The sequence below is a fragment of the Anarhichas minor genome, unplaced genomic scaffold (assembly GCF_050575085.1).
Source record: "Anarhichas minor isolate MPS153535 unplaced genomic scaffold, ASM5057508v1 ptg000013l, whole genome shotgun sequence".
NCBI lineage: Eukaryota > Metazoa > Chordata > Actinopteri > Perciformes > Anarhichadidae > Anarhichas > Anarhichas minor.
Window position 1 is genome coordinate 2,491,996 of NW_027466459.1, and position 72,089 is coordinate 2,564,084.

At 42.7% G+C, this 72,089-nt stretch overlaps 3 protein-coding genes across 7 annotated transcripts in view; all 3 read right to left on the reverse strand.

Moving 5' to 3' along the window:
* Nucleotides 1-15,036, reverse strand: part of lrrk1 (leucine-rich repeat kinase 1) — a 97,891-nt gene extending 82,855 nt beyond the window's left edge. For all 3 annotated transcript variants that reach the window (XM_076090908.1, XM_076090909.1, XM_076090907.1), the window contains exons 1-2: nt 14,906-15,036; nt 11,684-11,824 (exon numbers count right to left, since the gene is read on the reverse strand). In XM_076090908.1, the coding sequence (XP_075947023.1) occupies nt 11,684-11,753 (70 nt within the window). In that variant the 5' untranslated portion in view covers nt 11,754-11,824; nt 14,906-15,036. The remainder of the gene's footprint in view (nt 1-11,683; nt 11,825-14,905) is intronic.
* Nucleotides 15,037-17,130: 2,094 nt separating this feature from the next.
* On the reverse strand, nt 17,131-47,262 carry aldh1a3 (aldehyde dehydrogenase 1 family, member A3). Its single transcript, XM_076090928.1, has 13 exons — nt 47,164-47,262; nt 46,905-47,009; nt 46,185-46,325; nt 43,811-43,940; nt 38,666-38,727; nt 33,763-33,891; nt 32,854-32,967; nt 31,888-31,990; nt 27,313-27,497; nt 23,638-23,802; nt 19,654-19,811; nt 17,405-17,479; nt 17,131-17,325 (listed from the first exon to the last, which is right to left on the reverse strand). The coding sequence occupies exons 1-13, from the start codon at nt 47,260-47,262 to the stop codon at nt 17,247-17,249; spliced, it is 1,545 nt and encodes a 514-aa protein (XP_075947043.1). The 3' UTR covers nt 17,131-17,246.
* Nucleotides 47,263-71,048: 23,786 nt separating this feature from the next.
* The window catches only part of asb7 (ankyrin repeat and SOCS box containing 7), a 13,726-nt gene continuing 12,685 nt past the window's right edge, over nt 71,049-72,089 (reverse strand). For all 3 annotated transcript variants that reach the window (XM_076090913.1, XM_076090911.1, XM_076090912.1), the window contains exon 5: nt 71,049-72,089. This exon is cut by the window's right edge and continues 2,592 nt beyond it. The gene's annotated coding sequence lies outside the window, so the exon portion shown is untranslated.

Below are 72,089 nucleotides of genomic sequence, written 5' to 3' on the forward strand. Positions count from 1 at the left end.
ATGTGAAAATGGGATGTGAATTAAACCATAAATAAATAAAAACATATGGCCAAGTGTTCTGCTAATACACAACACATTAGGACCTGAAAGGTAACTGGTTGTGATAAAATAAAGATAGATTTAGTGTCTATATTTTTGATGACATCAGAAGCAGCATCAAACCAGTTTCCCACCATAATAACCGAAACAAAATCAATACACATGATCATCTTCCTTTAAGTTGCATTAGCCATCATAAAATATGGATCGCAGGCTGATATCTTTCATCAGAGCCCAGAACTAGCTTAACATGACGAGTCAATGAAGAACGTGTGACTGGTGAAGTTAAAATGAGGAGATCATCAATAGTATATCTCCTCATTTCACTACAAGAACATAAATAAGGTGGCAGCCGGCTGGAGAAGCCTTATCAAGGTAAATAAGAACCTAGCTGTTGGCTTTATTGTATGTCGTTTCCAGTAAATATCACAAAATAAAACGTGTTTTCTGTCTATAAATTACAAACGTAGGACTATAGAAAGTTTCAGCCATCCTTTGAGAGTTTACATCTCCAGTCTGATCTGGAGCGCACAGCTGATAGCTACGTGCTTTATTTACATGACGGAAGAAGTGCAGATTTATTGGATTCAGTGCAAGCTTGCTGTTAGGACACAATGGCTAGAATATGACACATCTAAGGATGTAATGTTCATAGACATGATGCAGGGAGTGAGAGACTGTGTATGAGGCAGAGGATGGAGGGGTGGGGGGGCGGACTGTATGTCTTTTGTAGTGTGTGAACTGTCTGAGACAGAGAGAAAGAAAAGTTTTCCATTTCATTTATTATGTCTTTTCATTGACTGAGGTTCCAGGCAGTGCACTTCCTCAGGTAATATCAGGCCTGTGCAAACCAGAGTCAGACCACAGCAAGTGTTTCCTGGCCTCCAGCAGTAAAAGGAGTGAATGACTTTGTACAGAATCAGCCTGTTCATTTACAACTCCATGGTTCTCATCGTCGGGCCCGTCTTTGCACATCATACTGTATCTAGTATTGACACATTTCTTGGTAAATAAGATGAAACCTTTGCTCATAACCCAAACGCACAACACATAATAAATGCTGGTGAATGTGGGCCTCGCTGTCAGTTACGTTGGTTATTCCTTTCACCCGCGAACACTTGTTTCCTTTTTCAGCTGTGTTTCAGCTACATGTGCCTGCTTCCTGCAGCCCACAGGCTTTCCTATGAATGATTAAGACAAAGAGTGACTGGCCTGCTGGAGGCTATATGACAAATCCTGAGGGAGTGAAACCATTAGACACATGTGCACCTCCCATCAACCATCAATACTCCCCGATCACGCCATTACACGGTCTGTATGGGAAAGCTAAAAGAAGAGGAAGGGAGAGGGATGAGGCTGCCAACATCTCCATTACTGAATTTCCCCTTTTATTTGTCAATGTGGTTGAGTCAGGTTTCAGTTTGGAGATCAAAGGGAACATACATTCCTAACTTCTGCTACATGAACAAACAACATCAGGGTGATCAGCTGTGGCTGTGACGAGAGATGAGGAGGAGACTTGAGGATCATCAGTTCACATGGCAGAAATTAAACTCAGGATCATGTTGCAGACCAGGGGCGTTTCTAGGATTCAAAGAAAGGGGGGGGTTAGCCCCAAGGCAATTTTTTTGGGGCCCATCTGGGGCCGCGGATATCCATTGTTTCAGACAGTTCATAGATTGGTTCAATCAGAAAGAGTGTGATTTTGCTCTGTAGTTTTGCTTGCATTCAGTATATGATGACACAAGAGACAGAATTTCAGGGTCATAGTGAAATTTGACAACACAAATATGAACTTTCCTCAAATAAAGAGAAATAATTTTCCTGCTTGTAAAGGAAAGACTGATAAACTAGCTTTCATATCCGCGTCACTCCCAGATCCTAATTCTTAAAGGGACCGCACACAATGGATGGAGAATGGACCTGACAGCGTCAACTTTATATCGTTAAGTATGATGATGGCTATTGGATTGTAATTTGAAGAGGGAGAAAACATACAAACCAGAACGCACGCACATATGTAGCATGTTAGAGTTATAAATAACTTGTTCATGTGAGAAACAATAGATTAATTTAATGACTTCACCAACATAAAAATAAATTATATACAGGTGCTGGTCATATAATTAGAATATCATCAAAAAGTTGATTTATTTCACTAATTCCATTCAAAAAGTGAAACTTGTCTATTATATTCATTCATTACACACAGACTGATATATTTCAAATGTTTATTTCTTGTAATTTTGATGATTATAACTGACAGCTAAGGAAAATCCCAAATTCAGTATCTCAGAAAATTAGAATATTGTGAAAAGGTTCAATATTGAAGAGACCTGGTGCCACACTCTAATCAGCTAATTAACTCAAAACGCCTGCAAAGGCCTTTAAATGGTCTCTCAGTCTAGTTCTGTAGGCTACACAATCATGGGGAAGACTGCTGACTTGACAGTTGTCCAAAAGACGACCATTGACACCTTGCACAAGGAGGGCAAGACACAAAAGGTCATTGCAAAAGAGGCTGGCTGTTCACAGAGCTCTGTGTCCAAGCACATTAATAGAGAGGCGAAGAGAAGGAAAAGATGTGGTAGAAAAAAGTGTACAAGCAATAGGGATAACCGCACCCTGGAGAGGATTGTGAAACAAAACCGATTCAAAAATGTGGGGGAGATTCAGAAAGAGTGGACTGCAGCTGGAGTCAGTGCTTCAAGAACCACTACGCACAGACGTATGCAAGACATGGGTTTCAGCTGTCGCATTCCTTGTGTCAAGCCACTCTTGAACAACAGACAGCGTCAGAAGCGTCTCGCCTGGGCTAAAGACAAAAAGGACTGGACTGCTGCCGAGTGGTCCAAAGTTATGTTCTCTGATGAAAGTCAATTTTGCATTTCCTTTGGAAATCAGGGTCCCAGAGTCTGGAGGAAGAGAGGAGAGACACACAATCCACGTTGCTTGAGGTCCAGTGTAAAGTTTCCACAGTCAGTGATGGTTTGGGGTGCCATGTCATCTGCTGGTGTTGGTCCACTGTGTTTTCTGAGGTCCAAGGTCAACGCAGCCGTATACCAGGACGTTTTAGAGCACTTCATGCTTCCTGCTGCTGACCAACTTTATGGAGATGCAGATTTCATTTTCCAACAGGACTTGGCACCTGCACACAGTGCCAAAGCAACCAGTACCTGGTTTAAGGACCATGGTATCCCTGTTCTTAATTGGCCAGCAAACTCGCCTGACCTTAACCCCATAGAAAATCTATGGGGTATTGTGAAGAGGATGATGCGAAATGCCAGACCCAACAATGCAGAAGAGCTGAAGGCCACTATCAGAGCAACCTGGGCTCTCATAACACCTGAGCAGTGCCACAGACTGATCGACTCCATGCCACGCCGCATTGCTGCAGTAATTCAGGCAAAAGGAGCCCCAACTAAGTATTGAGTGCTGTACATGCTCATACTTTTCATGTTCATACTTTTCAGTTGGCCAAGATTTCTAAAAATCCTTTCTTTGTATTGGTCTTAAGTAATATTCAAATTTTCTGAGATACTGAATTTGGGATTTTCCTTAGTTGTCAGTTATAATCATCAAAATTAAAAGAAATAAACATTTGAAATATATCAGTCTGTGTGTAATGAATGAATATAATAGACAAGTTTCACTTTTTGAATGGAATTAGTGAAATAAATCAACTTTTTGATGATATTCTAATTATATGACCAGCACCTGTATATATATACACACACACTGTATATATATATGCTTCAGCCCCCCTAAAATGGGCCTAACGACGCCCCTTGCTATGTCTATTATTTACTTTGTATTGAATAAATGATGGCAGAATTCATTTGGATGATAAAGACATACAAATAAGATTCTGTTTGGTAAAACAGCACTAGAGGCGACCCGATGAAAATGTGATATAAGGCGCATACTTATTTATTTATTGGTTTATTTGAACGGGACAGTGCACATTAATAAAAACATTTCTGCAAATGTGCCAGAGTTAGCCAAAATGCTATTTTTCATCTATAGTCCCAAGAGGCAGATGTTACAAAATAAACCTAAAAACAATGTAAGATTAAAGTTAAAAGGTTATACAATATTGACACTTAATGCGTGGACAAAACAATGAAAAAAAGTGAGAATAACTATGCTAAAATAGAAACATGGACTAAAAACAGTATTATGCTGTAGTTGTTTAGACACTAAAAAACATCCACGTCAGAGGCACAAAACATAAAAGCATACAGAGTATGTGAAATACATAAATCACTCAGACACAGCTAAACAACAATAAAAGACATGCATGCAGGTAGTTGACGGTCGACCGGCAATTTAAAGAAAGACAGAAAGGTGACAACAGACAGATCGAGGAAAGTTCAACACAGACAGAGAAACAGTTACATTCTAGTGCTGACAAAGCTAGGTACTAACTAACCATTTCTGTAAGTGAGATTTAAATGACCTGTATGTGTGTAGTTCTCTAATGGTCACTGGGATGGAGTTCCATTGTAGTGCACGAGAATAATCAGGTCTCTTAAACCTTCCAAAGCAAAGGATGTATTTGGTATGGATGCAGTTATGCTCAAAGAACTTAACACAACACTAACAGATCCCATCAGCAAAATCATCAACCTCTCAGAGCATGTTTCCCAGTGTTTGGAAGTCGGCTGCTGTTGTTCCAGTATTCAAAGATGGAGATCCCCTTTCTACCTGTAATTACAGACCCATCAGTATCCTGCCAACAATATCAAAAGTTGCAGAGAAGTTGGTAGCTGAGCAAATGATCTCCCATTTGAATACCAGTTATTTTGCCCTTCACCCAATGCAATTCGGCTTCAGAGCCAATTATTCTACTGAGACAGCCACCTGTTTCTTCACAGAAAAAAAATCTAATTTCTAATGGACAAAGGGGGAGCTGTTGGAGTTGTGTTTCTTGATCTCAAGAAGGCATTTGACACTGTTAACCATAGCATTCTTTTGTCTAAATTGCACAGCTACAATTTCTCCTCAGGTACACTTAAATGGATTGAATCGTATTTGCTAAATAGATCACAGTATGTCCAAATACAGAACTATCAATCTACCGCCCTACACTTGTCCACAGGCATCCCACAAGGATCTGTCCTGGGCCCACTGCTGTTCTCTTTATATATCAATGATCTGCCATCAGCATGCCCTGACACCAACATCCAAATGTATGCAGATGACACTGTGATTTACTTGCATGGTAGCAAAATGGGACAAGTGGCAAATGATCTCACTAACTCCATGGTTCATGTTTAGGTCTAAACAGACGTTTAGACCTAAACACCCGCTGTCAGTGTTTTAAATACATTGATAAGGCAGGGTATGCTGAATGCAGCCTCTGCTCCAAGGAGATAAAGTACAGCAACAAGGGCTCACATGCCCTCTCATCACACTGACAGACACTGTTCACTGTGATGACCACAGCCAGTGTACTAACAGTCCCAACAGTTAACAGCTATTATTTTACTTTTAGAATGCTACATTTTAAAGCTCATATTTAAAATAAAATGCTCCTGGTATGTGTGACACATATCTGCACTCATTTTGTTTTGCACAGGTTGCACGTTATTGTTTTGAAAAGATATGCAGTGTAAAACTCAGTAAAACTCTTTATTGCCAAATATTTGAACTCGTTTAGTTTTTCACAGGTTGCACTTTATTGTTATTATCTTGAAAAGATATTCAGTGCCAAATATTAGTTATTTTTTGCACAGATTGAACTTTATTTGCATTGTTCTAACAAAGTGATTGCACATTGTATTTGTTTTTGTCTGATGGAGCAATCTGGTTTACTTGAAAGTGATTACAATTTTCTTTATTCTATTATTTGAAAAAGCACAGATGGAGGAGTCACAAAATGTTGTTATTTCAATAAAAGTTCAACATGGACCATTTTGTTACAATTTTGTTGGGGCGGTGGGGCATGAACATTTTTCTTCCTCCAAAGTGGGGCGTGACAGAAAAAGTTTGAGAACCACTGCGTTAACCTAACAATAGCACTCGTTCAATGGTTGCCTAGTAACATTTTATTAAAGTAAGCAAACTGAAAGAAGAAAAACACTCCGTCTGATCGGGCAACAAAAAGGTAGTCCGGTGCCAAATAGAATTTCATTCAGTGGTCTCAATGGAAATGTTGGGCTCTCAACAATTCTCTACATGCTGATGGAGAACCACAAACACTCAGTAACCAGTATTTTACTAAATGACCATCACATAGCAGGTGTTCCTGAGTGCTGCTGATCAGCGTCAGAGTGAAGCTTTCAGGGGAATTTCCACATCTCCATACCAAACAATCAGCTGTTTCACTTTCCCTTGGAAAAAACACACACTGGTGACATCGCTTACAAGCCCAACTAAATCATTCACACACTTACACACAACCAATACACAATGATTGAATGAACATGCATCTGTATCTGTAAGGTATTACTTGTTAAAGTCAGAAGGATTTCACAGATACCAAATGCTCGTTGTCACTTAACAGCTTCATGCGTCTCTGTTGACCCAGTGATCCTAGAGAACAGAAGATCCCACCACAAGCTTCCTCTTTTCATGAAACACTGCAGTGAAGAGGGGATCTTTCACTGTATGTATCCCTGAGCTAATCTATCTGGAGTTAGCTCTGTGTGTAGTACTTCTCATAGGAAGTGGAGTCCGCTATTTAAAAAGTTGCATTGTGAAAATAAATACATTTAATGAAGCACACTATTTATTGTCAATGAAATGGAACTATAAATTGGGTAAACATAATGAACAAAGTAGCAACGTTAAAGGGACAGTGTAACATTAAGGGGGTTTATTGGCAGATATTGAATATATTATTCATAACCATGTTTTAATCAGTGAAATCAACTGAAACTAAGAATCCTTGTGTTTTCGTTAGCTTAGAAAAAGCCATTTATATCTACATAGGGAGCGGGTTGCACCTCCATGTCTCTACAGCAGCCCAGAGCAGACTCTGTCTTATGTTATCTGAAGGTAGAGATGTGTTCTGAAACCCGGTATTAAACGGGCCCCGGTGCTAAATTATTAAAGATCGTAGTATTGATCAGCCCCGACGTTACTGGTGCTTTTTATTAGTCCTTTTTAATGTTTTGGTGTAATTTATTATCACGCTGCAGCATCTGCTCTCTCTGTCGGGCTGAGCTCCTCCGGCTACACAAAGACACAAACACACACACACACACAGACACACACAACGTGTGATCAGAGAGACCGCATATGTGCAATAAAATATTTGATACTAAAAAGCCAATACTTTATTAATACATCTGTGAACGTGTAAACAAAAGTGCAACCTAATTCAATCGGCCACCACTTCTATGTTTACACAATAACAACACGTATGATCAAAAGCTTCGGTTGTAAACGTCTCTGCTGGCTGAGACAAAGCAGCCAGGAGGACATGAAGACAGGAGGACATGAGGACATGAAGACATGAAGACATGAAGACTGGAGGACATGAAGACAGGAAGACAGGAGGACATGAAGACTGGAGGACAGGAGGACATGAAGACTGGAGGACATGAAGACAGGAGGACAGAATACAGAAGGACAGAATACAGAAGGACAGAAAGACATGAAGAAAGAACATGAAGACAGGACAGGAGGACAGAAGACAGGAGGACATGAAGACAGGAGGACATGAAGACAGGAGGACAGAAGACAGGAGGACAGAAGACAGGAAGACAGGAGGACATGAAGACAGGAGGACAGCAGGACATGAAGACAGCAGGACATGAAGACAGGAGGACAGCAGGACATGAAGACAGCAGGACATGAAGACAGGAGGACATGAAGACAGGAGGACATGAAGACAGGAGGACATGAAGACAGGAGGACATGAAGACAGGAGGACATGAAGACAGGAGGACAGAAGACAGCCAGGTGTTTTACATGGCTGCTAAAACGTTGCATGCAGCGTTTCGCCTTCGCGGCGTTTCCTCGTCAACTGTGAAACGGGCATCAAATTTTGGCTTCAAACTTTTTTTTAGCAGTGCAGTTTGATTAATTTGAGCTTTAACAATTTTAAGGCAATTCATTTCACATTTCTGCATTTTAAGCAATGCTGTGCAGCTGTCAGCATTCACACACATTGTGTGTAGGAAATGCATTTCTCTAGTTTTTGAGAGTGTCAAAAAGCATCTGGAGCAACATTTAGACTACGTCCCACTAAAATCCTCCATTTAAACCCAGTGTAATACAGCCATGCATACTTGAGTGAAATGTACTCAGGGTGTGACATCAGAATCAGGTTAATGTATTCTCATAAACAACCACTGCTGTACTAATGAGCTCCACAGTAATGAAGTCATCTGATTCCTCACAAAGCTCTGCAGATCACACTGGCTGAGATGTCAGTAAACTGATAGCAGAGTCAGAACTGTGCAGAGTAGCTTTAAGGCTCAGTCAGTGCTACATGTGCAGCATATAAGCAAGGCTCCAGTCAGCGTTTAGCCCGTCTGCTCCTCTCTCCTACTAACCTGCTCATAGCGAAGCAGCAAATCCTCTTCTTCCTCCTGCCTCCGTCACATTTAAAGCGGAGTGCTTTCTTTTCATGGCTTCCCTTCAGCTGCTGTGTGGCTTCTACCGAGCTGTGTTCCCTGGATGATCCGCCTCATCGCTAACCCTGTGACAGGCTGACGAGAGTGGGAGGATGGAGGAGGCAGAGGTTTGGAACAGGAGGAGGGGGTAGCAGGGAGAGGGAGCGGGGAATGATGCTCCTTTGTTTAAGAACCACGCCAGCCTCTGAGCTTCCAGTATCTCTCTCGCTCACCCCGGCTCTGCTTTAATCCACTGTAATCTTACTCTGAATAGCAGCTCCAAGTCCATCAGCTCCGACTGAAGATAGAATTATCGAGAAACAACTCACAAATATATGCTCCTTTTTTTGTTTTTAGGAAATGTTACTCCAACAGAAGTAAATTGTGCTTTAGTCTGGGACTAGTGAGTATTTGGGCGTGTTTAACAGTTTGTAGAGCACAATGGAACAGAGAGGAATAGGATATGTCAGGCTTTGATACACACACAATACTAGTTGGTAGATTCATTGTTGGTTTGTTTGTGCAAATGTTAAGAAGAAAAATCACCACACCGATCCTGTAATTTCCATCCCTCATAGAAACGCCAGTTCACCAGAACCAGTCGGTGTGTGACTGAGTGTAACGCTGCCCACAGGAGGCCAGCCGACCCGACTGCAGAGCCGGATTACTGTCTCCTTCTTAAGGGGGTATTATTTACATGCTGCACCTTGTTGATTAGCAGCATAGTCACAAAGCTCAAACTCCACTAGGACAGTCACTGCAACCAGCTGGTGAGGGTCAACACTTCCAATGCTATCTGCTCATGTTTACACATGTATAAATACACAGCTTTAGAAGGTGCATCCTCAAGAAATGATTTAATTCAATGATAACATTTCAGAAAGTAGTGACAATTTCCTGGATTTTCATTAGCAGGGCTGATCACTCCACATTTCACACAATTTGCTAGAAAAAAATGGCACAATGTTCTTCTAGAAACAAAAACATAATCCAACAGGTATGTTGAGTTGATGAGATTTTGTTTCGATTGCGGTTTGTCAAAGGGAAGCCCCTGAGATGATGAAGTTACCGTCACAAGTTTCCCTTTCTTTCTTTCTTAAGCCACGTCGAAAGGAGTCAGCTGAGGTGGTTCGGGCATCTAATTAGGATGCCTCCTGGACGCCTCCCACTAGAGGTTTTCCAGGCACGTCCAACTGGGAAGAGACCCCGGGGAAGACCCAGAACACGCTGGAGAGATTACATCTCCCAGCTGGCCTGGGAACGCCTCGGGATCCCCCAGAATGAGCTGGAACATGTTGCCGGCGAGAGAGAGGTCTGGGTCAGCCTGCTTGGCCTGTTGCCACCGCGACCCGACCCCGGATAAGCGGAGGAAAATGGATGGATGGATGCTAGAAAATGCATTTATGATAGAAAAGAGCAAATCATGCCATGTCTGCTTTATAACCTCGTTACATGCTTGTTGGCTCTTCCACAGCTCAGGTGAGAATTTAAAACTTAACATTACAGATGCAGAACACAATATTTAGACTTGGACTGAAGTTTGGACGTGACACAAAAACTGTCTTTGATCATAAAGTCCAGTGTTTCTTCTCAGGTTAATAAGTGAAGTGTATGAAGTACACTGCAGATGGGATTCTCTACTAACAGTGACACCAGCACAGGTTGTAGAGCCTACGTCTGGTGTGTCTGTATCTTCACCACACTGCCTTTTTGTAAACTAGGGTTAGAAAGAGCAAGAGACACCAAAGGAAGTTCAGATGAGGATATTTTCACCTTAGAGGCTGTTCTCATCCAGTGTTTGTAGCTATACCTACATGTGCTGCAATTCATAAATACCCCACAACATCAGTGACATAATCATGACCGAGTAAGTATAAAGATGGCAAACAGCACAGCGCAGTGCGGAGAGGAGGTGGATGGGTCTGACACACAGGAGAGCGTTGTTCGTGCCCCGAGTGAAACGACAAGTCAACGTTGATTTAATTGTCACGTAACTGCCGCACTGAAGTAACGCCACTAAGAACCCAATCCACAATCTTTTACACACCGTGGTATGAGGGTTAAACACCGTCTGTGGATTCATGAGCTCATGTGTTTTCTTTCTGCTTCTGTCTTCATGACTTTGCTCCTGAGAACAGTCTGTGAAACTGAAGGAGAAATCCACAGGAAACAGAAGGAGACAAGCTGGCCTAATATAAGACGGTCTGACATAGTCAGAAGGGAATTAGGTTCTAACCGGCCACTACAGGAAAGGTTCATTACGAAGCTATCATGATGTAAAAGTGAGTTCATTGGGAGGAATACATTTGTTTGGTGGGGATGTCTTCACATTGGGGCGGGTTGGGGCGGTACACAGAAATGGTGAAATTGTAGAGTGTTTACAAATCCAGACCAAGCCAACAAAGCAGTTTCCTAATAAATAACCTTCTGCCTGAGGGGCTTTACCGTGGCCCTCATCATAACATTCTACCTACACTGAGACCTCTCTGCCCTCCTGGTGTCTGTAGCCTGTGGAAGGCCACAGGGCCACCACTGACCTGTCACCAGGACTGTAATCTAGAACAGCATGACTAGCTGATTCTGCACTGTGCAGGAGCTGTCTTAAACCCATCGTGTTACACTGTGAAACTGGTCAAATACATGTTCGAATCAGGCACAAGGTGGTCTGAAGCAGAAGAAGTCAACCAGCACAACAAGAAATGCCCCACCTCAACTAAGGCAGGAAGTTAAAAGACAAATATAACAGCAGATCAGAACAGCTTCCTTGTTGCTGGGAAAAAGACGGATAGTCAACCTACTATAATGTGATCTACCATACTATCATTAACTAGTTGTCTTTACCACACTGCCGTACTACAACCTACTGTAGCATTAGTCTCTCCGTTAGTGTTGTGAGACTAACACTTTCACTGTGTCCAGCAGTCTCGTTCATACAGTTAGACAGCAACAGATACAAATAAAGAAATCACACTTTCAGTTCTCCTTTTGCTAATTTAAGCAGCGCTGCACTGGCTAACGTAGCTGATGCTTACAACATGACAGTCAGAAAACAAGAAGCGTGTGGAGGGGTAACTCACTGCTTTGTTGCTCCATGCTGCTGGGAGTGTTTCCAGTGTCCTGGGGAAGGCCAACAGACCAGTACGACATTCCTACTGGAGTTACTCGTTATAGCATCAGAGCAGAGGTCCACCAGAGAGGAGGCCGGGGTTCAGCTGTCTCTGCACAAAGACAAAGCAGCAATGATGAAGAACACACACAGCTTGTAAATAGACACAATGTAGCTGTACAGCCCAAACACAACCATATTCATATCAAAGTGATTATAACTATCGTTATGTTTGAAGTGTTTTGAATGATTGAGGATATCTGTTGGTATCTGATTGGATTGTTAGTAATGAATATTCTTCTATAAAAGGTGAACAAAATAGAAAAAATTATTTAAAAAAAATAATCCAATCCAACAAATCACCATCAAACTGTGAGCGTGTGCACAGTACCTTCGACCCTCTAGATGTGTTATTAACTTATTATTGAAGGAGTTGAAATGTTGAATCACAATATCGTGGACAGCTATAAAATACATGAGCCAGACTTTTGGAAAAACATAGGTGTGTTTTTTTTCGAGTGCACAATATTGTTGAATATTACAGTACAGCAAAAACTAGTCACTCTTCTCTGCACCAAACTTTCCTGAACTACATTATCATGTTTTAGAGAATTCTATTAAAGAATCTGGACCCAAGCCACAAAAGGTGTAAATGAACTTGGACTAATTTGTGATATGCTACGATTCTCAAAAACAGGAGAACTGATACGTTTACATGCAAGGATCTGTGACAGATAGAGGATCAGACTGCACAAAAAGCAGCGCTATGATTTCTGGATGTTACAGGGACTGTGATAAATGAAAGTTCACTGTGGGACTAATGAAGGAGTATCTTCTCTTAAGCCCCGTTCTGAATTGTGGAAAACAAAGTGAGAAAAAAAGAGAAGACCTGCAACACCTCTTATCCTCCTCAGTCGCATGTCATTAAATCAGTTTGCAGTTTAAAAATCTGTCTCTGAACTAGCCCTACGTTTTAAAGATCCGCCTCCTTTTGTTAATAAACGAGGGGGAACTTCAAAGACCGACTGGTTCCTGCTGATTTTGCATGTCATGAACCAAAGCAACCTCTGCAACAGAGGCTGTTGAGCTTGCTACCCAATGGAGGCTGCCCTGGTGGAACAACACACAGAACTAACCCCGCACTAGCTTGTGCCTCCACACATGTTGTGTCTTATTTATGAAACTACCAGAAAGCTGACGCCACATACAAGTGAGATAACAGCTGTAAACGTAGGAGCGACTCAGACTGTCTGTCCTCTGGTCTGGTAAAGTAACTGATGAAGGTCCAAAATGTAGTTAATAAATATCTCTGACAGCAGGTGATCGGGACAGTGTCCGTCTTCTGTCCTGCACTGTTGACCGATGCTCTTCTCCTACGCACCTGTCGCTCTACAGGTGAGCAGAAGTTCTGCTCTTTGGTGACATAAATCCCAGCTGACATTAGGTGAAGTCAGACTATCACAGGGCTGACACATAGAGACAGACAACTGTTCACGCTTACATTCACACCTATAGCTCAACCTAAGCTGCATGTCTTTGGACTGTGGGAGGAAGCCGGAGAACCCGGAGAGAACCCACACTGACACGGGGAGAACATGCAAACTCCACACAGAAGGGCCGGCCAGCCAGGGACCGAAGCCCCTCCTGCTGTGATATGACAGTGCTAATCCCTACACCACGTGCCACCCAATTCATTCAAATTAACTTAAGCTGTCTCTCCCCCCCCCCCCCCCCCCAACAGTCATCAGTCCCGAATCCAAAGGCAACATAAAAAGCACTATACATCCATTGGTGTGTGGACTGCAGTTTTGAAGCCTTGAGTTGGCCATCTTGTCTTTTTCTGCAACCAGAAGTGACCATATCTGGACTGCAGAGGAGTGACATCAGAGTGGCTCTGGTAGAGACCTGTCAATCACTGTGTAGCCCCGCCCTAAAGCATCCCCTGCTTTATGGTCTGTTTGACTCTAAATGGACCATAATGTACTAAATGAACATCATGCTGTATTGAAGAAGACTTGAAACTAGAGATTGAGACCATAAACTCATGTTTACAATGTTTACTGAGGTAATAAATCAAGAGAGAAGTAGAGTCATTTTCTCATAGACTTCTATACAATCAGAGGAGTCGCCCCCTGGTGGACACTAGAGAGAATGCAGCTTCAACACGTGATGCATTGGCTTCACTGTTCAGTACTGGATGTTGCCGCCTGCTACAGAACCCACTCAACGTATGAAAACTCTGAAATCACATGCCCAAATAAAAATGTGCATGCAATGTTGGGGAGACAGAAAGGAAAGCATAATAACTCTAGATTCAGCTATTGGTGCATTTTACTATTTACCTGATGATTTAAATAATGAACCATCCGAGTGTCCGTACAAGGAAATTGATCTTTCCTCCAAAAAAAAAAAAAGGTCCACTAATTGACAGACGTGTCTTTTTGGGCCCTATGCATCACTTGACAGACCCGGAATTGTAATTCCATCATTTGGACAGCATGTCAAATGTGTTTCAAAGCCCGGCGCTCTTCCTGGGGGTTTGAGCAAGACATAAGTAGAAGCATTCATTTATAAATGTCATGTCAAAGTAACAGTAATCATCTGTTAAATATGATGTGTTAAGTGTTTAGGTGAGTTTATTCACTTTCCTATTCATCATCCACACACAAGCAGGTGTGTATGTTTGTTTGTGCATACACATTCTATAGAGCCGAGTGTGCCAGCATCAAGAAGAGGAATGCCAATACAGTTTCTGTTCCAGAGTCCTTTTATAACCGACAATAAGTCGCTGAGATTGTAAATGGTAGGCCCACCTCTGCGCTGTAGTCCCACGTTAGCTAGAATGCAGGCGTCCCCTCATAAGTAGCTTCCTCTCTCCACACAGCCGGGTGCCGAGTGAAGCAGTTTGGAAAGTTTGACATGTTTTTAAAAATAGTGCTCTTTCTGGATTATAATAATACCGAAATAAACAGTACTTTAGGAGACATATACTAAACTATATTTCATAGTGCAAGTTATTCGAGATAAAATGAGATGGGTATTTAATGCACAGATTTTTAAAAGCAGGTTGTTTTTCTTCTAATGTAAACGCTGCGTGGACCCGATTTAAGGTAACTACTTTGTGCGCTCGAGCTGGAGCTACAACACCAGAACTAAAGTATTCTGACACAAGAGTTATCATGAGCCGACTCACCACATGGCTGACAGGTCCAGTGAGCATCACGAGAGGCCGTCTACGGGTCCAGGTCCTCCGGACACAGACGAGTTTGGCACTAACGTTGTGCTGGACTTCCTGATTCCACGATGCAAACTTTCCAATCTCCACACGCGCGCAGTGTCAAGGCAGATTGGACTACAGAGGCATTTCCGGAAAATATTTTCAAAATAACACCCAACAGCCCACTCATCTAGATAACATGTCAGAATAAAACCTACATTAAACTGAGAAAGATACTTTGCGACAGCAATTTAAAAGTGAGAATGTAAAGTAACGATAGGTGAAATAATGTAAATTGAAGGCATTATATAAATGACCCTTAGGTGCCTTCTGAAAGGACCAACATCTATAAAGTGTCTCTGGGGTTTTAATTATAATAATATTTTGCATAAAACAACACCACCTAATGTGGTGCTTTATACGTATCCCTCTAAAAATAACCATTAGATCAAAATGAAGAGCATGTCCTTAGATGTCTATGTTGCTTAACTTTCTCCACAATCCTTCGGTTTGTGTGCAGACATTGAACTTCTCTTGTAAGAAACCGGTGCAAAGAATTACCTACAAAGTGCATTTGATTTTCTTTATTCAGATTTTCTATTTAAATACAAAACTAAAAATGCAGAGACAGACTTGTTTCCCATGTGTGATAATAAACAACATTCAAACATATGTTGGTTAAAGTTGACACTATCCCTCCAAAGATAACATTGTAGCTGTTACAGTACTAAAATGTTACTGGTAAGGTAAATATTACCTTATCTGGGACAGGAACAGAGTTCCTTCCAACATATGAAAGAAAAGGCAGATATCCCACAGCAGAGAGAACATTCATAATCAATCACAATTAGAACTAGAAATAAAAAAGTATCTGCATACAACAGCTACTCAACAATCAGAAATCCCAAATATAAAACAGTATTTATTTTTCTGACCTTTCAACATCGTTCCATGCAGGAAGATTTGATGAGATTTCAATGGAATTCTTATGCAAAACCCTATCATTGATGATTAATCACTATGTGTTCTGCATTTATGTATCTCATGAGATTAATCTGGTTTAAGAGCTGGACTAGACAGGCAAACCAATGTATCATTATAACTACTGGAGTATTATTTTAACACTCTTCCCTCAGACTCATTGAGTTCTGCTCCATAAAGATTCAGACACTGGCTGCTGGCCACTGGTTGAGCCGTCGCCATGTTGAGAACCTTAAGGAGGCAATAGATATGCTCTAAATTTTGAATTAAGCACCTTTAATGCAGAGCCAGGAAATATAAACCAGTACAAAGAGGGGGTGCAGGAAGTCCACTCCGTTACAACAGGTCCAAGGAAAGCATCTTAGCACTCGACCACAATGAACAGGACAGAACTAAAGGGAAACTACATTAGAGAGACAACTACGGCAATGGAAAAGAGACTGAATGAACAGGAACAGACAACATCAGCTGTCTGTGAACACCAGATCAAAACTGCTCACAGCATCCACCGAGAAGAGGTCAAAGGTCATTGAGCAGGAGTCAGTAGACGACTGTAGAAAGTCAAGGAGGACATTCACCATCTTTGATCAGACACAGCTGCTGCCATTTCCCCACATATACAAAACGTAGGTCATGTGATGACAACTAAACCATCTTCGTAACAAGTGAGCGAACTCCATCCACTGATGGAGGCCACCAGATGTAGCTGAAAGCTCTGAAAATGTCCTAATAAGTGGATCACCCATTTCTGTTTTGTCAACAAACCGTATCTCAGCTTTTGTATTTTTTCTTTTGTTATTTTCCTAGAAAGTACTCTGTTGTTTGATACTACTTATATGATACATTGGAATTTCATTGAAAGAATTTCCCTATTTTAATCCAAGTAAATATTTATTCATTATTGATTTGTTATTAGGAACTTTAATATTATATAATGTTGAATTGTATGGCTGGGCTCTACGGGGTAAGTCAGCGATTACTCATTGTTGTTGTTATTGTACCAACCAAACACAGTCTCCATTTTCCCCATAATAACTTACCAAATCACATAGTACTTATGTCAGCGAGAACTTCTGAGTAAATTATTATAAAAATACTAACCTGTAAAATAGAGCATTAGCTGTTTTGTGTAGTGACATTACTGAAACTGTTGAGTTAAAGCCTCTCCTCAGCTGCAGCAAATAGAAGGTGAACAAACACCGACTCTTTCTGGGCTCTGATAAACTGTTTAGACTAACTCAGATATTGGCCTAACCCTAATCTCAATATCATGAGCATGACTGAAGACAAAGGACTGTGTGGGTTGGAGACAATTGGGATGTGATGGACATCTCAGTCAGTTCTTCTCACATGTTTCACTCAGCTTGATGGTCACTGCTTTCACCTCCGAGTACTCAGCCAGAGCATACTCTCCACTGAGAGGACAGAGACAACATGTGAGGCAGGTTAGGGAATACACAGTGAACAATGTGAAGAAAAAGTGATGGCTCTTACAGCTCTCGCCCGTTGCCTGACATCTTATACCCTCCAAAGGGAGTCTGGACATGGAGAGCGTTGTAGCAGTTTATCCTTAAGAGAGAGGGAGAAGGAACAATGGTCTGATTTTTGTTTTTTGTTGTTACCTCTTTCATTTGTTAAAGCTACTATGAGGAACTTTCATTTGATGGGGATTTTGGCGGTAGGGTATCCGAGCACCAGAGTCCCTTTAGAAAACCTCTCATTTTACTGCACAGGTTCTGAGAGTCTGCCCCACTCTGTCCTGGTTCTGGTTCTCCTGTGCCTCCCTTCCCCTACAGCGGGCCCAGTAATATGTCCTGGGTTTCCAGCAGCGTGGTGTCAGTGTTGGCTCCCAGAGAGGAGAAGTTCTGCTGCTGGAGGAGGAGGAGGAAGAGGAGGAGGAAGAGGAAGAGGAAGAGGAAGAGGAAGAGGAAGAGGAGGAGGAGACGCTGCTGCTGCTGCCGGGAGCTGAGCTCTCCTCCTCCCTCTGGAGCTCCGACTGCAGGTCGAGGGCTGCAGTGAAGCCGGATCTGGGTCTGTCCACGGCGGACTGGTTTCTGCTGGAGGATCTGGGTCTGTCCACGGTGGACCGGTCTCTGCTGGAGGATCTGGGTCTGTCTATGGTGGACTGGTCTCTGATGGAGGATCTGGGTCTGTCTACGGTGGACCGGTCTCTGCTGGAGTCTGAGCTGAAGGAGTTTCTGGTGAACCTGCATGATGTCATCTGGTTTCACCAGAATCCGACCCGGTGGCACCGATGACGAGCTTTAAGAATAACTCTATAGAAACAGACCATCTTCTCTCCGATGGTCTCTTTACTGATGGAGGTCTGATAGAGGATCTGGATTAAACTGAGACTGGTTCACAACCAGGTAAAAGTTCCTCACAGTAACCTTAAGAAAACATACACAAAACCCAACCAAATTTAAATCAATATGAATAAACCAGCAGTGACATGAAGGCCAGCTGAGACCTTTATAACATAATAGTTTTGATTTCATTTTGAGTGTAAAATGAGAAGATTATTATCAATCTCACACTTGTGCATTAAAAAGTACAACTTTTTGATTGAACACGGCCCCCTTCACTAGTTCAACAATGCATTAAAACCCACCACTACCACTTGAGAATATAGCAACGTCAAGAATGTTTTGTTTTTGTTTACTGTGCAAAATGAATGTGTTTCTTCTGGTACAAAAAGAACTACAGCTGTGTGGAACCTACAGATTGGAACCATATTCAGAAAGTGGTTTTACATATATTTTATTACATTAAAAAAGTGGATTTGTGTAACGATGGTTATGAATCCTACTATGGCGAAGGCATGACCAGCCCTCCTCTGCCTATGATTGGCTACTCGTTGCCTTTGTTGGTTGGGGTGAAGAGTGAGACTGGTTAAGGTGAGAATATCAGGGTAAGCCAATCAGAGGCAGAGTAGTGTGGGTCATGCCGTTGCCATGGTAGGAAAAAAAATATCGCATTGAGGACATGGTTACCCATGCTCAGCATATGGACTAAGACATAAAATACACCTAACATATTGTTGTGATAGCTATATTAGCACCCACAGCATAAACTGTAAATTAGGATCGAGTATACTCATTTTTATAATCACTGAGTTCTTAAATATCAACAGGCCACTTCACAGCATATTGAGGAACTGGGAGAGAGCAGTTCTTTTCAAGTTGGTATATAAGAAGACTGAACTAAGAATAAGGAGAAGATAGACGTCCAGGTGCTTTTGTGCAGAGGGAGAAAAATCACTGTTTCACTGCACATTTGCATTTTCAGTTTGGTATGGACAATACTTCACTACAATCAATACATATCAGTCAGTGAATAATGGGAATTAGTCATAACTGATGTTTGATACATGATGCAGATAGGAATGCAGCATTTGATGTCACGGTGCTCATATGCTGTTGAGTAATTGAATGGTCATTGTATGGTCTTAAGACTCATGAGTGAAGCTTTGTCTACCAGGTAAGTGTTGGTGGTATTGAGCCTCCCTGTTCCTTATCTTTGCTTGTTGTGTTTCTAATGCTTGATATGTGAAGATGGACAGCAGACATTGTATAATGATCATGCAGCAGGGGCAGCAGCCCATCACATGACTTCATCAGTTCATGCCTAAATTGTTGAATGTTGTAGAAACAAAATGTTATTTTGAATGAATGATAAACAGGGAAATGAAATGCCTGTCAAAAGACGTCCCTCTGGTGTCAGGACTGTGAACAGAGACTTACCAGACGGTGCCAGTCTCCAGGGCTGCAGACACAGACAGAGCTCTGTCCATACTGGTTGTGAAGACTGCTGACACCAGGCCATACTGTGAGCTGTTTGCTCTCTCTATGGCCTCCTGCTGCCTTTTAAAGCTGAATATACACTGCACCGGACCAAAGATCTGAGAGGGGAGAGATATCAGTAAAGACCTGTCACATGTACAGAGAAGTGAGTCACACTGTGTAATGACCTGATTCTGTTTGCTGTCCTCTCTGACTGCCGTTCATATAAATAGAAAAACATAAATGTGTAATATAAACAGAGACAATATAGCTGGGATAGTTCAAAAAGAAATAAGGAAAAAACTGTTGAGTCCAAAATGAAATGTGACTGTGAGCCAGATGTGCTTCTTCACAAATGTGTTTCCGTTATTATTTACATTATTTGTTAACTACATAGAAGAATACATACAACAGAAGGGTGAGCCCTTTGCTTGTAATGGCACCATGACAGACAGTAATACATAGCTCATGATACTAATGCATTTGAATGATGTGAATCTAAAAGTTCTAGTAGAGATGTCAAGAAAAGAAATGTCAGTCTGAATATTGGGAAAATTTGGGGAACCCCCCCATCCTGAAGGACGACCCGCTCTACTGCTGAGTCGCAGTCGCCCCACGACTATTGTCAGAATGGAATAATGTGAATTAAATCTGTCTTTCATTTATTCACGTTTGCTCTATTCTAGAGCTGGTATACAAGAAGGGCCACTGATGCATATGCCAGTATGCAGTGGTGGGCCGTCAGGGCCTACAAGGCCTTCTCTGCTGGCCTAAACAGAATCACAAAGCTATATCTATTTTATAATTTAATAATGTTTCTTAAATACACTACATGTATTATAATTTATAAAAATATTTTTCCCATTATCTTATTTTCTCATTGCACAGCTACTGTCTTCCTCAGTTGCTCTGCTTCCAGTGCAGCTTGTTTTAAGTAGAGCTTTTATCCAATCAGATTTCACCTCTGTGTCTCTAGGTAAGAACAGAGGCAGAGGCCTGCACACTCACAAGTGAATCCATGTGCAGTTTAAGTGAATGGGGACGATATTGTTGATTGTCATAGTGTTCAACCAATCAGATCTTTAGTTTGACATGTTGGGCGTATTCTTTGACGTATCAGCGCCTGCTAGCCGGCCTATAGCTACGTCAGCATTATGTGCAGCTCAGTGTCCATGTGCAGCTCTGCTGTGAGGTGCAGAGTGTGCTGTGATTGGTCAGTGGGCGAGCATGTGACTATCGTGAAACGAAACTTAACAGCAGAGGCTTAGTCGGGTAGTGAATCACATCACGTGATGCAGCTCAGCCAATCAAATATGGGCATTCTGACAAGTTTCCTGACTCAGTGAGATGTACCACACACCGTGACACAGGGGGCTGAGACGGGGAAAGACACTGCAGAGCAGTAAGTTCAATGTTTAAGTTGTGAAAGTAAAATCATAAGATGATCTCTTTGGGCTGCGACTTGTCATTAAGGAGTGATGGTGGATCCCACAGCCAGACAAACTGAGAACCACTGTCCTCCATGAGTGCAGGAAACATTATATTTTCCTGAATATAACTTTCTGCATTTTCCAAATGCTCTAGCATTATTCAAACATATTGTAAGCCTCATACCGAGCGGTTTAATACGTACGTAGTTACAGCCTTAGAAACGAATAACAACTGTGGCGCCATCATGTGGTTATAAGGTGGTATTTCTGCTGCAGGACAACAGTGAAGGCCCAGGTATAAAATGCACGGCCCGCCACTGCCAGTATGACAGGAGGACTGTCTAAACTGTGTGTAGGCAGCCCACAGTGCACGTGCAGACAGATATCTTAGCATTCAATGGTTGTTAGGATGTTATGTACGCCCAGCTGTGCCTGAATCCGTACATACTCAGACCCAACTGCGGACTTGGCAGAAAAAAGTTGAGTGGCAAGGCCACGGATCACCACCCACCTGGGGGTCTGACAGCCGAACCGCACACCTTCAAGCTAAAGGAGGAATGTAACCCGAGTGTGTGAATCTGAACTGGATGGTGCCCCCTCACAATCCCATTGCCTGATAACCAGTGCAAAAGTCACAGGAGCACCCTTGGCCTGCAGTGTATGTGATATATGGCAGGTGAAGATATCACAACAGCTGAGCGCCCGTACAAGACGTAGAGAGAAGGCATCCAGTGTGAGGGGGGAAAAGGATCACAGGTGAACAAACCTGCAGGTAAATGCAATGACCGTGACTTGAAATTCCTGAACTCGTGTTGCACCCTCGTCCCCACTAACATACCAGCAGAAGAGATGGGAGACCATGCAGAGATCCCCTGCATGCCCTTTAGTAGTGGAAAAGATCGTTGAATGCTGTCTAGAAGGACATGACACCTGCACCACTGGTATGCCATTTTGTTCACGTTGCTGTTCTTGTTTACTCATCAAAAGTTGTATTATTGTATTATCGCGATGAATTCGCGCCGCGTTTGGTGTGAACACGGCATAAGTGTGTTAATGTCCCAGCCAAACTGTATTCTTTAGTTACAGACAAGTACCACAAGATGGCAGTAGCTACATTTGAGATACCATATTGTATGGTACACTACATTATCAACTAAAGCCTTGAAAGGAAACTAATGTATTCAGTTCAATTAAACTTTACAGGGCTTTTAATTAGAAAGGGATACAGGAAGTGTTAAGCATTTATAAAAAGCATTATGCAGATCAGAAAAGGCATCATGCTAAAATATGACCAAATGTTTTTAATTACAAATATAGACATATATCTAATATGAGCTAATTACACTAATGAAAAAACATAGTAATGAATATCATATTCAATTTCTACCTATAAATCCTTGTAAATCCTACACACTGTTCCTTTAATATGCAGCAGTAAAACATAACACCGTGTTTCCATTCAAGCATTTTTGAGCACATTAGGAAAACTTGATAGAAGCAACAAAATTCGACAAAACTTCCACAATAACAATAAAAAAAGGTTTCAACCTGCTTGTTAGTGATACAACATTGTGGTACAGGAACCACAGCTATGAGCTGCTGCTGACTCCCTGCACAATGTCGGGCAAAGTGGAGGGAGCGAGCAGGCAGGCTGATATGTAAGGAGAAACCTGGACGGAACCTACTACGGACATCTTAGTGTCACTGGAGGGTGACAACATTTGTCAAGGTGGCTGAGTGAAAATCAGAGATGAGTGTGCTGGTGTTTTTTGGTATGTGGTTGCAACCTCCACATTGAGCTGTGAGTGCAACAGGGGTTTGGAAAATATTTCTTCTGTGTATCAGAAGTGGATGTATTCACCATGACCTCACCCAATGGTGTGTGGAATATGGTTTAAAAGCCTTGAGTTCTGCATTTTGTCCACGCTGAATAAGACATTCTTAGGTGACCGAAATGGTAAAATTAACTTTGATGAAGTGAAAACACTGTGAAAGAGTTAAAGTTGTTAGAACAAAACACAGACAACTCCCAGACCGGACAACGTTGTGGCAGAGACCTGTCAATCAAAAGGTAGTCCCGCCCTAAAGCATAGCCTGCTTTATGGTCTGTTTGACTCTAAATGGACCATCATTTACTAAATGAACATCATGTTGTATTGAAGAAGACTTGAAACTAGAGATTGAGACCATAAACTCATGTTTACAATGTTTACTGAGGTAATAAATCAGGTTTAAGGCACTTCAGCATTGGCCTGACTTTTCAGAACCCGAGGTTGACACCTGGTTTCTAGTTTATTTGGCTCTACGGGTCATTTGAATTCACTGAATATAACAGTCAGAAACAGGCTTCCGTAGAACTAGAACTGTGTTTTTCTATCCTCCTCCCAGACTTCTCCTCACAGCGTTGTATGTCTATGGTGTAATTAAAGAACTCTTCCACAGGGTGTCAGGCTTTACTTTCACACACTACCTATCTGTGTCAGATCCATCTGCAATGAATTGAAACAGGTTGTACCTCTTCCTTGGCGATGCGCATGTGGTCTTTGACTCCAGAGAAGATGGTGGGTTGAATGAAGAGGCTCTTCTCGCCCACAGCTGCTCCTCCATACTCCAGCCTGGCTCCCTCCTCTTTCCCACTCTCTATCAGATCCATAATCTTGTCAAACTGCTCTCGGCTGATCTGGAGCCAGCATCAGACCGTAGACAAGGGAAAGAGAGTGTTTAATAACACGGGAACCCTACATTTTGGGGAATTCACTTGTTGGCTGTCGTTAAACAGAGTCAAATGATACATTAGGATTAGAACTGGTTTCATTTTTGTCTGCCAGCACAGAGATTGCACCAGGGTGTTTAGCCCAGTTTAGCTCAAACGTGTTAAAGATACAGCGTGTTAATCAGTGAGTTTTAGAGCTGTAGGTGGGTGTATTTTTTAAATTTGGACAGAGCAAGGCTAGTTGTTTCACCCTGCTTCCAGTATTTTAATGATAACTCCAAATCTGTACTGTACACACAGACATGAGATTCATATCCATCCTCTAGTCTCGCTCTCTCAGAAAGAACGAGAAGTAAACTTCACAAAATCTTGACCTATCCAAAGTGTTCGTAGAGTAAAGTGGGCCTACGTCACTTAAAAGGCCCTCCATCAACAGCGCCGCGTTCAGACCGCTAAGCAGTGACTGTTCTTTAAATTACATACCAGCGCAGAATGTTATACTTTATCTCACCTCTTAAGCTCGGGCCCTATTTGTAGGCCTCTGCTCAAAAATGGCATACCCATACTAAAGTGACCACAGTTCTGTAACTACAAGGTCTATTTTAATAATTTTTGATGCTATAATCAGATCACAACACTTGTGAGGTTGTTCAGATGGGTAATATTGTGTATATGTTGCTGGTTAATATAGTACATGAAGATATTACACAGCTCAAATTGAAAATATTCAGGTTCGCCTGAAAAAAAAGCACTTTTATTGATATTATGTTTTTGAAATAATGCAGCTGGCTGCCTAAAAACTCTCCCAAATCATAGCACAACCGATCAGTAGTCGTTGAATAAAGGTTGGCTGGGATAAAGTGAAGAATAAGAGGCTTTAGAACAGAGAGGTCACGCGAGGTCATCATTTTCGAACCAGCTGTTGCAGCTCTTACATTGTACTTTTATATACTATATAACTATATATTTCACTTTTTTATCACTCATATTATTCAATACATCCAAATACAGATGTTAGGAATCATTTTGAGATTCCTAACATCATCAGAGCCTGTTTCTGGCTCTCAGCCATAGGATTTTCTCAGTTGATGTGTGTGTATGGGGCTGTAGCTCAGCCTATCATCGGTCGATTTCAGTCAATAAGCCCGCCTTCGACGCGTCAGAGTCTCAGGAAGGCGGGTGTCAAAGCGGGTCTTGATTGACAGAAGTTTTAGCGAGTAAAGTTGCAAGAAGTGCCGCGTCTCCCCGAGCGTAAATTTCCATTCGTTGAAAGTCTGACCGCTCGCCCATGGTGGATTGACCCCCCTTCCACAGGAAACAGTTCACAAGAAGACAGGATGCAGTTGCCAACAATGCTAAAAAATGCATTGGTGAGCTCGGTAGCTGCTAGCTTCCGGGTGCAAATATTGATTTGCAGTACACATAAGGGACATTTCTGCCCAGGATTTCATGCTTTTATGCCACATTTTCTAGATGCTTATATTAGTAGTGTATAGTTGTGTTTGGAGTGTGTAAAAAGTGACTTATATGATAGTGTTGCCCATACGTTGCTGTTTAATCCGATAAAAAACATGTACAAATCCACGATATTTGCGAACAATAAGGGCATTTTCCGAACAATATTTTAAGGGGGGCTGAGCCCGAGAGCCCCCGAATTCGGGGGCGTCGTGCTCTTTAAAAAAGTATTCCTTTACTGTTTTACATGACAAAGAAAAAAACAGAAAAAAACAATGACCAATTATTAATTAATGGGAAAGGAAACGAGCTCCCTTCAAAGAGCTGTTACTCCCATCATTAGCAGGTATTTTAATATTGGACTTAAAGCGGCTCAATATTCTTATATGTATGAAATGACAATATCATAGTGCTGACCCGTAAGAGAACTATTCCCTTTACAGAGCTTCATAGCAAGTGTCACAGCAGGTGAACATAAGCTGTATACGTACGAGTCTATTAGAAGTGTGGCGAAAAGACAAAAGGTGTAGTGGAATTGTTGCATTGGTAATAAATAAATATATGCTTCAACAGCAATATTTTAATAATAATAGTAACTATATAATGTAATGTTATCATATAATGGTCATATAATAATAATAATAACAACAATAATCATAATAGCTATGATTACATTGACATAGCAATTAGGTGCGAGGCCAGACCGGGGCAGTGGAGATGCCTACCCCGGCCCCAGGGCAGCACAACCAGAAGCCCCAGAAGGAGATAGGTCGAGCGGGCCAGCAATGGACTTCATTTTATTCTTTTTTAGTCAAGGTTTTTTTATTCTCTTTTTTTCTGTGGCAGACCTTAGTTTGTTGACCCAGGGGCCCGTTGCAGGTCTTGTGTAGTTTCTTTGATTTGTTATTTGCGCCCCAACCCGCCCACACCGGAGCCCCCACCATGCCGCAGGAGGTCCAGGGGCCGGGCAACCGCACTCCAACACCCCCCAGCAGACCCAGTCTGGCCCCCGCATCACATCACTGCTGTCACAAATACAATGTAAATAAATAAATACATTTTCTGATGGCCTATGTCAGAAATGATGTCCTTTAATCTGCTGTGAGTCTGTTGACTCCTGGTAGGCTTTTCTGTGTTATTCTGTTAACAACCACTTGTCTCATCCATGTTACAGTGCCCCCTGTGGTCACACTTTACGATGGTCCCAGAGTGGGCTGTAACAACAGGACGGAAGTGTTTTGGTTCACTCAGCTCTCATAGTGTTGTTTTCTTCCACAGCAGCAGCTGTTCTCAGTGAAGCAGCTCCTAAAGCCACTGTGCCACCTGCTCAGCAGCAACAGCAGACAGACACAGAGACGAGCTGCTGGTAAACATATAGCCCTGTGCAGGACTGCGTGCAGTCCCAGACTGTCCAATAAGCACAGCTAAGGGGGAGGGCTGTGCGCTGCTCTTTAACAGAGGAGGGGAAGTTAAAGCTGGGGTTGGTAATCTTCTTCAAAAAAAATTTTTTGTTGTATTTGATGAAATTCTCATTACATCCCGACAGCAATCAATAAATGACATGCTCTGATAAAAGAAAGGAAATATATCCTGTATCTGTGGCAGAACTGTAATAATCGTGTAATAATCCTGTAATACCTGCCTGTCTATCTGTGTGAACTCTACCCTTTCACTCATTGTGCGTCACAAAACCTTCCACCAGCTACTGTCTTAACAACATTACCAACCCTAGCTTTAAACAAATGAAAAAGCTAAGGTTTGACATCTCAATTTATAAGGTAACACCGTATCAATATGTTTGTTTTAATGTCTGATATTCTTGAAAACATTTTTTATTTGCTATGAATTTACTTACTTGCCCACGGACTATGGTTGGAAAACAGCCATTTCCTAAAACCTGGTAATCTCCCCTTGCTTTATATAAGGTTAATGCTCTCTGTGCATTGTTCCTGTTCAAATAAAGACACATACGTTTAGTCACTGCTTGTCTAGAAGTGCTCTATGTTGACTGTGTGTTCCTACCTGTGGCCCGTGTGATGTCTGAGGGTCCAGCGGGTCTCCTATGACAATCTTCTTTGCGTTTTCTATACTGCGATGCACAAACTCCTCATAAATACTTTCTTCCACAAATATACGTGATGCAGCCGTGCAGCACTGACCCTGGTTGTATAAAGCTCCTTTCTGGGTCTCCTCCACAGCCAGCTGCACTGTAGAAACAACACACACACACACACACACACACACACACACACACACACACACACACACACACACACACACACACACACACACACACACACACACACACACACACACACACACACACACACACACACACACACACACACACACACACTAGAGTAAGTGACACAACATAATAATTGAATAACTGGGTTTATCAATGACATTGAAATAGTGTTGTTCCTCAGTAGGGGAAGGTGAAGGTGAAGGGGAATATGAAGGTGAAGGTGAAGGGGAAGGGGAAGGAGAATATGAAGGAGAAGGTGAATATTAAGGTGAAGGGGAAGGTGAAGGTGAAGGGGAATATGAAGGAGAAGGTGAAGGTGAATATTAAGGTGAAGGGGAAGGAGAAGGGGAAGGGGAAGGAGAATATGAAGGAGAAGGTGAATATTAAGGTGAAGGGGAAGGTGAAGGTGAAGGGGAATATGAAGGAGAAGGTGAAGGTGAATATTAAGGTGAAGGGGAAGGAGAAGGGGAAGGGGAAGGAGAATATGAAGGAGAAGGTGAATATTAAGGTTAAGGGGAAGGAGAAGGTGAAGGGGAAGGTGAAGGGGAAGGTGAAGGGGAAGGTGAAGGGGAAGATAAAGGTGAAGGTCAATATGAAGGAGAAGGTGAAGGTGAATATTAAGGTGAAGGGGAAGGGGAAGGAGAAGGTGAAGGTGAAGGAGAAGGGGAAGATAAAGGTGAAGGAGAATATGAAGGAGAAGGTGAAGGTGAAGATAAAGGTGAAGGAGAATATGAAGGAGAAGGTGAAGGTAAAGGTGAAGGGGAAGGTGAAGGGGAAGGTGAATATTAAGGTGAAGGGGGAGGAGAAGGAGAAGGTGAAGATAAAGGTGAATATTAAGGTGAAGGGGAAGGTGAAGGAGAAGGGGAAGGAGAATATGAAGGAGAAGGTGAATATTAAGGTGAAGGGGAAGGAGAAGGTGAAGGGGAAGGGGAAGATAAAGGCGAAGGTGAAGGACAATATGAAGGAGAAGGTGAAGGTGAATATTAAGGTGAAGGGGAAGGGGAAGGAGAAGGTGAAGGGGAAGGTGAAGGGGAAGGTGAAGGGGAAGGTGAAGGAGAAGATAAAGGTGAAGGAGAATATGAAGAAGAAGGTGAAGGTGAAGGGGAAGGGGAAGATAAAGGTGAAGGAGAATATGAAGGAGAAGGTGAAGGTAAAGGGGAAGGGGAAGGTGAAGGGGAAGGTGAAGGGGAAGGTGAATATTAAGGTGAAGGGGAAGGAGAAGGAGAAGGTGAAGATAAAGGTGAATATTAAGGTGAAGGGGAAGGTGAAGGTGAATACTAAGGTGAAGGGGAAGTTGAAGGTGAAGGTGAAGGGGAAGGAGAATATGAAGGTGAAGGTGAATATGAAGGAGAAGGTGAAGGTGAATACTAAGGTGAAGGAGAAGGTGAAGGTGAAGGAGAATATGAAGGTGAAGGTGAAGGTGAATATCAAGGTGAAGGGGAAGGAAGAAGGTGAAGGGGAAGGAAGAAGGTGAAGGGGAAGGACAAGGTGAAGGGGAAGGTGAAGGAGAAGGAGAAGGGGAAGGGGAAGGGGAAGGAGAAGGAGAAGGTGAAAGAAAATATGAAGGAGAAGGTGAAGGTGAATATTAAGGTATAGGGGAAGGTGAAGGTGAAGGGGAAGGAGAAGGAGAATATGAAGGAGAAGGTGAAGGTGAATATTAAGGTGAAGGGGAAGGAGAAGGTGAAGGTGAAGGTGAAGGAGAATATGAAGGAGAAGGTGAAGGTGAATATTAAGGTGAAGGGGAAGGAGAATGTGAAGGTGAATATTAAGGTGAAGGTGAAGGAGAATATGAAGGAGAAGGTGAAGGTGAATATTAAGGTGAAGGGGAAGGAGAATGTGAAGGTGAATATTAAGGTGAAGGGGAAGGGGAAGGAGAAGGAGAATATTAAGGTGAAGGGGAAGGTGAAGGAGAATATGAAGGTGAAGGGGAAGGAGAAGGTGAATATTAAGGTGAAGGGGAAGGAGAAGGTAAAGGGGAAGGGGAAGGAGAAGGTGAAAGAAAATATGAAGGAGAAGGTGAAGGTGAATATTAAGGTGAAGGGGAAGGAGAAGGTGAAGGGGAAGGTGAAGCGGAAGGGGATGGTGAAGGGGAAGGGGAAGGGGAAGGGGAAGGAGAAGGACAATGTGAAAGAAAATATGAAGGAGAAGGTGAAGGTGAATATTAAGGTGAAGGGGAAGGGGAAGGTGAAGGTGAAGGTGAAGGTGAAGTTGAAGGGGAAGGGGAAGGTGAAGGGGAAGGTGAAGGGGAAGGAGAAGGTGAAGGGGAATATTAAGTTGAAGTGGAAGGAGAAGGTGAAGGGGGAGGTGATGGGGAAGGAGAATGGGAAGGGGAAGATAAAGGTGAAGGTGAATATGAAGGAGAAGGTGAATATTAAGGTGAAGGGGAAGGAGAAGGGGAAGGGGAAGATAAAGGTGAAGGTGAATATGAAGGTGAAGGGGACGGAGAAGGTGAATATTAAGGTGAAGGGGAAGGAGAAGGTGAAGGGGAAGATAAAGGTGAAGGTGAATATGAAGGTGAAGGAGAAGGTGAAGGGGAAGGGGAAGGTGAAGGGGAAGGAGAAAGAAAATATGAAGGAGAAGGTGAAGGTGAATATTAAGGTGATGGGGAAGGAGAAGGTGAAGGGGAAGAAGAAGGAGAAGGTGAAGGAGAATATGAAGGTGAATATTAAGGTGAAGGTGAAGGGGAAGGGGAAGGAGAAGGAGAATATTAAGGTGAAGGTGAAGGGGAAGGGGAAGGTGAAGGAGAAGGGGAAGGTGAAGGTGAAGAGCAATATTAAGGTGAAGGTGAAGGGGAAGGAGAAGGTGAAGGAGAAGATGAAAGAGAAGGAGAAGGTGAAGGGGAAGATGAAGGTGAAGGAGAATATGAAGGTGTAGGTGGAAACTCACCTGTTAGTTTAGTCTAGAGTGCAATAGGCTACGTTTACTCCCCTAATATTAGTTACTTCATATCTTATATTATGTTATTGTGTTTACATTTTACTTTTTCAGCCGACATTAATCAATGCAGGCAAACTTATAGAAAGCTATTCAAACTAAATGAGTTGTTGTTTTCATAAGATGCTCTTTAAAGGTATGACAGAGTAATGTTTCAGTTCAACAAACAAACTGAATGCCATCAGTCAAACCACAATATATCATCACATTACACATGAGTGGTACAGTAGCGGCTGCATTGAATCGGCATGTTTCCTCTGCTACAGTTTCCTCTGCTGCTACTCTTTAATGCCAGCACTCGGGTGGGTATAGTTTAAAAAATGAAGATACCAGTACCAACACCAACACCCTTAAATGAATACAGATACTAAAAGAGTAGATCATTCGATACCCATCATGGGAATGGAAGCATTCAGTTGTGTAAAATGCCCCCAACACTGCGACTGTGGCTCAGAAGGTAGAGCGGGTCGTCCCTCACTCAGAAGATCTGCGGTTCGATCCCCGGCTCCTCTAGTCCATGCCGATGTGTCCTTGGGCAAGACACTTCTCCTCAAATTGCTCCCGAAGAATGTGCCATCGGTGTGTGAATGCTTAGATAGAGTCCTGATGGGCAGGTGGCACCTTTCATGGTAGCCCCTGTCATCAGTGTATGAATAGGTGTGAACGATGACATGTAGTGTTAAAGAGCTTTGAGTGGTCGGAAGACCAGAAAAGAGATATAAAAGTACAGTCCATTTACCATTTACTTCTATCAGTTTAGAAATAAAGGTGTGTAGTACAGCCAGACTCTCCAATGCTTTGGTGGCATCTTGGCTCGGTGAAGTGCCAACTCAAATACATTATTATTGGACATTACCACACCACAGACTGTATGGGTTGTAGCTGCTGTGCTTATGGACCAATCACACATCGCATTCAATTAAAGAATGCTTGTGGGGATTGGCTGCGAGCAAAATCATACAAATAGTCATTTTATTCTAGATCTTGGCACAAAAAGGATCGATTACAGGTATCTTTTGACAGGAGTGTTGATACTACTTGGTACTGGTATATTATTACGTTAAAGGTATCGCACACCGATACTGAGTCCTAGCCAGCACTGTCTGCAGCACAGCAACTGAAGCCAGGGTTCTCTGCAGCCCCCTGAGCTACAGAATCTTTTTTGATAGTGTGATAGTTATGGGATGGCAGGCACGGCACAAAAAGGTAAGCTGTACAGAGGAAAGATGACACTTGACATGCCTCATATTTCAATATTTCTGAGTAGTAAAGTTATGTAATGAAACCCCTGGGGCTCATTGGTGTGGAGTAATCGTATCACAGGTCACACTGGGAATCCAGTGAATGCTGAGACAACCAAAACGCGACTTCTTGATGTTGCCTTTCAGAGAGAAAGTCAGTGCATGTTTACTTACAGTCACAGTCAGCAAACACAATGCAGGGGTTCTTCCCTCCCAGCTCCAGAGTCACCCTCTTCAGATTACTTTTGGCTGACGCTTCTTTGATTAGCTGACCAACCTGCACACATGAGGGTATACTGAGTCATACCTTAATGCATCATGGGTAAAACTGAAAAAAAACTCCTTTACATATACCCAGAAACAGAATAAAAGAGACTTTAGATGTGAGTGTTAGGGCTGGCCTTTTAACTCAAACACTTCATGCTAATACAATCACTGATCATCATCTTTGCATTACAAAACAGATACTTAGTTTTATATGAAGACATTTCATCTTGATAAAGGAGTAATAAATGAGTCTTTTCTGTAATCTAACATGGATGTCACAGCTCTACCATTACTATCCAGTTTTTTCCACCTCTCACTCACCTAATCAGTTCATTCAGTGCACCTGACAGTCACACTCACCTCATCAGCTCATCACTCTCACCTGCTCACTCTGCCTCCTCCACTATTTAAACCCCTGCCTCACACACACTGCCAGATCGTTCTCCGCTTCCATGCAATACTTTCCCGCGTACACCCTTGGACTGATTCCCCGTTACCGACCCTGCCTGTTTCGGACTACCTCGCCTCTGCCCTGGTAACTCGCTCCTTACTACACCCGTTACAATGGAGGGAACATGCTACAGCATGTGCTTTTGATTGTGGTTTGCATGCATTGGGGCTTTTCCGCTGTTGAAACTTTGCCAGGGGACCAAGAAACGTTGCTGTTGTTTCAGGGACTTAATTCAGTTCACGTACAATTGTTCCAAGGGCAGGACTTTCTGATGGATGAGTATCGAGGCACGCTGCCCATCGCTAATTGAGAATTGTTTAAGTTATGAATCACCAACACAACAAACTTTGAGTTTAAGGATTAAAAAAGAGTTTCATCACATAGCACTGGCCCAATATAAATATCGTCATACATTCGCACACCTCTGTAGAGCCAGTGAAGGCTACTTTGTCGATGTCCATGTGGCTGGCGATGGCTGCTCCTGCTGTGGGACCAAACCCAGGAACAATGTTCACAACTCCAGGAGGGAAGCCCGCCTGAAATGGTAACACAGAGAGCATGTTAGTGCTGGGGGTCGACAGCAAGAGACCCCTCATATGAGGTCAGAGACATTTGATCCGTCTGCCTAGTTCAGGGTGGGTTCAGTATTTCTTTTATCATCTTTCTATGTGAGCATTATGACATTCTTGACAGTAAATATGATAACATATTGGTATTTTTATCTTTAACAACAAATGAGCAGGCTTCTAGCTCCATTGAGGTCATGTCCTCTGTACTTTCTTCAAAGAATTGAAATGGATTTATGGGTGGAATTAAATATTCTACAACTAAAGCATTTACATGGTTTCACGTATCTTCTATTGCCTCCAAATAAGAAATCACATTTACAAAAATACAGCAAACTTTACGTCAATTCAGTCCTCCATCAAACTGTATACTATGATGAATCAGGTGCAGACTAAAAAAGTCTCTACATTTCTTTGATCTTTTCACAGACTATAATCTGGTCTCCACACAGTATTTAAATAAAGCCTTGGGAATGTGAGCTTGGAAACTCACCTTAAAACAGTTGTTCTATAAACTGCAGACACAAACGTATTTCATTCACAGTAACTCATAGACTTCACTACTTCTGTGGTTTCCTAAACTGTGATTCTGTTGTGTGGAGGACAAGGACCTTGGGGAGTCCGAACCAGACATAGTTGAGGTGTTCAGGTCAAGATTGTCTCCCCTGCTGGGAACAGTCACTATCTAAAGATAATAGAAGCAGATCAGTCTGATCTCAGGCCCAGAATAGGTTAAAGAAGAAGTTTAATGTCTAAACCTCAGACCTCTTTGATGAGCGCTCCGACGTGGAGGGCCGTGAGGGGGGTCTGCTCTGCTGGCTTGATGACCACAGTGTTTCCACAGCTCAGGGCCGGAGCCATCTTCCACATGAACATCAGCAGAGGAAAGTTCCACTAGCACAGACAAAAGAAGGCATGTTAGCTGACTGCTGTCCATGTGTACCAGCACCAGTTAGATTAAAGCACACTGTCACAAACAAACGGCGCAGTTACACTACAATTTAAGTTTTATTGAATTTACCCCCCTCTAGGCTGATATTAGTAGTTATTTCTGAAGTCATAGTTTATACCATAATATATTGCTTTTCACTGTTATACAGGTCATACACATTACACAGGTTAATCTGCTACAAGGGGTAAGCGTGAGGTAAAATGAGCTGCTGGGTTGCCTTTGAACTCCACTCCTCCTTTGAAAAAGAAAACCTGAAGTGAAGAAGGAAACATTGGCATTGAAACACTTGTATTGAACGTTGTATGGACACTCAAAAAAGTTCCACTGAAAACCAATGCAGCAATTGGCCAGAGACGTGACATAATGCAAGTTTCCCTTTTTTCATTCTTCACACAAATACTTGTTACATTTTATGTGTATGTCCAAGTGCAACACGGTGAATGTGTTTGAGCAGACTGTTTCAAAGTGTGTGCCATTATTTCAACAATGATTGCATCTCACTTCTCTCTTTGACTGTGTGCTTTTCCTCTTGCCTTCTAGTGTGACTGTCTGGAACAGCTAGTACCAATTTAGATTTGAACTGTGGTTGTATCAAGTAGTTTGTTTCAACACACCCCGGTCCTGAGGATTGAGTGATGCAGGCATTGTGGTGGTGAAAAGGGAGCTGAGCCTGAAGGCTCACCTTGGGTTAATAGCTTTTGGGTGGTGAAAATATGAGATTCATGGATACAAGTGGCCGAAAACTGCTTTTCAGAGGCTGGGCTCATCTTCAGGTACAGGGTGCCTCACTGCTGATAACGATACCAACCGAACGGCTTGCTTTAGAGGTTTTCTGGACATGTCTAATATACTGAAGGGACTACATGACCAATCTGGACTGGGAACATCTTGGGAAGGACACCTAGGCTACCTTGCTAAGCCTGCTGCCTCACACAACAAAACTGCATTGTGAGTTACGTTTCGAGGGAAACGTATTTTGTCGCGGATCGGTTTCTAATGAAAGACCGCGTAGGGAGGAGGCGGTCGGGGTGGTGGAGGATGGGTCAAACAAACACAGGACTTTGACCCAGGAGAACGCTGTTTGTGTCCCTTGTAAAACAAACTCAATGTTGAGTTATTCTAATAAACATCTGTCGCTTAAATAACCTAGCAAAAGTGTTTTTACTAAACCAAACCAAGTAGTTTTGTTGTGTTTTGCTTTCATTTACAATGTTAACTATGTGTTTGAAACATAATTAAGATGCTGTTAACTGTATGGGCAAATTATTTATTAGGAGACAGAGTTGGCCGCTGCTACTTGGGATAAAAAATACCTAACCCAGGGGTCGGCAACCTTTACTATCCAAAGAGCCATTTTGTCCTATTTTCCACCAAATAAAATTTGTCTGGAGCCGCAAAAGCTATTTGATGTCACAGCTTATAAAGTTTTTATCTATATATATATATATATATATCTATCTATCTATCTATCTATCTATCTATCTATCTATATATATATATATATATACACACAAACAAAAGCTATAGTATTTATAAAATTATAGAACAAGAATAAATACAATTCTTGACATTTTATTGTTATTTTACCTGTTAGAACAATATCAAACTCTTATGAAGAGCTCAGTTTGCTGCAGCAGTTGAGAAATCGCTCATATTTTAGGTGACAAAATACTAAAACATTTTATATTTTCAGTGACACAGTATCATCTCAAACTCCAAGATAATAGCTGTTCCCTTTGAAAGATTGTCCACTTATTTATTTCCATGTTATTTTTTTTTGTCAAAGCCTGGGGGAGGTTGCCGACCCCTGACCTAAACAATAGGCAGGTGTCATTTTCTGCTGCTATTTTTGTCTGATAGTAAAACAGCCAAATCATACTAAATATTTTGTGTGCAGAGAGACTTGAAGAGACTAGAATACTTTCCTTCTTAAATGACCTGATATGTTAAATACTTTTGATGTAAACAGTGGCTGATTTCTGTAAATATAAGTACGTGAGAGGCACTAACCTGGGCCTTTAATCCAAGCAACACACACATCATCATCACTATTTTGGTCCCCTTCATCACTTAGAGAATATACAAGATAATAAAGGTAGCTCTGAATCTTTAGGATCATTCAAAGTAAACTAATTCAGAAAAGAAGTCACTTATTTTCCAGTTGCTCATTTCTATGTTGGAAACAATGGAAAAAGAATTGAGCACCAAACCCAAATTAGACAGCAACACATGAGAGAGCTGCATGTTTATTGTTTAGGCATTGTTAACTTTTAACCGTTTTACACTTTGGAAACACTCAGAGCCATTAAGGGATCTTGGGATCTCAAGTGAGTAGAAAGGTTCCCTCTTTTCCTCTGACAATGACTCATACTGTGTGTGTGTGCCAGCACTACTTTCAGTAATTACACAACGTCCTTCAGTATAAATTTCACTTTTATGATATAATCTCCCATGTCAAACAACAGCCGTTTTGTTCCTTTGTTGCCAAAGCAACATTAGAGGTTATGGGCCTCTGCTAAGAGATACAACTGACTGGCTGTATTCTGTCATGATGTTGAAATTATACATATGTGTCTGTCTGGATCTATCACAAAGTGCAACACCAACCAAACACATGTATTCCAATGTGTGAAAGTAAGTGGAAGCAGCACAGGACTGAGCTGTGTGTTCCTGTAACAATAGCCCTGAAGGGAGTAGCAGAGAGGAGCTCTTGTTTAGGGACAGCAAAGATTAAGATAAGGTTTCTGGTACACTTACCAGGGTTTCATTTCATCCTCTCATCCGGACAGTGCTTTTAAATTGAGTGCAGTTGTCTCACTAGAGCTACACATTTATGATCAGTGCTTTTCTGGAAAGTTAAGCTCAGTCTTTAGTGGTTCCAATTAAGCCTGAATCTAGTTCAAGATATATTGTATTAGCAGTGTAAATGATGGAGCCATTCACTGCTGTAACCTGCTGACGTTTAAAGGGCCTGCTGCATTAAAGGAACTCTGTGACATTTTGGGAAATACACTTGTGCCTGTATAAGTCAAAGGAGCAGATTGATATAACTGTTATCTCAGCGTGCCCAGAGTGTGAATGATTTAATAGAGCTTGTGCAGCAAGTCAGTCTAATTTGCCCGAGTTGCCAACTTTGGTACAAAAACTGTGAGTTTACCTAAAACTGCAAACAATTAGGATGAACATTTTCCGAAGGCAAGAAAAGCTAATTCTATAGGTGTGACCAGGGAAAGAGCCCTTAATAAGCATACGCACAGAGCTGGAACAAACGAGGAGGAGATAAGCATTTCTTTGGCATATGTAGTGTGTGAAACTGTCATGGTCACTATGGAGTACTGCATCTAGTTCTGATAAATCCATGTTCCAGTATAAAGATAAATGTGGGATTAGTTTAGCCTGGCTTAGCTCAAAGACTGGAACGAGGGGAACCTCAGATGACTGATTACATTCTTTGTCATTGCCTTCCTTTTTGCTCTCTGGTTACGGTTTGGTTGTGTTCGGGGAAAATGACACTACTTGTCTTGTTTTAGTAACTGATCAAAGACATTGTTAAAGTCCAAACAGTTGTTGACTGCTGATAGGAAACGGATCGTGAACAGCTGTTTTCAGTGTCAAGGTTACACACGCTCTATTGATCCATCCACCTACAACCACCTTCCTGCAGGGTTCTGATGTGCTTTTTAAACATTCACAGGTTAGGACAGAACTCAACCCTGCATGTAGTCACTGAACCACAATGTGTCTACATGAGTAACTGATGGAGTTCCAATCTCATTCTGTCATTTTGTCACAGCCCTCCGCATCTGACAGCAAACTCATCCGCAGCAATATGAGACGCTCAGAGAAACTGCTCCGGAAGTCAAGTGGCATGGTTCAAACCTCAAAACAGTCTGAGGAGGTCGGAGGTCGGGGTGAATGGATGCGTCAGACAAACACAGGACTTTAACCCAGCAGACTGCTGGTCCTGTCCTGAGTGAAACCGGAAGTCAACGCTGACTGAAATGAAGTAAGTATGTTAATGAACTTAACTAACAAGCATACTTATCTTAACCTATGGTCTTTTCCTAAACCAAGCAGTTTTGTTGCCTAAACCTAAGTGACGCCAACGGATCTTGATCAAGTGGCTTTTTGAACCTAATGGTTAAAAATAATAAATGAAGAGAATCATGTCATGATCAGGATTTGTTTCTTCATAGCTGTTTTGTTCGGAGTGGAGGTCTTTCTGGGTCCCAGTGTGTCATTTGACTCGGCAATCATGCATTACAGCATTTTTTTTCCCAACCAGTCGAAGCTTTAGCTGTGTAACACATGCTTTAACACATATATGATGGTTATGTAGATATGCAGTGAGCACGAGCACAGATCATAGGCCTGTCACAAGTTGGCATCACAGCAGCGTGTTGAACTCAAGTTATAAATGAGATATTGTGCAATGTTCTGATTTGATAAATGCTTATTAAGAACAGATTGTATTACAGCAGAATGGTCAGAGATCATGAGGTACCCTTTATTGGATCTCCACACACACACACACACACACACACACACACACACTAACAGTTTATAAACAACAATGCTATGTGTTGTCTTGTGTTATTTACAGTGTGTATGGGTGTGTTTATTTTTCTCAACAAGACAATTTAATGTGCACAGTAATAAGAATTCTTATTATACGTTATTGCTCATAAATTAAAACCAGATCTCCTCTGCACTTACTGGAATGATGGCTCCACATACACCAACAGGCTCGTGTTTGGTAAAACACATGAAGCTTTCATCTGTAAAGAAAGCAGACACAGTACAAACACTTTAAACTACTGTATACTAGATGGAGGTTATTAATTAGGCACTGCCAACATTTTATTTCTATTTTTATTACTGCTTTACAGGCCCCTCCTCCCCAGCTCAACAAAGGTTATACTGGTCGCCAGCGGGCCTAAGCTCAGATTCACTCTTGTTTCGGATGCACTCTTACAAACACAACAAAATAAGAAGCTGAAGGCAGAGGGCAGGGTCTCTGTAGATAGAGACACCACACACTTATGTGGGTCAGAAGAGTTGATGGAGAGGGACTATTATTTGTCTATCAGCCTATACCTTTTTTTAGGAAATTCCTACTCCTTGTGTCTTTAAAATCCCAGTGAAACGGAAGTTGGAGCGTCTTTATCTTTACTGTGACGTATTCCTAATGTAACGCAACATTTGGGCTGTGTACAGTTACAAGAGGGATTTAGCTCAAATCCTTCGCATCGATTGGATCGCTAACAAGTGGGCGGGCTTAGAATGTAGCGCGATACGTATCTGGTTGAACTAGCTAACGTAAGAACACGTCATATTTAGTTTTACAGGAAGAAAAGATGATTTGATTTAGATTTAAAAAAGAATATGAAGAAATGTATTCTTTTGTAATTTTTTCTGCATATGTTGTTAAATAGGTGCACATTATGACCGGGGATGTGATCTCCATTTCATCTTGACTTTAAACTACCATTAAAAAGTCAAGTAGATGTTTGCACAAGAAGGTTGTTCAGTTAGTTTCCAGATAAAACGAAAGTTACGAATGCAACTACGGTTCTATGAACCCTGGATGACTGCCAGAGGCAGTGCTTAACACTGGATATCTTCCGTCTCGCGCATGCGCAGGTCGAATATTTATATCAACAAAGTCACCTGTGACCTCGGATGACCCCCGTCGTCTATAAGTTCCGGTGTCATCCTGAGTTCAGTCCTATGGAATCTTCTCGCGAGTTCACGGGATTCCGAGTGACCAAGAACTCTGGCGGTCATCCAGGATTCATAGAACCGTAGTTGCATTCGTAACTTTCGTTCTATTTCATCCTTACTGACCGCCAGAGGCAGTGCTTAACACTGGATGACTTATAGCAACAGAGTCACGAGGAAGCACAGTAACTACCACGTACGTAGGGATGTATGGGTAGCGGCCCGGCCTCTCAGCGGGACGCTGAGGCCTGTGGTGGCTACTAGGGTAAGCTGGAGGCTGAAAAAATGGCCTTGGGGGGCCAAAGTGGGACCCCTAGGTCTGCGGGGTGCAGGCATGTCCCTGCAAAGACCAGAGAACTGCTGCCTGGTCTGGCTAGCTTCAACAGTTCGCTGAAATGCCTATATAGCAGCTGACTCGAACAGCTCACTAGGTTCCACTGGGACAGTACGGAGGGTCCTCCTACATGTCTCAGACAGGGGTGACTGCGCCAGCCAAACCTGGCGGCGAGTCTGGACCAGGGTGGACATCATACGTCCAAGTTCCCTCGACATGAGCGCAAATGCCTGCAATGAAGCATCACTGAGGCTGGAGGCGGAAGCGTCGAAAGTAGCCTGCTGCAGAGAAGCTGCAAGGGCAAGCACGAGGTGGGAGAGGGAGTTGTCGATACGGTCCACAGCGCTGCTGTGTCATAAGCCCTGGATAGCAGGTCATCTTTGACCCGACGTTGGGGTTGAGGGCACCTGGCATCGGGCCTCAGAGTCTCCTCAGGGGAAACTATGATGGACGCAATAGTCTGCTAAATGGCTGGCATAAGTGCAAGGCCAAATTTTGCCACCTCCTGCATGGTCGTCAGGGTTCGGCCATCTGATGTAAGGCGGGAGAGAGCCCTGGTGTCTCTCCAGCATGCATGCAACTTCCTCAGATATTCCTCGGAGGGAGGAACAGAAAAGGTGGTGAGGGCGGGAAGGCGCCTGAAGAAGGCACTCACAGGTCGAAGTTCCAGCTGCTGTGTATCCCACTGCAGGCGTGCCAGCGCCATGCAAATGATCAGGGTAGGTTGGGCTGGATTCAGCTGCCCTGACAGGGGGAGGTAGACCTCACGCATCAGGTGTTCCACTTCGGCCAGCCTAGCAGACCTTACTGCTCAAGGCGTGATGCCGCAGGTCCTGCCTGGGTTCTCCGAGAGGCCCTCCCTCAGATGCTCGAGGCAAGAGGTCAGGGCCGTCCTCAGGCTGAAGAGGAGCTATACAGGTCCTACAGCCGGGAGAGTTTAACATGGCCGCGATTCTGGAGGAACCCTTGTCCCACTAGTTGATGCGGAATTCCATTGATGCGATCAGATAGCACTTCTACGTGTGATTATGGACAAACAGCTCATTGGCTTTTTGTTGAAAAAAAAAAAAAAAGTGCAATATTTCTGTTGTAATGTTAAGGTGTCTTTAAGTGAATGCTTTTAGAATGTAAGACCAGTTTTAACAGTGAGACCAACACTCATTTACCTTCAGCTGTACTGTCCGTAAAACGTGTCAGTGGCTCAGCCGATAACTGGTCAAACCTGGCCTCCCAGTCTGCACTCTGACCTTCTCCAGTTTCCTGTGTGACTGATCACAAACTGGGAGACTCCCTTACAGCAGGACTTTATCTTTGAGTCACTGGGTGAGTCCATGTTCAACCACAGCTTACTGAAGGTTAGTCAGTTGGGAACATCCTCATACACAATGTGCTGTCAGTGTGTAACACAAGATTCAGAGGGACAGCCTCAGGCCTACAGTAGCTCTAACACTCCACATTCTAAACTGACACGTCCATTATACTACAAGATCAGAGGCAGGAGCATCCCTCTGCACGGATGGACTGATACCAAAATCACTTTGTCAATGAGACCATTAGATCGATTAGTGAGCTGAGGTTCGTGGTCATTTATCTAGCTGACCAGTGGAGTGCCTTTGTCCCTCTACCACTTTTGTTATATTGTATATTTATGATATATCTATATTTCAGATATGAATAACTTGGCTTTATATAAGAATGAGAACACCATAAAGGTCATTTAGCATTAATATTAAGTTGTCTATTCAGAAACACTTACTTGGATCAAAATTTTGGATAAAGACTATTATATTACATATAATACCTATTTTATAATAAGTTACCATCACAATATGTTTGATTTATGGTGATTTACTCCTTGCTGTTATTGTTGATAATGTTGCTACATGTTGTATTGATTTATTGCTAGTTTAATGTTACCTGGAATCCTGCAGCTCTGCTCTGTCTTGTGTCATTTAATCTCCCACTTTCCATAAAGTCAAATACACTAGTCTTGTGCACTTATTCCTGACGGTGACATGTCTGATGATGGGCGAGCTGGCTAAGCTTAGTAAGCCAGCCTACAGCATGTAGCTTTATGTGAATATTTCTTCTGTTGTCAAACTAAAATTAAAAAGCAGCCGAGCAACAACTTATTGTGTCTGCAGTAGTACAACAATTCCACTTGTGAGAATGAATGAAATGAAAAGTGAAAATATTTGTTAGCTATTTCTAGTGGCATCTAGAAATGCAGATACTTTTGGTTTCTTTCTGAATCTGACTGAGTCATCATTAATAACGTTGCTGTGTTACATTTGACTGCATTTGTAGATTCTTTCTTTAAGCTTCTTTTCTTCTCCTATCTTTATTTCTACTGTTGTAGAAGCTATGACGGGTACATTTGTTAGATTTTCTCAGTTTTCAAACACAATGCACTGGTCAGCAATCGGCACATTTAGACTGACGGAGAGGGTTTCCAGTACACAACAGTGTTGTCTATCCTGAGTCCACGACTCATCCAGACAAATCTTACTTTGCATCCCATCCGGTGAAACTAGTCTCTGCAGCAGCTAAAGGATTTCACAGTGTGTCTGTCGCCAGCTACGACTGTGCAGTTTTCATATCAAACTTCAACTCTGCTCTGTGTCTCGTCTTGATGACTGGTAGTGAAACCGCTCCAGGATAAAGGTCGGGATTACTGGCTGAGAGGCTGCCGGCTCGATGAGGCATTGAGCCAATGCTGATTGTTAATCCTCACAGACCGATTACTATCTCGGCCGCTTCCTTTTGTCCTGCCGTGCCTCACATCTCTCACCACTCTATTGGGATCTAATCAGGAGGAAAAGTCAAGCGTGTTTTGTCTATCCGCTGTCCTGCAAAGGAGACGCAAAGTAGGATCTGACAAGAGGGGGAAGTATTAAGGCTTGATGAGATACCAGCCAGACCAGGTCACTTGCACCATAGCAATTAATTTGTTTCCCAATGGTGCACTGGTTATGGAGCCCTATTAATTATCATGTGCACACTTTTACTCATCTTCATTTATTTATTCATGTATACTCATTTTGCATATTTTTTTATGGAGCTCATAAAGAAAGGGAAGAAAAACTGATTTGTTCACACAAACTCAGCCAAAAATATGAATTGATGCTCTCAAATGTATGATTGAGTAAATAATTGACTAAATTGAATTGAGTAATTCTAGGCACCGCAAATCTAAAACGCTCATTCCGATCCGACAGGATCAGACACAACTTTTAACTTTAGTTCCTGCTGTTGCATCAACTTAAAGAACAATGCAAATCAATTCATTTGTGACAGCAAAAAGTAACAGGAGAAAAAAATGTGTTGATTTTTGTTTCAGCCTCCTTAAAACTTGTGTGTATCACAAACTATGTTGTGCACTGGAAACAGGAGAGGCACTTTAGCTTTAGTGTTGAGTGTGTTTCTGTTGTCCATGTCAGGGCGTCTGAGGCCACATATCGACTCACACTTCACCCACACTTACACGTAACTGTGACCCAAAGGGTCAAGACGGCAAGTCTGTTTTCCTCCAATATGCAGTGATTGTGAATTGGACTCTGAGTGCTGCCAAAATGCAGGTGACCTACACAATAGTACTGTGCCTGAACGCATCCCATAGCCACACACATACATCCACAGTATATACAGTCTTTAGGCTTTCTTGTGTCACTGTGCCGTTGTCTTTGCTGTCTGTTGTTTTTAACGATGGCTGCATGTAAATGTTTTTGTTTTATTATTGATAAAATAACATGACGGTTCTTTTGTTGAATTCCTGACAGTGAGAATACGATGACACACACACTCACCTACAGGTAGACTCTTGCCGTGGATCTTGTCGGCCCAGCCTGCATAGTACCGAAGGGTTTTGATGCTGCCGTCCAGGTCAATGAAGAAGGACTGCAGGAAGGGCTTCCCTGTGTCCAGAGTCTCCAGGGTCTAAAGAACCAGGAAGACTAGCATTCAATCACGTTGCACATTTATATGAAATATTTGCAAAGCCATCACTGTTCTTAAGAAATGTGATTTGTCATTGTAACTGTAAATGATTATGTAGCTTTGATTTAACAATTGTTGCAAACAACCCTCCTGGTTAGTCCAAACTAATTTGGAAAACAAAATGAAGGCTGGCGGTAAAATGATCTCCAAACTGTCCGTTGTACACTTCCATCCCACTACCTGCTTTCACTTTGACCTCCTGTACTTACTGTAGTTTCCTGTGCAATCAGAGATCATTAGGAGCATTTTACTCTATTTCAGTTTGAAATCCAATTGAAGTAATTTACAAAGAGAATCTGGATAAACCTTGTTTCACACCTGAAACCTTGAGATTTTTCTTCTTTCAGACTAGTAGGAAGAAAACATCCCAAATACACATTTTGATGTTTATTTTTACTTCTATTTGCATCTGAAAATTTCTCATAAATTCACCATTAGATAATGTCTCATTTGCATATTTGACACATACTCATGAATGATTATGTTAGAATGAGTCAGACATGATTTACATGGCAGTGTGTACCAACATCTATTCCATGTGTACTTACTTTTATGTCATTGTCAAAGGAAAAATAAGAAGTGTCTCCGCAGCCCTACAGATACTGGAACCACTGTACTACTTTACTGTACCTTTAAATGGTCCCAATCTGGTCCTTATTTCCCCAAACATAGCTGGCAATTTAGCATAATTAGCCATACCCTGCACACTACCTCTGCAGAACATGTTTGCAATTAGCAGTCACATGCAATCTGATATTATTACTTCACTCACATCTGTAAGGGCTCATTTATAGATCTACGTCTCAATGCAAGATGGCAGCTAAACAGAGTGATTAAACACAGCAATATCTGAAAGAGAGGGAAAGAAACATCCAGCAATCATTACAGTGAGTGAAAAGAGACTGGGGTGGGTCATGATGTCATGCAATAATATAGGCCAATCCCTGATATGAATAAGTCAACATCATGAGAGCACATGGACAGTTTTCAGCCGCAGGATATCCTATACCTTTGCTGCTCATGAAATAGCACTCGCTTCTATAATTCACATCCATAGTTGTGAATAATATCTGAAACACAAGCAACACGAGAAAAAGAAACCTGTTGTCGTTTAGCATGAGTTAGTTGTGTAATGCAGGGACTCGTGGTCATTAGGGAATATGTGTTTTTCCAGATCTGACACATCTAAACATTAGAAAAATATTCAGCAAAGAGGAAATCTGCTTGTCAGAAGAAATAAATCAGAAGTGGTGGAAAGCAAGTTAACACATTTACTAAAGTACTGCTGGTAACTACAGTTCTGATGTTCTTGCTTTTTTTATGCTACTCTATATTTCAGTACATTTCAGAGGGAAACTTCTTATCTGACAGCTAGTCATTTGGCAGATAAAAATCAATCTTTAATGACCATAAAATATCTTGCTTTTTATACAGTAAAATAAACTACCCAACAGCAATAAAATACTTTCAACCACCTCCACCTAAAACAGAAACAACATTACTATTATTACACGCTAATGCATCAGTAATAATATTATTCATGGCCATTATGTTGCATAACAAATATATCCTTTTGATACTTGAAATTAGTTTTACTGTTGATACTTTTACAGTAGTGACATTTCGATGGAAGATGATGCAAGACGTTTATTTGTTTGTTTTATTTTTCAGTTTTCACCTCAGTTCAATTTTATTTGTAGAGCCTAAAATCTAAAATGATAAATTTGCCTCAGAGAGCTTTAACATATATACGTAATCCTCTGTCCTTGTTTTTCTGCTTGTGGAAGTGATCAGTGATCAGAGCAATCAAAGGTTGCCATTATGACATTGACCAATTTTTATGTATCACGTGAATTGTTTTAACGTTTTGTAACTACTTTATATTTAGTTTGATGTAAATATATCCCTCCCCATAATTAAGATTTTTTTCATCAAGTTATTTGTCTTCTAGATCCCATTCTAAAATGCATCTGTAACTCTTGAACTGTACAAGTCCATCATGTTTTCAAGTTAAAAACAAATATTTTAAATTGTGAAGTAAAATATATGGAGGCTACTAGAGTTTATGTAAAGTTACGACCAATTGAGAGAAGCCACGCAGCTTATACAACAGCTCTCTGTAGAGAACACTACACTCTGGCCTATAGGGCGGGGAGCACAGAGAAGTACTGGGAAGGAGCCCACCGCCAGCAGCAGCCGGTCCCTCTCCATCAGGTCGGCCAGTTTGTGCAGCAGCCTTCCGCGGCTGGACGCATCCATCCTCCGCCACGGAGAGCCTCTCTGCTCGGCCGCCTTGGCTGCCTCCACCGCTTTGTCCACATCTTCCTACACAGAAAACAATAAGCAGAAATAAACGGGACATTGTCGGGACGCGCAGGTCTCCCGCAGCTATAAAGACAACGCTAGAACAAAGTTAGACTCAGCGGGCTGTGCGAACCGCGCATGGAGACAGAATGACTTTTTCTAAAGCTTTCAGAGTCACTTTACAATTCCTAATCATATTCGCATAAGTGGTATCAATATTACGTTTTGAAATCTTTCGGTTGCCAACTTCCCACGTTAACTTCCTTGATGAGAGACGTCCCGTGGCGTGCGTTGAAAAGCAGCATAAAACTATACCGTCAAAGCTGTTCAGTGGATTGTAAACGCTACTTACAAGATACATTGTGTACCGAATTTATTTGATTAGGATTTTTTAATATGCTGGAGTTTTTAGACATTTTTCTGAAGAACACAAAACATTAAATTAAGTTAATTTAAATGTTTAATTAAATTAACAGATAATAAAATGAAGTTTGGCTTGAAGCTGTTTTTCCCTATTCATTTTGTGAGGTATGTATGTAGACCTTCACTGACTTTAAATTCATTATTATTATACAATAAAATAAATGAATGGCTTCTTACCTTGTCTGCTTCTTCCACATCACAGATTTTGACACCTGTGGCTGGGTTGAAAGTAGGAAAAGTCCTTCCACTGCTGGATGTGTGCCATTCATTGTCAATAAAAATCTGTGGAAAGTAGGGAGTGTTTGTAATGACTTTGGTTTGTGCCTCAACTGATACCTGATTCAACCCACCATCAAAGTTCAAAAAACGCAATAGAGTAAATGCTTCCAACCCTAGCTGCAGCAGCTGAACCTGGTTTGTATGTAGAGCCCCTTACCTTGGTGTGTCTGACCTCCTGGACTTTGACAGGCTGAGGAAGAGGCAAAGCTGGGATCCCTTCGGCCACTCCGTTCTCTGTTGTTCCGTTCTGTGCCATTGTGGGTCAGCAGTACAGTCCAGGGCCAGTCTGTCTGCTCCGTCTACTCAACAATGTCAGCCCATCCACTGGCTTTTTATAAGAATGTAGAGTTCCTCCCTCCTCACACAGCAGTTGAGGAGAGCCCAACTCCGCCCCTCAGCTCCGATGAAGGGCCCTTATCTGTGGGGATATGTGTTCTTACAGAACCGTAGAAACATTATGCAACATGTATTCGTTTTATAACTAGTGTGTGAAAAGTGTGGAAGATGGTGGTCATGTGATACTGTTACCTTCATACTTGTATATAAGCAAGGCAGTGAGGCAGCAACTATTTCCAGTCATGACGAGGGTGAATAAACACTTTTCATTTGAACTGGTTGGATGAGCATTCACGAGCTGTGTGAGAGAGACCGTACATTCCAGATAAAGTGCTGCTTTTTTTAGGCTATCTAGGAAGTTAGCGTCGCACTGGTTCCCTTGTCAAAAAAACAGCTGGGATTATTCCACTGGATTTTGGATTATTGCAGAAAATAAACTCTGTGGCAAACAAACGTTCATGTTACGTATACGTTTCGCTCAGCAAGATCATCTTCACAAATGAACAACATTTTTATGACTGAAGTGTGAAGGGGATCGGGAGAAGTAAAAACAACATTAGGCTATAACTTATACATCACACTCACATGAACGTGAGTATACACAACGAGGCTGTGAAGGCGGAGGTGACGTTTAGGCATCTCATTTAGACCGCCGTTTTTAAGACACATAAAAGCCTCAAAGGTCAGTGCAAAGTGCAAAAATGCTGACTCATTTCCAAGTTTTATGGGCCTTTCCCACAGAACATGTCAACTGCGCTCTGAGACCCATTATTACCAATTGCTTGCCCGGCGCCACAATGTTTCTTTGCCCCTTGGACACAATGTGCAGCGCAAACTGCGTCCTGTGTGAAAGGCCCTTTAGGACTCATTCCTGCAGCACTTCATTCAGAGCATATCCATTGCCTCACTGCTCTCAACATGGGGACGGCTGAGCCAACAGCTAGCAGCTAACGGTGTAAACAATAGTAACAGTGCTGATAGAGCTAACAGTGTTTACCTGAGGGGTAATGGGAAGGTGGGAGCTACGCTTCCATGACGCGTTATCGGCTGTAACCACTGTATGAGAGAAGTGCAGGCCGGTCGTGAGGTAAGTGGAGCACGCTCACATGCACTAACGTGCACGTGCGTCCTGCTCGGCCATGTCAACAAAGCACAGAGAAGCTCGGATTACACACACAGAGATTTGACTTCTTTTCCTGCTCAGGTTAACATTACTCCACACATCTTTACATAGAAAGGTGTTGCTACATCAGTGCTCTGAATATCTGTAGATAATCTTTAGCAAAGCGAGAGTCAAGAGTACAAATTCACACCTGAATTATTTGGCTGTGTCTTTCAGTCCAAGCAATGAAAGTAATGAGACTGAATTCATTCTGCTGAACAATATTTACATCGCAACATAGCAGCTTTGATCAGCTTCTGTTGACCTATTTGGACCGACTGTTCATCAACCATGCAAAGGTGTTATGAGTTGTGATGTCCTTTGCACATTTGGTTTTCGCACCTGGGCCTGGCGAAGTTGAATGGAGTTGAACACATGCAAACAAATGCTTTTGTTCATGAGGACAAAGCTGCTTGCTTGCTCCGGGCTTGCACTCATACACAGTCTGCTATTGTTTCCCCTTCATTGCTTCTTGTCACTCTTTATGTCAAAGTTTAATTAGGACAACGGGCTTTCGCAGGCTCATTTCTCACTTCAGCAACTTTCTAACACTTCATAATGAGAGAGAGAGACGCAAAGGGATTTGATGAAGGGGGAGGGGGGAATTGGCAGGATGGTTAAGTCGGGAAACAATATTGAATGCAAAGCATGGGCCCAGAACCATGCAAATAAGCAGGAACCTGCACTGGATTCATTGCTAAACAGGTTGAGGGATTAACGGCAAATGAGAGATCAACAGGGCCACCATACATATTCTTTAGACGAGGCTCGCAAACAAGTATTTATTAGAGTATGGAACAAAGCCATTGTAGTTTTTTATCAAATGGTACTGAAACAAAAGGAAATGCTGCGCTGGTCTGGGACTATTTTCAGCAGTGGATTAATTAACATTAAGTGCTATAGTTAGTGTTTCTGTCACCCAGTGCAACAGTGTCTCATTGACATTTTAACAACAATTGAGCTCTATTGCAAAGAGGAAGAAGAGGTATCTGTCTTTGAAACACACACCACTTGTTACCATCATTGCTGGTTTAGCTGTACACGTGGGATTGACCTAACCTTTACAAAGGGTGAGACTAATACTGCAACCCTATCTCCCACCACTGTGTTTCCATTGGTTTGCAAATTTGTAGAACAAACAATAAATCTAAAAGGTATGTTTTTCATACATTGCTTTAGCATATTTTACTGTTGCTTTGGTTCCCACAGTGGAGCTTCAATATGCAAGCCATTAAATGTAAAGAGCTGAGCCGACTTAAACTAAATGATTACCCTAACTGTAAACTAAAAATTGTGAGCTATCAATGAGGGAGGTACAAATCACAAAAACATTTATTCATATTTTTGCCAATATTATCTTGGCGGGCAGCATCATTACACAGTTGCTAATCACTACTAGAGTTGTTTTTAGCAGTTTGTCATAAACAGCAGACGATGTTTTTCAGTGAGAGAAAATGACTTTTCTCTTTTTCCCGTCAGGATTTGAGTGCACATGCAGCACCAGCCTCAGGTCGTCAGTGTAAAGCAGACGGTTACCAAGAGGCAAAGCATCATGGGAGTAAGAAAAAAAAAATCGTTATCATGTATGAATAAACCAAAATGAACACTGTAAGCCAACTACTTGATTACTATGAGTAAATTATTTAGACAGCATTTGTAGAGGAATGATTCCATCCCAAGCTGTTAAATCCATAAACATGTACACTGTACCAGATTGATTGTTTGATTATTTGTTTGTTTTGGTAGACAACATGTGAAGAGTGGAAATGTGATATTTTATATGATACTTTAGTTTAAATCAAATCTGAATTTTACTGAAACAGACCTTTATAAAGTCTGCTTCTGTAGATCTCGTGACATGGGCCACCGGGAACACTGCAACGAGGTGTGATCCCTCTGTGATCATGAAGTTCTACAGCACAATATTCAATCGACCAGCTGACTGACAGGAGAGCGTCCTGTCGTGGGAAAGTGGATCCAGGTGACCTCTTCTTCCAGGCCCGGCTGCTCAGGCTAATTGGCACTGCACACCTTCTAATGACGGTCAGCAAGCTTCAAGGCCAATCACAATCCCTACAGATAGCTAACAGCAGCATTATGTGTTGTGTGGAGAACTTGTCGTTTATTATTCATTTCAGCTGCGATACTCAAATTAGGAGAATGTGATGAAACCAGAGATAACATGAGTGAAAAGTGAAGTGATCCATGTTTGCAAACTGGGGTGATACAGCAGAGCAAACACAGGGAATTATAACAGCAATTTACCTCTCAGAACTAGAGAAGTGTATGAAGTATTTCTGCACATGCACATCCGTCCATTGTGATGTAACTAAGCTTTATGGAGTAAAAAAATTAAACCTTCACAATACTAAAGTATAATAAAAACAACTTACAGGTTGTGGAGAAATTATATTTCACAAAACATACAATAAGATATATCAGATTCTATAATATAGTGTATAAATAGGAAAGAAGTGTACATTGACCATGCAGGAGATGAATATGAAGAAGGAAAACTACTCTACTTTTTGCTCATTCATATGAAAACACATGATATGATAACAATATTTTATAACAATATAATAATACACAGGTACAGTACCAAAAAAGGACAACCTCAAAATTGAGTTGAATTGAACCACTAACGTATCAGCTACAGCAGCTGTGACTGAGTGTATCTCAGTCCAATACAACAGAAAATAATAATAATAAAGGATTGAAGTCGAATTTGAGATATGTATTAAGCTGTTCCATTAGGGCACAAATGATTTATTATAAGGAAACAAATTGATTGAGTCAAGGAAACAAATTATCATAATGGGAACAAGACATGTAGCACAGAAAATATGTCATTTTAGGGTCCCAATGACTGATTGATCAAAAATCCCACATTTCATTTAAAATACAGAGTATTTGAAGTTTAAGAACTTGTTTAGGGAAGGAATGACTTCATGGCAAACAAGAAGCACCAGTAACATTCTGGAATACTCCCAAATGCTCGATTTGAGAATCTCATAGATATGATCTGAACCATAAATATCATTCTTACCTTGAGCGGCTTTCTCTTTAACCTCAAAGCACTTTCCCGTGTCTGTCTATAGTTGGTCTGGACTTTCAGTCACTCTGCTGCAGATTGACACAAACAGACAGAAAGCAGAAGAGAGAGGGGGGAGGTGAAGAAGGAGAGAACAATTCAGATGGGAAAAGATGGACAGATAGAGAAAAGAGGGAGAGAAAGAGAAGGAGAGAGGGAAGGAGGGAGAGTCTGAAGCACTGAGATAACTGTCCAGGTGTTCAGAGCCAAACAAAGGCTCTTTTCAGGGCCGGATGAGAACGCACTGCTTCTCCACTTGTTGCAAAATATACAGGATAGATGAAAGAGGACAGAACAGGACGGAGCTTACACTCTGTTACCGCACCAAAGTTTGGAGCAGGGGAAAGCCTACCCAATGACATGAGCCTCATTGCTGCCAGTAAACAAGAGTAAAGGGCTGAGGTCCGAACTGTGAACACTGACAATAAGGGAATTGTGTGCAGTTGCAGTAAGTATCATGTGTTTGAGGGTTCTCAGGATCAAAGTTTATGGGATGCTAAGAGGAGAGAGGTAAATACAGCTACAGGATAGTACACCTTCCCTCCTAGTAGTTACAATAATATACATCAGCAGCAATTAGGTCTTAAATGTTGCTTTTTAACTTATCTGGCAAGTCATTCAATGTTGATACTGAATACATACCAGCTAAATAAAATTGCAGACTACTCAGAGTCAGACAATACTGTAAACATTGTAATATTATACATTGTACCATTGATTGTTAAAGAGAGAAGATGGTCTGTTTCTATAGAGTTATTCTTAAAGCTCGTCATCGGTGCCACCGGGTCGGATTCTGGTGAAACCAGATGACATCATGCAGGTTCACCAGAAACTCCTTCAGCTCAGACTCCAGCAGAGACCGGTCCACCGTGGACAGACCCAGATCCTCCAGCAGAGACCGGTCCACCGTAGACAGACCCAGATCCTCCAGCAGAGACCGGTCCACCGTAGACAGACCCAGATCCTCCAGCAGAGACCGGTCCACCGTGGACAGACCCAGATCCTCCAGCAGAGACCGGTCCACCGTGGACAGACCCAGATCCTCCAGCAGAGACCGGTCCACCGTAGACAGACCCAGATCCGGCTTCGCTGCTGCTCCCAAAATGGGAGATTTTCTAAAAGGAATCTAGTTTATCTGTTTACTGCTTTTGTCCATAGGAACCGGCAAAATCAAGAAAACATGAAAGTTTCTCACAGTAGCTATAAGTAAAAATATGTACGTTTTATCAGCAAAGAGTACTGTAAGTAAAAGTATTATAGTGCAGTAAAATGTTCCAAGTCAGAGTTTTACTAATATTTATGATGTTTTTGGATTAATATTCCTGCTGCATTAATGTGTACGTTGCATTGTAACTCCTTTATATCATGTTGGCTGGTTTGATATATATCAATGCATCGTGTTCTATAAGATCATCATATGTTTGTAGCGTCGCTGTCCTGTGAGAACCAGGTATCTCTAAAAAGAACAATCAGCTAGTTTTCAGCTTTGTGACGATGCATTGTAAAGCTGATCCAAGAGGCTTTTTAAAGAGCTTATTTAGCTGAAGAAGTACGAGGCTTTCTCAACACATAAAGGAACTCTTCATCCTTCAGTTCAGTTATCACAGACATTCAACATCAACACATCTGGAGAAACGTATCATGTAAAGTAAGGTCAGAGCATAAGACATGCACCTTGCACAGTGATGCACAGAAATGTAACCATACAAGCACCAAGTGTCACATAATGAAAACACAGATATTAAAACAGTTTTACAGGTTGATTTAAATTAACATCAAGAAGATTTTTGGTCACAATTAAACAAAATGTTGCATATTGCTCGGATGGACATTGTCTCAGCTTTCTTTTTGGCAATATTACCCGTGGGTTTCATCTGAGGCCTCGCTTGACATCAACATCCATTCAACGCAGAGCGCTCTGTGGGCTCAGCTTGCAGAGGGATATGTGTCTGCCCGGCGGCCCTCTGTCATCCCTCCCTACCTAAACTGACAGAAGTGAGACGGCCGTCTTTTGATGTCAGGAAGATATTTTTACTCCTGGCTGTTTCTCACCACTTCATATCAGTCCAGCCTCTTACCCAGTCTGTCATAAGGAGTGAGAGAGGGCTTTGTGTTTTCAGATCAGAGCAATTTGCAAATTAATTCGAGTGTTAAACAAAAGGAGCTTAGATATAGAATCTCTCATCACTGTTTCTCATGGGCAGTGGATTAACTTTCCTACCTGATGACATCTCACTTATTTAACAGTTGGGGAAGAAAGTTAAACATGCTTTTTTAGGAAACTGGTGGTTATTAAAGTGAAAGGTCTATTTTACTGTAATATATACTGATAGGCTGTAAGAGTAATCCTCACACATCTCACTGGAAAGACTTCTGACTTTTATAACAAAGCAACAGGAAGATATGAAGGCATATTTGTGTCTTTATTAAAGAAACAAAAAAAATGTTTTGAGAGCAAATTTGTCAGTTTGTAAGCAAAAATGAGAATAAATTATTTGTTAGTTTTGCTTATGAAACTAAAATTTTTGGCTGCAAATCGAAAACCTTTGCTTTAAAAAAAAAAATTTGCTTTCAAAATAAAACTACGCTTTCAAAATAAAACTACGCTTTCAAAAAAAAATCTACATTAAAAAAAAACCTATGCTTTAAAAAACAACTATGCTTTCAAAACGAAAACCTATGAGTTGAGTTTGGATGTAGTGGGCGGGGCATGCGCTGCTGAATGAGCCAGGAGTTTCTGTTCACTTGGATCCCGGTACCTGCTTCCACTGTAAACACTGTGGACCCAGGCCAACATGGGCCCAGCCCTGTGGTCCACGTTGGCCTCGTCCTTTGAGGACGACGAAGGCTGGACCGAGCGGTCTCCGAAATGAGACGGCCTATGCTACAGAGGACTTCCTGTTTGCGCCGCCAGATGCCCCCCCCCCCCTTGCTGCTCCCGTGCCTAGAATGCCTGCTCAGAAGGATTAAAGGTTTTAGTTTTAATCAGTTTTACAATTATATATTCAATAATTCATTCATAGTTCTTTTTCATAATATAGTTTTTCTAAATTAATAATTAGTTAATAATTCAATCAGTTGCTATGTTAAATAACAAATTTTCAATCATTTATAGTTCTTGTAAATATTTTTTTATTTCATTCACACATATATATATATATATATATATATACACATATATACATACATGTATATATACATACACGTATATATACATGTATGTATATATATATGTATGTATATATACATGTATATTTATTTATTTCTCAATGAATCTTTCTAGTAGAGAACAGAGCCTGGATACTTGCAATCCTAAGGCAGAGGACAGTTAACAAAAACAACAGCAGCAAAACAAATGTCAGCAAACGTGTTTATTAACTTGCAGTAACACTTATGCACATACTTTATATTTTATCTATAAATTGTCCCTGTTTTTGCTTGCAAGGCCGTCACCCTAACCAAATCACAATTGAGAAAAAGATTTATCAATAATGTTAACACAAGGATGCAAACTTAGAAGAATATACACAGTATAAAACATTTTACACAGCAGAATATACACAAATTCACCTAGAAATCATTTACATGGATGTCTTATTATGGGTTTAAACAAATAAAATAAAAGGGTGACAGTCACAACTGTCATCTGTGTGACAGCAACAATAACACATCAGAAGTGTATTGTCCTCTCTACTGGTTGTCCTATTAGTGAAGGCTTCATATAGGATGAGAGCTAATTTAGCTGTAACCTCAGGTACAGATATTACAAAAGGACTAATGTCTTAAGCTACGGTTGCTGAATGTTTGTCCCCGGTGAAGAGGCCATCGTTCTCCCCCCTCAGCTCCTGGCTCCGTGTAACAAAACTAAATGTCGAGTTAGTTTTATTTCACACCACAAAACAGAATTAGCCGTACCCGTTTTTGATAGTGATATCGTTGAGTCCTCGATAGATACATGGCCGGAGAGTCTTGTCCTTCTTTTCCATGAACAAGAAGCATGCTCCAGCGGGAGACAAAGATAGTTGATGGATGCCTGCAGCCAGATAATCATTGATCATTGGTGAATTTCTCCATCGCCTTCGTCTCCAGGGTGGAGCAGAACCAGGGAAAAGAGTTGTGGATGCAGTTGTATTATGACGAGGAAGCAGCGGGGTGGCCCAAACCAGTTGAACACTTAATAAACTACTCTATACTACTGAAAAAAGAAAGAAATCACATACTCATGTCACTGTAAATTCCTAAGTGACGTAATACTCAGTCTATAGTGATATTAAGGTATCAACAGCAGCAACGTCGTTCCTCTCTTTCTTGTTGTGATAGATAGTTGGTATTATTTCTGACTGCGAGAAGGCAGCAAGACTAGTGTTCCTACCTGTAAGGTGCACTTTTGCACACATTATCTTGACAGGGCAGTCAGCTTTAGTAGAAGAAGACACAAAACAATGCTGTATGTACAAGATGACTCAGTATAGATGCCGTAATGAATATATAATCTATTTGTTGAGACCAAGTTCCTTGAGTACTGGAAACATCACATTACTGTGGGGGGTGTGGATCAGAAGTGGTGCTGAGCAGCAGGAGCTGAGAGACGCCATGCTACTGACTGACGTTAGATTATAACCCAAGGCTGCGTTTGCTGTTATCTTGGACACTACCTTTTCTTTCACCAGTCACATATACAATGTCTCCTGGATTGACCCTTTCCATCTGCAAAACATCTCTGGATTATTCCCTGCTCTTACTCACTAACACTCCACAGAGGTCCTGGTTAATGCTTTGGTCCCATCAGGCATTGACTACTGCAATGCGAACCTGACAGGCATCCACAAAAAACGTATTCACCAAGTTCCACTCATCCAGATCTCTGCAGTACAGATTATTAAATACTCAAGTCAAGGGAACATGCCATACCCTGACTGATTAAAAATCATAATATGTCAAGGGAGTTCAGGACAGGACCCAATGGCAACCACAAGACAGGAATCATGTAGAGAACAGACTTTATTTAGGATAGTGGACAAGTTCGGGTAGGCTCATCCAAGCTGGAAGGTTTGTGCGGGTTTGGACTGAACCGCATGGCGGAGGACCGGTCGAGGTGTCTGTTGGCAGTGTGGCCCCGTGGACCGACACCAGACAGATGGCAGGATCGACGGTGTGGTTTCCTGTGGACCGACACCGGATGGCAGGCAGGATCGACGGTGTGGTTCCGTTGGTCCGACACAGGATGGCAGGCAGGATCGACTGTGTGGTTCCATTGGTCCGACACAGGATGGCAGGCAGCATCGACTATGTGGTTCCGTTGGTCCGACACAGGATGGCAGGCAGGATCGACTGTGTGGTTCCATTGGTCCGACACAGGATGGCACGCAGGATCGACTGTGTGGTTCCATTGGTCCGACACAGGATGGCAGGCAGCATCGACTATGTGGTTCCGTTGGTCCGACACAGGATGGCAGGCAGGATCGACTGTGTGGTTCCATTGGTCCGACACAGGATGGCACGCAGGATCGACTGTGTGGTTCCATTGGTCCGACACAGGATGGCACGCAGGATCAACGGTGTAGTTTTGCGTGGACCGACACCGGACAGCAGCACTGGTTAAGCAACAAGTGTTATATTGTTATAACAGGTAAAATAGCAATACAATGTTAAGAATTGTCTTTATTTTTGTTCTATAAATTTATAAATACAACTATAGTTTTTGTATATATAATATAACTATATATACAGGGCAAATAGGGCAAAGTGGCTCTTTGGATAGTAAAGGTTGCCGACCCCTGTGGTAGGCAGTGGGTATGGAGGCGAGATCTGGCGGAGGAACCGGTAAATCCCCCGGGGGGAACCTCCAGGGCAGCGCAGATTCTAGGCAGTTTGCATGACAGTATGTGCTCCATGCGGAAATCCTCCCCGCCGTCCAGTCAATATGAGGGTTGTGAGTGGTGGCCCAGCACTAAGTGTCACGGGGCATGATGAGGACTCAGACACAGACAGTCAGGTGTAGTGCAAAAAAGGTTTTTAATGAACCAAAAACAGGGAATCCAGGGACAAGACAAAAGACAAGGGGGAAAATCCGGCAGGAAAAGGCAGAACAGGCAGACTGGAAAACCGGGAACAGGACGAGCAAAACGGGCGGGTTGGACGGGAAACAAACACAATGATCTGGCAGTGAGTGAGTGAAAGACAGGGGTTTAAATAGTGACTAGGCAGAGTGAACAGGTGAGAGTAATGAGCTGATGAGGTGAGTGTGACTGGCAGGTGCACTGAATGAACTGATTAGGTGAGTGAGGAGCTACAGAAAGAAACAAAGACACAGAACACACAGGGCAAAGCCTGATCGTGACACTAAGGGGGTTTTAGGAGAAGGAAACACATGAAACTGAAGTCTCTCTCTGTGATTTCCGGACAGGATGAGCCGGAGTGGCTGGGTCCGGTGGGTGATTCTGGCCATGGAGCTGCCGTCCAGGGCGTTGACCATTAGTGGGCACTCTAGTGTCTCTAAGGGAATCTGGGCTCTGGCTACTAATTCTGTGTCCACAAAATTTGGCTCCGCTCCAGAGTCCACCAATGCCGTCAGAGAGAAAGAGCGGGAGTGCAGAGAGAGGTAACAATAGTCTTGGTAGGGAGTTGAGAGAGTGATCGGGTCCGCTCGCCAGTATCTCCACCATTACTGGCCCCCTTTTGGACAGGAGGGAATCGAATGTCCCGGGCGGCCACAGTACAGGCACTCGCCCGGTCTGATCCGCCTATCTCTCTCCTGCGGTGAAAGGTGAGCGCGGCCGACCTGCATTGGCTCCACCTCCGAGGTGAAAGAGGGGGACGTCGCGGGCAATGCCCCTTTGGATCTGTAGTTCCTCTCACGTCGCCTCTCACGCATCCAATTATCCATTATTAGCTGATCCAATGAATCGACTTCATCACGGGTGGCCAGTTCATCCTTTTTGGATTCAGTCTGTGAAGGAAAACTCCCCTGAGCGCCGTCTTATCTCACTCGGACTCGGCGGCGAGAATGCGGAAGTCCACTGAGTGTTCCGCCACAGTCGATTTGCCCTGCCTCAGTCGGAGAAGGCGCTGAGCTCGGGGGATCGGGGGAAACAGAGGTTAACACACAACGGGTAAGACAGGGATCCTGACATATTACTAATATTTAAAGTTCTTCATAATCTTTCCTCTGTTCATCTCACAAATCTCCCTTATCACCCAGCCCAATGGGTGCATGGGCATTTTCCTGCACTGCACCCACACTTTTGGAATCAATTTCCTCTTTGATCCCCCCCCCCCCCCCCCCCCCCCTTTTAGCCTTCTTTGGCTAAAACAATTGCTGAATTAATTGAGTCTGAATGCTTTCTTGACAATGGAAAGATAAAAATGGAAAGGCATGCATGGAGAGAAAAAAAATAAAATTCCTTTCATTGATTTCATCATGTTTTTTTAACCAAACCTTCAGATTATTGTCCTACAGAACTACAGAAAAGAGCTAATCAAAACTGCAATGAGAGCAATTCGCCTTTACAAAAAGAGAAGAAAGAAAGGATCAAGAGCTCTTAATGTGGACAAAGATGAGAATGAAAGAGGAAAGAAGCATTTCTATTTTAAAACAACAATTGCATGTGAGGCATTGGTGCTCCAAATGAAGTTTGAAGAACTTTTCATTCATATACTCAAATCATGTCTCTTTGGCACTCCAGGGATTCAATCAAACTGGTGTTGGGTTTATTCATTTTAAGAATGGTCTTTATCTGTTTGTAAATTAACTCTTCAGACGAACTGTAAATAGCTGGTGAGTAAGCCCATTTGAATCAGGAAGCCCGGTCAGATTTGCATCTGCCACTTGAAACTGTCATGCTGTTTTCTGGGTTTGGTCTCCCTTCAAAAGAAGGCTGTTGCTCAGTGCTTTTGAAGTATGTGGATGAACAGAGGCAAAGCTTAAATTGGCTTTACGAGAACAGAAATGTTAAACAACAACTTCTTGTATTGTATTGACACTCTTCTTTCATGCATATGAGTCATTCAGCCTGCTTTGGCCCCTTTACAGAAGGTTTGTGTAGGAGTCTATTTATAAACCAGTGAGTATAATAGAAATGCGTCCCTGCCCTCTGAACAAAAACAAAATCACAACTTTTACAGTGAATGTAGTTTACTTAAGTGCTGTTGTAGATTGCATTTGGGGAAAGGCAACAGAGCAAAACTATTGAACTGCATGCTAAAGTGATATTTCAATTTCCCGGAAAGTATATGAGGGCTTACATTCTAAAACCACACTAGTGGCACAGACAAGAACATCAACATTACACAATTTTGCAAATGTTCAATGATAGCATTTTCAAAATCCCTACACTGTTCCAACACTGCTTGGCAGCAGTCCGATGGTGCTCACCATCATTATAGGCTACCTTTCCTCTGCTCTCTGCAGGTTTGCAAAGGGGGAGAGGAGCCAGGGTCTCAGCAGGCAGCCGCTGTCACCTGCAAGTTGTGACTGAGATTTCAGACACATCAGGCTTGAATGGTTTTCATATTGAGCTGACTATCAACTTAGAAAGAAGCCACCCATCCTGCACAGTGCCTGCTTGTAGTCTGTTCCCTACTCTGCTTAATGTCAGAATAAGAGTCATATGTTGAGTCAGGCCGTCGTATGGAATGATAATGCTTTTGATTAACATACACACTTTTTATTTTCAGATGTGTTTTGATGTTGGTCTGTTCTCCCACAGTGGAAGGAAACTTTGTGAATACAACCAGCATTAATATGCATTAATGAATGCATATTTGAACTGAGGGATGGCTGCGATATCTCAGACCCTATAAATTATATAAATATAATTTAACATATTATTATATATTATTCCCAACTTTAGGCAGAAAAGTAAACACTAATGATATCAAACACACAACCTGCAGCTAATTGTCTTTGAAAGCACCTGGTTGCCAGAAAATCAATTTGTTACAGACTGACTGACTGACTGACTGACTGACTTCAGCTTTTCAAGTCTGACACACATAAAACAGTGAAACTGTTGTAAGATAAAAAGCAGGTGACAGTGTTTGTGTGCATGTGTGTGTTTGTGCTCCAGCTCCTGCCTGGATACCAGCTTTACGTTCATCAAAACAAGCTCAGGTTTCAGTAAGTGAGTGATACTAAAGTTGGAGATGGGTGTAATACGTGTAGTGTTTTGGTATGAAACAGTGGAGTGCCATGGTGAAAATAGTGTGCCATGGCAGAGCAGGTTGGAAAATCCAAACATACTGTACACAAAACTCCAGCCATGGAAATACAGAACTAAACATACAGAACTAAACAAACACACAGAACTAAACACACAGAACTAAACAGACAGAACTAAACAAACACACAGAACTAAACACACAGAACTAAACAGACAGAACTAAACAAACACACAGAACTAAACACACAGAACTAAACAGACAGAACTAAACAAACACACAGAACTAAACACACAGAACTAAACAAACACACAGAACTAAACACACAGAACTAAACAGACAGAACTAAACAAACACACAGAACTAAACATACAGAACTAAACAAACACACAGAACTAAACACACAGAACTAAACAAACACACAGAACTAAACATACAGAACTAAACAAACACACAGAACTAAACACACAGAACTAAACAAACACACAGAACTAAACACACAGAACTAAACAGACAGAACTAAACAAACACACAGAACTAAACATACAGAACTAAACAAACACACAGAACTAAACATAGAACTAAACACACAGAACTAAACACACAGAACTAAAACACATTAAATATAAAACACATTATTATTATTAAACACATTACTATTAAACACATATAAAACACATTAAACACATATAAAACACATTATTTCTGGGAAATAATGAATTCAAGAGACAGTAACAGTAAAATGAGGGAGCACAGTGTGTCTATGAGTGGGCAGGGCTTTTCTTGTTGCTTGGTGTGTGATGGAGTGACCTTTCTGTTACACTGTGTCATTCATTCATATCAGTGCAGGTCAGAAGCAGTCCCAGTTCCCGGCCTCAGCTCTCGAGGGACCTCTACAACATGCAAGGCAATGGTCACATGTCAGAGGGTTTCTGACGGCCAGACTACTTCCAGATGTGGTCGGGCTGATCTGGAAGCACTCTGATTGCATTGCGTTGTGTGTATACCTGTATGACAGTGTGTTTTGATCCAAATAAGATATCCAGATACAGATCCAACCCGTTCTCACTTCCGACCCGTCAAGTAAAGACGCTTGATCAGTGCTCCTCCTCTTCTGATATCTACGCACCGAGGCACGCTTTAGACACACCAGGCTTTCAACTAACTTCAGGGCAAACCAGTCTGCATCGTTATTAGACGCTCAGATTAACTGACGTAATATAAAGACAGAGGAAGTCCACTCAGGATGGGTGGGAGTGGAGGGCGGATGAGTCAAACAAACAGAGTTTAACCCAAGAGACAGCTGTCCATGCCCCTTGTGAAACCACGTCAACGTTGACTTACTTTAATATAGTTTTGCTATGTAACTTACGTAATGTAACTTACGTACATTAGATATGTAACAAGCGTAGTTATTCAAGTTAATGTATTTACTTTAATCCAAACCATAATGTTTTCCTAAAGCTGACCAAGTAAAACTAAAAAAGAAGTAAACCTACATTCGAAGTACATATTTTAAAAAGAGAATGTATGCATTTAACGAATGGCAATTGACACGCCAACGCCGTCCCTGACAGGTCAGCAGTACCTAATTAGGTTCGAAACGTAGGGCCGCTGACCAAGATGCCGTATTTGACGGGTTGGGAGTGAGAATGTGTTCAACATAAACAAATTATTTTCACATGAATTGCATTGTAAAGGCAGAAATCTCTGATACAGATATCTCAGAACCTTGACAAATCAAACCAAAACTATCTCGAAGTAAGTAAAAAAATATGTTTTTTGTGTAATGTGGCTGAAGATATTTTGGTTGTCTGACTACAGTGTGAATTGGCGTCTCAGTCATTTGTGTGTGTCATCAAGAGAACATCGAGTTCCACATCCATCCTTGGAATACTGTGCTCCAAAGCAGCATTTCTTCAGGTGGCCACTTCCACTCAACACCTGATATGTGTACAAGGCCAAAAAATATCAGAAACGATTTATAATGTGCTTACATTTTAAGTTTTAACATTCAGTTTAATATTCGTACAAGATTATTCATACAAATTAGAGGAATCATCCATAGTAGAGTACCAACAATACATGTGTTCAGCCTTGGACCCCAGCAAGCATACCACAGGACAGAGACATGTGGTTTTAACAGTCAGCTGTACATTCAATTGATCAACAGTGTTCATGAAATAAAGGCAGATTCAAGGTATGTGATTCAATAGTATTTGAGTGAAGCTGCAGTGGGACAGAGAGAGATTGGGATGCCAGCATGAGAACATTCCTGCACTGGCCTCTTTGTCACTCTGTTCTGCCTCAGTGGCCTTTTACATCTGGCAAGAAGGTGAAGTTCTTTCACCACAAAATTAAGTCTTGATAAAATGGTGCAGCTAACAGCTGCTTTTGGTAACAGGGGACGAAGGCCATCAGAAAGAGCCTCTTTGTTTTCTCAGCGTTCTGCACAAGGTGACCAAACGTCACACAGCTGACCCCTGCTAGCTGCTTGTCTCCTGATCCGAGCAATAAGATAAAGAGTCCCTTGAGAAAGCCCAGTGGAAATGAGCCAATGGCAGCTCCTGGTATGCCTTTTCATTTCCTGGTGGACAAATATGTTTCATTCATCCTGCAACAATAGAGTACAGACCTGAGTGTGTCTGCAATGAGGCGACCTCAAATAATTTTGCTCAAACTAAAAAGCAAAGGCTTAGGTTAGGGCGCAGGGAAAATGTTTAAACACGTGCATTTGTCCGCCACTATAAAAACATGAAAAGAGCAGAAATTCAGTCCAAATCGGCTATTGTTCTTAGGCTCAGTGTGTTTGCATATTGTTCTCGCTAAACAGAGCCTGAGTCTGTCTCCTTCTTCTTCGACTTCACTGGTGTGTCCTCATGAATGACTTATTATCGGAACGAGAGTCGCACCGAAAAGTAAGTCTGACCAAGAGAGTCACGCCGACCGAGAGTCTGAACAAGAGTCACGCCGACCGAGAGTCTGAACAAGAGTCACGCCGACCGAGAGTCTGAACAAGAGTCACGCCGACCGAGAGTCTGAACAAGAGTCACGCCGACCGAGAGTCTGAACAAGAGTCACGCCGAACGATAGTCTGAACAAGAGTCACGCCGAACGAGAGTCTGAACAAGAGTCACGCCGAACGAGAGTATGAACAAGAGTCACGCTGACCGAGGCTGAACTAGAATCAAGCTGAACGAGAGTCTGAACAAGAGTCATGCCGAACGAGAGTCTGAACAAGAGTCACGCCGAACGAGAGTATGAACAAGAGTCACGCTGACCGAGGCTGAACTAGAATCAAGCTGAACGAGAGTCTGAACAAGAGTCATGCCAGAAAGTGAGTCTAAACAAGAGTCACGAAGAAAAGTGAGTCGGAACAAGAGTCACGCTGACTGAGTCTGAAGGACAGTCACGCCAAGCAAGAGTCTGAATGAGAGTTCCGAGGTGTGCTTCGTTTATCCTCTTTGCTCTGTTGAAGAGTCCTTCTGTGTCTTCCAGACGGTCTGAAGAGGATACTAGCATATTAGCAGAGCACAGAGTGATAACATAATGCATAGTAGACTATACAGCAGGTAGATTATTTCTTGAAATATTATGACTTTATTTTCATTAAATTACAACTTTCTTTTCTTTTCTTGAAACCCTCAGAGAACACAAATAGAGATATATATAAATACCCTGAGCAAAGGGCAGACCTCCAAAGAGTATAAATGGTGAATTTAGTGATGTGATGAAAGGTGCAATGCACATCTAAAGAAGTACGCACACAACTCTCTATTACAGTACACTCCAGTCATAATTATAGTGTTCTATTTCCTGTAATCATTCTTGTTGTGTTGCCTCCAACTTCTGAAATGACCTGGGACTTCAATATAGTATCCCCTCCCAAATTACAATGCCTCAAGTTCTTGCTATGTTCTCAAGCTAGTCACTTACTTTGTCTGCTGTTTGGTGCTGGGTAGGTAGTGTACTGTGTAACTGATCAGAACGTTTTGTGTGTTGTTGTTTTACAGAATAGCCAATATAATACAATTAGAGTATAGACAATAAGGATGATAAAACTAAAGATATGCTGTAGACCTCTTAGATGCCTTGTTTTGGTAGAACAAGGTGTAACTGAATCCAGCAGACAAAGAAAGGGCTGTGTTTAAGTCACTGGTAAAAGATCATTTTCTGTGGATTTGTCACTGCAAGAGACCCCTTTGGCATAGAGTCATTTGATTCATTGTTCAAATCTGGGAAAGAATGATACCAACAAGTCTGTACTCTTCAATACAATAGAAATACATTGGCAGTGTGCAATATTCTGATGTGTCCTGGAGAAAGGAGCTCCCTTTCTCATATTACAAAAAACCTACAGGAGTTTGTTAACATATGAATCTAATGGAGTTGCATTCATATTTGCATCCATCATTAGGGATATGTCCCCATAATTGATTTAGGTGGGAGAGTATGAAGGTGCCCTATCAGGTAAGAGAGGAAGAAGTATTTTGATATTTTTAGACAGCACACAGAGCTGTAGAGACTCCCGACAAAGCCGCTATTGTTCCTAATGTCTGAAGGCTTGCTGGCCCACAGAGGGATGGCATTGTGTTATCATGTAATGCTACCAGTGATCTGTTCAACGATAGCACCCGATGTTTGGTAAAGTAAGACAGACGTATATCACAGCCACTATTGGGTCACCTCAGCTCAGTGTAGTGTTTGACTGAGTCCTGCTGAGAACAAATGGAGGCGAAAGCAGAAACCACCTCTTTTAAGACAGCATTCCGGAGGAAAAAAAGAAAGGGGAAATAAAGAAAGAAGGGGAAATGCCTTTTGTAAAATGATACAGAACTCAGGAGAGATGGCTGACAAAGTGCCATTTTCTGATTTCTTATTGCTTTGATATGTTATTATTTGGGTGTGGGGCAGAGTGGTCAATCAAATATGCATGCAATAAAAATCTTACAGCCGCTCCAAGCTAAGCAGGCACACACGTGCTGTCCTCTCAAAGGTAACACCCTGGTACTTTGCCAGTGTGAGTGGAATGACCTGAACGGGCTTGCCGGTGGTTGTATCTCATGAGACTTACTTTCCAAGCAGGAAGGAAAACGTTGTCACATTATCTTCCACATTCTATACAAATATGAATATATTTGATTTGTTGATCCAATAAATATGTAATAAAATATAGCTGACGATAACCAAATGAGAAATAACCATTTAGTCCTGTCGACACCAGATAGGGAGGTTTAAGGTCATGGTCAATGACGTTTATAGCCTTTGTCCCTTTATATCATGTGGAGATTGTTACTGGTCAGCTTGGACTGCCTGTGCTGTCTCCTGCAATGTCTGATGTTGGTAGACTTTTGATATTAAAGAAAACATCAAACAAATTGAAGAAGCTATGTGATAGTTTTCAATAAGAGCTCTAATGAAGCCAGCTTTACTGCAAACCTTCAGCTCGCCGCTGTGACCACATCACAGTGATGAAACTAGAGACGACTCTGTATCACAAAGTTAATGAGAGAATGTCAACCAGTACAGCTGGGAATATATTTACAGCCGGATCATATTCAATACATCTGTCTAGTGAAATCTGACACTTCAAAAACGAAACATAAATATATATTTACAAATGGACAGTCATTAACTTCTTGCATCGACTGAGACAAATCCTTTTAGCACCGTTGACATGGCCTCAGTTATTAAGTTGTACTCTTTAAGTTAAAGACAGCAAACACCACATTTCCCAAGCTTTAACCCTGCAGCCCTCCCTGCTGGCCAGTCATTTCACTTTGACAAAAAATACCCAGTCAATATTGGAAATAATATATTAATGGTGCAGAAAATACTATAAAAAAATATATATATCTTCACTTCATAAAGTCCAAAACCGATAAAAAATGTATTGAAAAACAGACACAGGGGGTCCAGCAGTGAAAGTGAGGGTGCATGTTATCTCTACACCCCCAGGAGCACTTCTATCAAATTTACACTGGTTTTAATACTGTAGAGACTGAGTGGACTGGTTATAGTGGGACAGAGAGGCCGAGTGGACTGGTTATAGTGGGACAGAGAGGCCGAGTGGACTGGTTATAGTGGGACAGAGAGGCCGAGTGGACTGGTTATAGTGGGACAGAGAGGCCGAGTGGACTGGTTATAGTGGGACAGAGAGGCCGAGTGGACTGGTTATAGTGGGACAGAGAGGCCGAGTGGACTGGTTATAGTGGGACAGAGAGGCCGAGTGGACTGGTTATAGTGGGACAGAGAGGCCGAGTGGACTGGTTATAGTGGGACAGAGAGGCCGAGTGGACTGGTTATAGTGGGACAGAGAGGCCGAGTGGACTGGTTATAGTGGGACAGAGAGGCCGAGTGGACTGGTTATAGTGGGACAGAGAGGCCGAGTGGACTGGTTATAGTGGGACAGAGAGGCCGAGTGGACTGGTTATAGTGGGACAGAGAGGCCGAGTGGACTGGTTATAGTGGGACAGAGAGGCCGAGTGGACTGGTTATAGTGGGACAGAGAGGCCGAGTGGACTGGTTATAGTGGGACAGAGAGGATGAGTGGACTGGTTATAGTGGGACAGAGTGGCCGAGTGGATTGGCTATAGTGGGACAGAGAGGCCAAGTGGACTGGTTATAGTGGGACAGAGAGGATGAGTGGACTGGTTATAGTGGGACAGAGAGGCCGAGTGGACTGGTTATAGTGGGACAGAGAGGCCGAGTGGACTGGTTATAGTGGGACAGAGAGGCCGAGTGGACTGGTTATAGTGGGACAGAGAGGCCGAGTGGACTGGTTATAGTGGGACAGAGAGGCCGAGTGGACTGGTTATAGTGGGACAGAGAGGCCGAGTGGACTGGTTATAGTGGGACAGAGAGGCCGAGTGGACTGGTTATAGTGGGACAGAGAGGCCGAGTGGACTGGTTATAGTGGGACAGAGAGGCCGAGTGGACTGGTTATAGTGGGACAGAGAGGCCGAGTGGATTGGTTATAGTGGGACAGAGAGGCCGAGTGGACTGGTTATAGTGGGACAGAGAGGCCGAGTGGACTGGTTATAGTGGGACAGAGAGGCCGAGTGGACTGGTTATAGTGGGACAGAGAGGCCGAGTGGACTGGTTATAGTGGGACAGAGAGGCCGAGTGGACTGGTTATAGTGGGACAGAGAGGATGAGTGGACTGGTTATAGTGGGACAGAGAGGCCGAGTGGATTGGCTATAGTGGGACAGAGAGGCCGAGTGGACTGGTTATAGTGGGACAGAGAGGATGAGTGGACTGGTTATAGTGGGACAGAGAGGCCGAGTGGATTGGCTATAGTGGGACAGAGAGGCCGAGTGGACTGGTTATAGTGGGACAGAGAGGATGAGTGGACTGGTTATAGTGGGACAGAGAGGCCGAGTGGACTGGTTATAGTGGGACAGAGAGGCCGAGTGGACTGGTTATAGTGGGACAGAGAGGCCGAGTGGACTGGTTATAGTGGGACAGAGAGGCCGAGTGGACTGGTTATAGTGGGACAGAGAGGCCGAGTGGACTGGTTATAGTGGGACAGAGAGGCCGAGTGGACTGGTTATAGTGGGACAGAGAGGCCGAGTGGACTGGTTATAGTGGGACAGAGAGGCCGAGTGGACTGGTTATAGTGGGACAGAGAGGCCGAGTGGACTGGTTATAGTGGGACAGAGAGGCCGAGTGGACTGGTTATAGTGGGACAGAGAGGCCGAGTGGACTGGTTATAGTGGGACAGAGAGGCCGAGTGGACTGGTTATAGTGGGACAGAGAGGCCGAGTGGACTGGTTATAGTGGGACAGAGAGGCCGAGTGGATTGGTTATAGTGGGACAGAGAGGATGAGTGGACTGGTTATAGTGGGACAGAGAGGCCGAGTGGATTGGCTATAGTGGGACAGAGAGGCCGAGTGGACTGGTTATAGTGGGACAGAGAGGATGAGTGGACTGGTTATAGTGGGACAGAGAGGCCGAGTGGATTGGCTATAGTGGGACAGAGAGGCCAAGTGGACTGGTTATAGTGGAACAGAGAGGATGAGTGGCCTGGTTATAGTGGGACAGAGAGGCCGAGTGGACTGGTTATAGTGGGACAGAGAGGCCGAGTGGACTGGTTATAGTGGGACAGAGAGGCCGAGTGGACTGGTTATAGTGGGACAGAGAGGCCGAGTGGACTGGTTATAGTGGGACAGAGAGGCCGAGTGGACTGGTTATAGTGGGACAGAGAGGCCGAGTGGACTGGTTATAGTGGGACAGAGAGGCCGAGTGGACTGGTTATAGTGGGACAGAGAGGCCGAGTGGACTGGTTATAGTGGGACAGAGAGGCCGAGTGGACTGGTTATAGTGGGACAGAGAGGCCGAGTGGATTGGTTATAGTGGGACAGAGAGGCCGAGTGGACTGGTTATAGTGGGACAGAGAGGCCGAGTGGACTGGTTATAGTGGGACAGAGAGGCCGAGTGGACTGGTTATAGTGGGACAGAGAGGATGAGTGGACTGGTTATAGTGGGACAGAGAGGCCGAGTGGATTGGCTATAGTGGGACAGAGAGGCCGAGTGGACTGGTTATAGTGGGACAGAGAGGATGAGTGGCCTGGTTATAGTGGGACAGAGAGGCCGAGTGGACTGGTTATAGTGGGACAGAGAGGCCGAGTGGACTGGTTATAGTGGGACAGAGAGGCCGAGTGGACTGGTTATAGTGGGACAGAGAGGCCGAGTGGACTGGTTATAGTGGGACAGAGAGGCCGAGTGGACTGGTTATAGTGGGACAGAGAGGCCGAGTGGACTGGTTATAGTGGGACAGAGAGGCCGAGTGGACTGGTTATAGTGGGACAGAGAGGCCGAGTGGACTGGTTATAGTGGGACAGAGAGGCCGAGTGGACTGGTTATAGTGGGACAGAGAGGCCGAGTGGATTGGTTATAGTGGGACAGAGAGGCCGAGTGGACTGGTTATAGTGGGACAGAGAGGCCGAGTGGACTGGTTATAGTGGGACAGAGAGGCCGAGTGGACTGGTTATAGTGGGACAGAGAGGCCGAGTGGACTGGTTATAGTGGGACAGAGAGGCCGAGTGGACTGGTTATAGTGGGACAGAGAGGATGAGTGGACTGGTTATAGTGGGACAGAGAGGCCGAGTGGATTGGCTATAGTGGGACAGAGAGGCCGAGTGGACTGGTTATAGTGGGACAGAGAGGATGAGTGGACTGGTTATAGTGGGACAGAGAGGCCGAGTGGATTGGCTATAGTGGGACAGAGAGGCCGAGTGGACTGGTTATAGTGGGACAGAGAGGATGAGTGGACTGGTTATAGTGGGACAGAGAGGCCGAGTGGACTGGTTATAGTGGGACAGAGAGGCCGAGTGGACTGGTTATAGTGGGACAGAGAGGCCGAGTGGACTGGTTATAGTGGGACAGAGAGGCCGAGTGGACTGGTTATAGTGGGACAGAGAGGCCGAGTGGACTGGTTATAGTGGGACAGAGAGGCCGAGTGGACTGGTTATAGTGGGACAGAGAGGCCGAGTGGACTGGTTATAGTGGGACAGAGAGGCCGAGTGGACTGGTTATAGTGGGACAGAGAGGCCGAGTGGACTGGTTATAGTGGGACAGAGAGGCCGAGTGGACTGGTTATAGTGGGACAGAGAGGCCGAGTGGACTGGTTATAGTGGGACAGAGAGGCCGAGTGGACTGGTTATAGTGGGACAGAGAGGCCGAGTGGACTGGTTATAGTGGGACAGAGAGGCCGAGTGGACTGGTTATAGTGGGACAGAGAGGCCGAGTGGATTGGTTATAGTGGGACAGAGAGGCCGAGTGGACTGGTTATAGTGGGACAGAGAGGCCGAGTGGACTGGTTATAGTGGGACAGAGAGGCCGAGTGGACTGGTTATAGTGGGACAGAGAGGCCGAGTGGACTGGTTATAGTGGGACAGAGAGGCCGAGTGGACTGGTTATAGTGGGACAGAGAGGCCGAGTGGACTGGTTATAGTGGGACAGAGAGGATGAGTGGACTGGTTATAGTGGGACAGAGAGGCCGAGTGGATTGGCTATAGTGGGACAGAGAGGCCGAGTGGACTGGTTATAGTGGGACAGAGAGGATGAGTGGACTGGTTATAGTGGGACAGAGAGGCCGAGTGGATTGGCTATAGTGGGACAGAGAGGCCGAGTGGACTGGTTATAGTGGGACAGAGAGGCCGAGTGGATTGGCTATAGTGGGACAGAGAGGCCGAGTGGACTGGTTATAGTGGGACAGAGAGGATGAGTGTATAAAACCCAGATTTCTACCTCCAATAAGTACACTAATAAAAAGTAAATTCAACGAAACAAAATGTTAATTTGAGTTTATTCACACATTTTGCGTTTTACGTTTGAAAATCTGCATAATCTGTACATTCAGTAGTTAAAGTTGTGGAAGACTTACAGCCATTTGATAGCCACATAAGACATGTATGAAGTGCTTCCCTGACTGTGACGACCAAAGTCTGCTGAGGAACCGATTGGAGAAGGCAGTCATTGTATGACAAACTCATTCACACACACAATACAAAACTGGTACTGCAAAATGGCATCGTATCAAATCCAGAATCCCGTACAGAGAGATGAACACAATGGAACATGAACCACGACTGAAATGTGGTGGCGAATATTCTGGCACAATTTACACAAAAAGTATATTTTCTCTCACATCTAGGCATTCTATATTATCAAAATAATTAGTGAGTTGAAGGGGGGGGGGGGGGGGGGGCTGCACCCTGAATGTGTCATCAAAAGACTTAGCAGTAATAGTCAAATCAATTAGATTCAAGACATCAGTAAACTACTTCTGGACCTACAATCAAAAACACAGCCCATATGCACATTTACAAAACTCACATTGTCAAATAGAAAATGAATGCCTATACAAATACTGTCTGGTTTCGTGATAGTTCCATTTCAGCGACTGCCTCTTTTAGAGGAAGCAGCCTACTCAAGTGTCATTGAGAAGACTGAGGGCTGTACCTGTGCACCAAGAGACACCCGCCCTCACAAAGAACAGGCTATTTCAGATGATCCTTATCTAAATAAAAGTTTAGTGTTGGGAGGTTTCAAATGGCTGTCAAAGTAGAACATAACAGAAGTAACTCAGGAGTATTCAAAGTATATATTATCTCCCAAATCTGTAGGGATTGACAAAATATGTTTAAACTTGTTACAACTGATGACCAACTGGAAAATACAAAGTGGTCACCACAAACATTACCAAACTCCAAGGGCACCATTAAACAAATATCAATGCAGCATTCAATGGATTAAGGCCCCGATAAACTGGGCGATAACAGCGATCTTACGGGCTCATCGTATGTCACATTGTGTGAGATGGTCTCA

Bases quoted from the DNA above. Each gene is read 5' to 3' on its own strand.
- aldh1a3 (XM_076090928.1), bottom strand. From the start codon at position 47,262: ATGGCACAGAACGGAACAACAGAGAACGGAGTGGCCGAAGGGATCCCA. The intron at 38,728-43,810 runs GTGAGTGTGTGT...CTTTCTTTACAG, and splicing joins CGGCAAGAGTCTACCTGTAG to ATGAAAGCTTCATGTGTTTT. The intron at 17,326-17,404 runs GTAAGAGCCATC...CTGTCCTCTCAG, and splicing joins TCAGGCAACGGGCGAGAGCT to TGGAGAGTATGCTCTGGCTG.